The 72,089-nt window shown below is 45.4% G+C and overlaps 1 long non-coding RNA gene across 1 annotated transcript; it reads left to right on the top strand.

Annotated features, from left to right (window-relative positions):
• Positions 1-17,695: 17,695 nt before the first annotated feature.
• LOC105520176 lies at positions 17,696-53,763 on the top strand. Its single transcript, XR_001003079.1, has 5 exons — positions 17,696-18,686; positions 20,157-20,205; positions 25,482-25,664; positions 32,502-32,724; positions 53,188-53,763. It is a non-coding gene; the product is annotated as an uncharacterized LOC105520176 (long non-coding RNA).
• Positions 53,764-72,089: the final 18,326 nt, after the last annotated feature.

Here is a 72,089-nt window from a genome sequence, read left to right as displayed (position 1 = left end):
GATGGAATCATGTGTGCACACACATAGTGAGACAGCTCTGGAAGTTAAGGCCAGTGTGGGAGCTGGTGAGGACCCAGGCAAAGGTGCTGGGGTGGAGGGAGGCAGATATATGTTATAATTATGCCATGTACATCATCGCACTCAACCATAGTTAACAGGGCTACTTGAGGGGAAGTAAAATAAGGCACGTGAAAGCAGTGAGCCTCTGAGTGGGCCATGTCGGGGCAAGGAGCGGGGTGTGTCCTTGGACCACAACTTGACTCCTCTTCTTGGTGTTCACAACGGCTGCCAGCCCCTGAAGGTAGCCTCTGAAGATCCAGGAGTCACTCCTGGTGGGCACAGTCTTCACCCCTCAGCTACCCTGAGCGCCCCCACCTGTCTGCCAGGTGAGAACAGAGAGGTCTGGGGTGGGATTGCCAGCTATGGAAACACAGGAATGTGCTGAGAAAGGGCGCTGAGGGCAGAGGGCAGAGCAACCAGTGCCGGGCATGACCAGGGAAAGAATGTTGCCCCTCAAATTAGTTTCTACCAGGGCATTTAGTTTTAGAAGACAAAATGTTCAGAGAACACGGATGCTTCCAGTTGAGAAAGAAAAAAAAATTAGAGAGAATGGGCAGGTGCAGAGGGAGCCACCCAAATCAAGGACACCGTGCAGGAAGCCCAGGATGTGGGCCAGGGTGGCTATGCCTAGAGTCACAGTGGCAGAGAGGTCACATTTGGTCTTCACCCTTTTCTTCTTCATGGCTAGTTCAGGGGCTGGCACCTTCTGGGAGGTTGTTGAGGGAAAACCTATAGGAGAGCAGTCTAGCAGTTAGCCCTCTCTGAGTCTCAGCTCTTGGGGGTGGGAGTTGGTGTGGAGAGGAACTGGGAGTGTCAATGCCCAACTCCAATCCTCACGCTTCTCCATGGTCAGCATCTATTCCTCTGTCTTCCAAATCCAACTGGAAACATCCACATCTCCTTGACTTAGATTCCACTCAATTGGTGGAACCACTCCATTGGTTCTACTCAATCTCTTGGCCTCCTTGCTAAGAGCCTGAATGCCCAGGAGCTTCTCTCCTAGTCTGCCTGGCCCCTTTCCAAGGTTCTCAGCAGTGATTGAGTCAAGATTAAAACTCGCCTCTGCTAACCCAGACATCTCTGCTTTTTCCTTTGGGCCCCATCATCTTCCTGGAGCAGGAACAAGGGCACATTTGAGCTACGGTCATCCTGACTGCAGCAGAAAATGTGGCTGTACCACCCAGATTACTGATCCCCCTTCTCGTCTCCTTGAAGCCCAAGACCAAGACCACCTCTGAATATATCAGCTAAATCCCAGTGAGGTGGAGGCCGTGGGCTGCCCTGGAGAGTCCCTGGGTGTTTTGTCCTGCTATAGCCCTAGGGTGGGCTCAGCACTCCCACCGCTGATGACTTCATCTCACCACCTCTCCTAGTGAGATGGCTGGAATGCTGGCAGGTGGGAGCTGATTTATAACATGTTCTTACCCCTCCTTGGTGTTCTCTCCACCACCCCCTTGAAATAGTAGAGCTCTGTGTGTTTAGTGGTTTATAGTCTTTGTTTTAAGTTTGTGTTTTTTCTGCTGTTCACCTTCAAAGGAGAATTGACAAGCTGGACCTCACGGAGGATCAACAGCCCCCAGGAGATATTCTTTTTTTTTTTTTTTTTTAATTTTGGAAGCAGAGGCTCCAGCTGGGGCAGGTCAGTGTAAGTGGCCCTGGGCCCTTGGCAGGCCACAGTGGGCAGAGCCTGCCCCCTGCTCTGTGCATGTGGGTGCTCCAGGATGGAATAGAGCCTACCCTACACTTCACCAGTGCCTGGGTCACTCCTGACTCATCACTGAGTTACCTTGAAGTAACCTGCTGACCAGGCACTGGGGCCAGGGTTTAGTTTGCTTCCTCAGGGTCAGCCCACCCAGGGAAATGTTCCTTGCCCAACCTTGGGCTCCTGTGTTGGGAGGAGCTGGGTTGAGAGCCAGTGGGTTCACCGTGTGGGCCAGGTGCAGAGGAGGGTGAAGCTGTGTCGAGGGTGCTCTGTGCTCTGAGGCTGGCTGACTCAGCAGCAGGGGACGCTGGCTGGACTGAGCACAGGGAGGGTGGACTGCCCCTGCAGTGCCACACAGGAGACTGTTTCAGACTCTGGAATAGTTGATCAGCATCTGGGCGTGGGTTCTAGAACTCTTTACCTTGCTTACCACCCCATGTGACTCTTTCCCCACGTACCCGGAGGGCACCTTGGAGGGGGCTGGGAATAAGAGAGGTGGGTCAGTCGCCCTCAGCAGGCTGGGCATGCTCTGGAGGGAGGCTGGTGCTGTGGGGTGGAAGACACAGGCACATTCAGACTGCAGAAGCAGGGTTTCACTTCCAGGCCCTCTACACTTCATATTGTACCCATGTATTTTATGTTTGTCTTCTCTGACATTTTGAGAGAACAGGAAAGGACAAACTCAATGCCATTTATTGGAAACTTTCTAGAAGCCTCTTTTGGCTGATTCCCATTGGTGTCCTGTCTTCCCCATGCTTCCCGGTGGAGGAGGAGATAGTGCACGCTCTGGGCAGGTGGTCAGCATCCTTTTGAAGTGTCTCACCTAGTCACTTTCTCTGCTCTGTCTGGCTGGAGTCTGGCATTCCTGGGGCTGGGCAAGGGTTGCGGGGAGGGAGGGATAGGGGTAAACTGGGAAGGCCCCTTGGAGCTGGGTTGGACCTTTTTACTCAGCACCGATGCAGGTCCTGCACAGGGAATGGATAACAAAAAGTGCAGCTGCCCTGAAGTACTGTTACTTTCCCTGTCTGAATTACTGTTACTTGCCCCATCTGAAGTACTGTTACCTTCCCCATTTGAAGTAGTTACTTTCCCCATTTGAAGTACTGTTACTTTCCCTGTCTGAAGTACTGTTACTTCCCCCATCATCTGAAGTACTGTTACTTTCCCCATCAGAAGTACTATTGCCTTTTTCATCTGAAGTACTGTTACTTTCCTCATCTGAGGTACTGTTGATTTCCCCATCTGAAGTACTGTTATTTTCCCCATCTGAAGTACTGTTACTTTCCTCATCCGAAATAGTGTTACTTTCCCCATCTGAAGTACTGTTACTCTCTCTGTCTGACTTGTCCTTTGGGTGTGTTCCTCTCTCAGAGCAGCCTCACGGGATGGTGGCTGCGATTTGGGCAGGGTCTGTGTGTTCCTGGCTGCCATCCAATAGAACGCTAAATTGCACCTCCACTTCTAAAGCCGGGTCTGCCATCCCCTCCCCACCTGCTGGCGTGTGCAGCAGTTTCTCCTGGCTGCACAGAACTCAGCGCTCAGGCCCTGGAGCTGGGGCTCTGTCTCCTGGCCTGTGACCTGGGGCAGGCCACTTACACCTTGCCTGATTCAGTTTCCCTCATCTTAACTGTTAGCTATTATTATTATTTTGGTGATAGGGACAAGTAACAGGTGAAGAAACCAAATAACTAGAAAGGATTGTGGTGTAGAACCTACATCATAACCAAGGGAGGGGCATGCAGGTCATGTGGTAGTTGGCATGGTGGTTACTTAGTCTCTGAGGTCATTAAGTGGCCTGTGGTCAGAGGCAGGTGTGACATGAGAAATTCAGAGAATCATGAGGGGGTGGGGCAGACTTAGAAAAGGGAGAATCTGCTGCCAGAGAGGCCAGATGCCGTAAGTCCGAAGGAATCACCCCGCTCCCAGCAGACAAGCCTGGAGCCAGCCTGCTCCTCTGGTCAAAGTATTCCACCCCCTGGACCTCTTCTCCAGGCACTTTCTGCCCAGACAGGCAGTGGCCCCAGAGTCTGGGAAACCTGCCCCACAGGCAAGGGCAAGGGGTGTGTCTGAAGCGGGTGAGAGGCTGGTATGAGCCTTGGTTGCTGCTCTGGAAACAGGAAGAAGAGATGTGGATTCTGACCCTTGGCTCCCCAAAGTTCCACAGGTATGTGCAGTTTATCTGTCTCGTTGATTATTAAGTTCTGTGGGGGAACGGCTCTGTCAGCATAGTCCCAGAGACATCTGTTGATGCCTTAGTGTTCCCTGTGGTCAAGGTGCCTGCAGTCAAGCCGACGAGACTCATGCGGAAAATCAGAACTGCATTATCTTAGTGCCCAAAACAGAAGTGGGCATTTTGACATCGCAGTGGCAAAAGGACAACATGGTCAACTATAGGTGGCTAGCTTAGTTTATTAATAGCAAAATATTAAAAGCTATTTTAAAAATTATGTTTGCCTCCCAGTGGAGGGTCTTGGGTAGTTGGGCAACCCGGTGCTAAAGATAGAACTGGGCCTTTCATCATAAACCTTTTAAACACTTGTGTTTTTTTGACATTTAAAAATCAGAATATTTTCAACTTGAAAAAAACGTAATAAGCTCCCATAATACTTAAGAACTGGGACTGTCCACATCGGGAATACATGATTTGCAATGCCAAGAAAGATGTGCTGAATTTATTGGGCAAACTAAAGAGAAAATAAAATTTCTTTGAGTATTTTAAAAAACCCCAGGAATGAGTGCTGTGTATGCCACACACTAGTATGCCAGATAAAACAAATGTGGAGTCAGAAACTGGATGATGTGCCTCTTGACCTTTGATTTGACTTCTTGTGCTTTTGATTTTGTCATATGCATATATTACTCATTTAAGAATTATTTATGTAATTATAAAAGTGGATGAGGAAATGATGTAAAAACAGCTACTCCTGGTGGAAGACTGGTCTTTTTGCTAAGTGCTGTGTGCTCCACCTCATTCCTAGAGCAGGGAGCATTTGCAGAGGCTTGGGAGGGAGTGGACGTGTCCCTGATGCTAAGGGCAGAGGAGGAGCAGGGCCCTCGGGCAGCTGGAAGGGCATCCTGAAGAGACGCCTGCCTGCCGCCGTTCTCCTGGCAGCAGGGAACGCTGGGAAACACCTGGCAGGAAGTGAAGAATTTCCGATTGTCAGCGGAGGCATGGGGCGTCACCAAGTCTGAGGCAAGCACACCAAGAACCAGCTAAGTCCAAGGCTCACCTGCATGACAAATGGTGAAGGCAAAGTCCAGTTGCCAGCCCAAAGTAGAGTGCTTTTAAAGCAAGCTGCTCTCAAATCATTTCCAAATCCAAAGTTGGTGTAGCTACAGTCAGGGAAGTTCAACAGGAAGTGGGTCAGGGGTAAGACAGAAGCATATCTTTACCTGGTTCTCCATCTGGGAGATGAGCATCCCGAGGGAGAAGGACCAAGTGCCTCAGTAAGGACTGGTGCTCAGTGTGTCGGGGTGTGGGGGGTGTGGGGTCTGGCTGGGTGGTGGTGAGGAAGCAGGCAGGGCCAGATACAGAAATTCGAATTGTTCCTTTTGCTGCAGACAATAGGAGCATGATAAATTTTTCAGCAGGGGAACCATGTGATCATATTTCTGCTTTAGAAACAAAGGGAAGAGCTCCAAATCCTGGAATGATGATATCTGAGCTGGAAGCCCTCATTGAGTTCCGACCCTCTCCTTGTGTAGCAAGCAACTTGCCAACATCATCAAACCCTTCATTTAAACGCAGAAGAAAAACAAAACAAAGCAAAACAATGCAACCCCCAAACCCTTCCTGTCATTGACCCTGGGTCACCGTCCTATTTCTAACAGGCACATTTTAATTACTGGCAACTCATTTTCTTGATTGGATCTCTACAGCAGGCTGGAGTCTTTATTCTTGAAGATGCCCTCCGGATCTGTACTCTGGTGTCCTACTTTTTTCTTTGCTTCTTAAACTGGACCAACCCAAGGCAAAATTGTGATGTTGGTAGCACTTATTTTTTACTTCCTTACACATATTACAAGAACATCTGAATTAAATTGTATACGTTATTTACTTTAGTTATACAGTAAAGTTTGGTAAAAACAAATTGTAAAAATGCGTACACAGGATGAAAGACTTAGGGTTGCATATGACAAGTCTCATCTCTTAAATTAAAATACTCTCTCCCAAAAGACCTAGAGAGGTTACATGAGCCTAAACAACTAGCTGGTAGCAGAGTTAAGACTAGAACACCTAGTTCCCAGTGTTCTTTCTGTTCTACTGTGTATACTGGCCTATTTTTCATTACATCTTTATTTTGGTATTTATTAGAGAGTATTTCTTCAGCTATTGCTCCCTAGAAAACTATGCAGAAATTTAGCGGTTTAATAAGAATTTATCATCTCCCATTGTTCTATGGTTGACTGGGTGGTTACAGTCATATGTTGGCTGGTACTGTATTCATCTGAAAGGTCAGCGGGCCTAGGCACCTTGGATGGCTTGCTTGCCTGGCTGCAGGTTGATGCTGGAACTCATGCATAGACTTAGACATAGACTCTTCATGTGGCATGGATACCGCACGCCATGGCAACTGGATTCCAATAATGAGGCTGCCAAGAGATCCATGCAGACGCTGCAAGGCTCCTTATGACCTGGCCTCAGAAGTCCAGTAGTTCCCTTCCGCCACATTCTATTGGCCATGCAAATCCCCAGGACCAGCCCAGATTCAAGGGGAAGGACATCAGAGCCCACTTCTCAACGGGAGACATGACGAAGGAGGCCATCTTTAATTTGCTACAAGGAAAGTGGAGAGAGTAGAAAAAGCAGAGGCTGTACTGAACAGGTACATTTGAGAATCATTGCAGTAAGAGTTTAGGGCTACATAGAATGAATTAAATTAAGTCAGCAGAAAGCTGGGTGGCACACTTTTAGGCACTAGGTAGACACGAATCAGTAGGACACCCTCTCTGTCTTTCAGCACTCATGTTCTATTAGGACACAGACTTTAATTAGATAGCCATTCAGAATTTAAGTTTTAAAACAGAAGTTCTTATTAGTTCATGAATCCATTCATCCATCCATCCACCCATCTATCCATTCACCAACCCGTTCATCTATCCACCTGTCTATTTATCCACCCATCCATTCATTCATCTATCCATGCATTATTTATTTATTTATTTATTGAGATCCTGGGGCCAAGGTCTTAGATCTTTGAGCTTACATTCCAATGGGGGGACAGATAGACTCATTGCAGGCAGTGATATGAAGAAAATAAGATGAAGAGGGGCAGTAAAGGGTGGGGTGGGAAGGGAGCTGCATTCCAGTTAGGGTGATGGGGGAAGTTGTCTCAGAGGACAGGAGAGATAGGATGACACTTGTGGGATGAACAGGATCCAGCCAGGTAAAGATTTGGGGCAGAAACTATCAGGAAAATGCAAAGGTTCCTGGGGCACAAATGGGCTTGGGATGTTCAAGGACCAAAGGAGGGCAGTGTGACTAGAGCTCTGTGCCTGAGGAGCACAGAGCTGTGAGAGGTCAGGGAGGCCTGAGGCAGTGTTGGGAGTGCAGAGAATCCAGGGCTTGCCCTTCCTGGGACCACTGCTCTGTACAGAGCAGGTGATATGAGAGGCGGGTCTTCAGGGATAAAGGCTGCACTTGGCTTGAGTGAGTTTATAATGAGGGAGGGGTCATGGAAGGCTCAGGTTGGAGGCAGAGGAGGATACTAATAAAGATAACTAGTATTTAGTTATCCCTGGTCATGTTCTTCTCACAGTCCCATTTAAGCTTTATAATTCCTATGCAAAGTGGGTGCTCTTATTATCCTAAATGGAGGGTCAGTGATCAGCAGTCACTTTCCGGACTTGCTGACTTTGAGGTCCCCTTAGGAGGCATCTAGGTAGACATGTGCAAATAAACCATTGAGATTACACCTTGCTCATATTTGGCACTCAGTAAGTAAGTGCTGCATGTAATAGAGGTGAGATATAAAATTCAAAGTAGCTCCTCCATGGTGCTGAACTTGAGCGGCTACAGGAGTGTCTATGTTACAGCTTGCTTGGCACTGAAATGAGGTTGCTGAAATGTGAATTCAAATCCACTCTAATTTCCAATAAGGACTTTTTATGTTCATGTGGTGGTCATATGTTTCTCTTTTTGGGCGATGAGTCTCTGAACTCCATTCCTGTGTTTAGGCAGGACCTTTCCCACCTTTATTTTGCAGAGCCCAGCTCCCACTGAAGGCATAGGACCCAGACCCTAAGAACCAGATACACTGGCCTGAGCTTTCGTCAGAAGCAAGGACACACAGAACCTGTCTTAAAGGCATCATTAGAGGACTGGACATGATGGCCAGAGGCCTCATGGACAGAATTCCCAGGGCCATGTCCAGGAACTGGGCTCAGGGGACCTCCTGGTGCCACCTGCAAATCTCAGCCCATAGAATTCCTTTGGTTTATTCAATTCTCTCATTTTAACTTAATTTTGTTTTTGTTGGCTTTCTTAAAAAATTGCCCAGTTCATTAACGTGATCACATTTATTATGCAGAGTTGAGTGTGGGTCTCTCATAAGTATTTGGTCTCCACTGGGTCTGTGGTTATATATCCTTTCTTATTGCTAACGCTGTTTGTGCTTGATTTTCTTCTTTATTTCTTGGCCTGACTTACAGAGATTTGTCTGTTTTATCTTTATTTTAAAAATAACCAACTGCTTATTTTTACTTCTCCACTGTGATTTCCCCCTCTATTTCTTTAATGTTTAAGTTTATATTTTTTCCTATTTATTTTGGCTTAAATTTTATTATTATTTTGCTATATCCTTGTGTCAAGTGCTTAATTCAATTATTTTGTTATTTTGACTTCTAAAAAATCAGTTAATTCTATAAGTTTTCCTCCATGTACCACATTGAGCAAACTCCACAGGTTTCTGTAGGGGGTATACTAATTGTAATTCAATTTCAATTTTGTTTTCCATGTGTAGGTCCAGATTTATTTGAATGTCCAAATGCTTAGAGTTGTTGGCTCTTATTTTGTTATTGAAGTCTGGTTTTATTACACTGTGGTTAGAGAAAATAATATGAAGGATTTTAATTTTAGGTAAAGCATTAATATCTTTTTTAGCCTCAAACATGATCAATTTTTGACAGTGTTCCAAATATATGCAATTAAATATATATTATCTGTTGGAATAGAGTAATATATACACACACACTGCCATGTGCATATGTTTATATGTCATATTTAGTTAGTGGTAGTTGTGTTAGCCAAATCCTGGAGTCATCTCCATGCAAGTTTGTTGAGGCAGAATTGTCCATTTCATCCTCAGCTCAGCTTCAACTACTTAACAGAACCTGATTCATATAGGAATTAAGTAAATATGTGTTGAACAAAATTCAGTGTCTCCAACCTTTTTGGCACCAGGGACTGGTTTTGTGGAAGACAGTTTTTCCATGGATGATGGTAGGGGATGGTTTCAGGATGATTCAAGTGCATTACATTTATTGTGCACTCTATTTCTATTATCATTACACTGTAATATAATGAAATGATGGTAAAACTCACAATAATGTAGAATCAGTGGGATCTCTCAGCTTGTTTTCCTACAACTAGATGGTCCCGCCTGGGGGTGATGGGAGACAGTGACAGATCACCAGGCATTACATTCTCATCAGGAGTGTGCAACCTAATATAGATCCCTCACATGCACAGATCACAGTAGGGTTCTTGCTTCTAGGAGACTCTAATGCCACCACTGATCTGACAGGTAGTGGAGCTCAGGTGGTAATGTAAGCCAGGAGGAGTGGCTGTAAATACACGTGACACTTCGCTCACTCACCTGCTACTCACCTCCTTCTGTGCGGCCTGGTTCCTAACGGGCCACGTACTGGTACCGGTTCCTGTAGTTTGACTAATTTTTTCTGCATTTAAAATATATTTTATTGGGATATTCCTGGAACTTTTGGGTGTGTCGATTTGTGATGTTATGCAGTGGTGCTCATTTTAGGAATGCTTATTAAACGCTTTTGGTGTGCTGGGCACTGTGCTAAGCACTAGAAATACAATGGCAAGTGAGAGAATCTAGCGGCCTCCTGTACTTCATGATTCATACATTATAGCTGCAAAACAAGTAATAAACAAGCAGATAAGTAAGTATTAATTTGAAAGAATCCTGTTTGGTGCTATGAAGGTTAGTGAAATGAGCAGCCTTTTCAAGGTATGGAGGGGATGAACTGTTTGTGGAATGGTCAGGAAGGTCACTCTGGGGAGGGCACACTGAAGCTGAGGCCAGAGGACAGGTGGCCAGCCCCGTGAAAAGCTGGGACAGGCTTCCAGGCAAACAGACCATACCTTTTGTTAACGTGGCATCCCCTTCTCTCATTGAATGTGTCACCTTGAGTTCTACATGCTTCTGTCTTCTTTCTGTTAGTGCTTACATGATCCATATTTATCTACACAATTATACAATCCATACAATTAGGTATTATGATGGTTAATTTTATATGTCAATGTGGTGTGCCTAAGGGATACCCAGATGGCTGGCAGTGCGTTATATCTGGTGTGTCTGTGCAGGTGTTTTGGAAGAGGCTGGCATTAGAATCATGGACTGAAAAAGAAGACCCATCCTCACCAGCGCAGGCAGGCATGGTTCAATCCATTGAGGGCCTGAATAGAACAATAAGGTGGAGGAAAAGCAGATCTACCCATTCCTGCTTGAGTGGAGACATCCGTCCTCTCCTGCCCTTGAACACTGGTGCTCCTGGTTCTCAGGTTTCCCTACCCAATCCGGGACTTAGGCCATCAGCCACTGCCTTCCCCACCTCTCAGGCCTTAGGACTCAGGTTGCATGTCACCACCGGCTTCCCTGCTTCCCAGCTTACAGATGGCAGATCACAGGACTTCTCAGCCTCCACAACCACGTGAACCACTTCCCTGAATAAGTCTCCTCTTCATACAGTCCTCCCTTGGTGTGGGTGGGGATTGGTTCCAGGATCCCCATGTATATCAAACTCCATGCATACTCAAGTCCTGCTGTAAGCCCTGCAGAACCCGTGTATAAGGAAAGGCAGGCCTTTGCATAAGCAGCCTTCGCTTGCTGGGAATACTGTGTTTTCCATTAGAGTTTGGTTGGAAAATCTGAGTATAAGTGGATCCATGCATTCAAATCTGTGTTGTTCAAGAGACAAGTGTGGAGGATAGGCGCGGGCTACTGGAGACAAATATGGGAATGTGGCTATGGGCAAGACAGTGCTGGCGGGGCAGGCACCACTCCAACAAGTGGACAACAGCAGGGATCAGTGAGTTGCCAGGGGTCTGAGCATGAGTGCTGAACAGGTTGGAGGTCTTCCTTGGAGCTGGCCTCAGGCTGGGAGAGGACTGTGGGGCCTGAGTGGCTCCAGGCTGGATGGGTCCAGTCAGGAACCCTGCAAGAGGAGCTCATCTGTGCACATGGGGATGCACACTGGGAGAGGAGAAGCCGGGGTCAGGGGCTCTGGCCCTCTTGCACTGCATGCAGGGAGCTGCGACTCAGGCAGGCTGCTGGGCAGTGGTCAGTGCCAACAGAGTGGGTGTATCACAGCCACGAAGCTGTGGTCATGCAGAGCACAGCATGACAGCCTCTGGCTGAGTTGTCTGTCTGGGGTTGGGGATGGAATTAATGGGCACAGGGAAGAGAGGAGGACGGGCTTGCTTAGCGGAAAAGACATCGAGTTGAGTTGGGGGCATGTGGAATTTGAGGTGCCTGTGGGAGCCCCATTTGAGATGTCCAGTGGACAAATGGGGGCACCCAGTTAAGCACTGGAAATGGGGTTCTGGACCCATGAAGAGAAGCCAGCAGTTGAGTCATTTCATGAGAGGTGGCTATGGTGATGATGGGAACTGGTAAGATTGCTCAGGTTAAAACAAAGAAAACAAGCCGAGGAAAAACCATAGTCAAGGCAAGTACAGTAAGGATCAACGGCATCCTTGAAGTACTTCTTTGTCTACAAAGAGCATTCATTCTATTTCATGTGCAATGAGAATACCAGCATTTTAGCACTGTTTAAAATTAATGACTCAGAGGGAATTCTGGCCCCACTCAAGCTCCTGCTAGATTGGCAAGCCTCGCTGCCTGCCCTTCTGAATTGCTTGTCACACAATTGGGCCATTCACCGTGTTCCGGGCCCTTTGTGTGTTTCCTCTTTTCCACCTTAGACCTATTTGTTAGGAAAAACAATCTACTTCTCAGGGTTTCAGTTTTATATACTCTTGATCTATTACTTTATTTCTCTAATCTCTTTCCCACAGTCAATAGTTTTTACTACCTGGAACTGAAAACAACCTACAGGATACCAAAGCACGAGTTTATTGAGAACAAAGAAGACCCTCTGATTCCAGTGAGGTCAGGGAGGAGGCCAGTCAACCCGCTTGCTTAGGACATGCGGCCCAAACATCAATTTGACTTTGCATTCATGTTTCAACTAGTTGCGTTGGCCTTATGGTTTTTATTAAACTGTAAATCTCTTTACCACATTGAAAATTGTGGAACACATTTCTTCTTCTTGAGTCCATGCATCTGAAGGCCATAGGTGGACAAGTGCACAGCGCCAGTGGGAAATGGCTTTTCTGGAATATCAGGTTCTGTCCTCAGAGACTAAGAGCACTCCATGTGGTGGGCAATAAATCTGAATTCTGCTGCATTTAATTAAGGTAATTTTCCTACTTAGCTCCACATGTGGAGATGAGATTCAATTTTATTGTGCCTAAAAGAACACGTCCTTTCAAATGTGTCACCAGAATGGAATGCGACCACAGATGGGCATGTGATGAGCCTCTGTCATCTAGAGGGAGAAGAACTGTGGCAGGACTGCAATCTGTCCCCTTATCCTGCTCCTGTGGGTTTTTCCATTGCATGGATATGGGTTGTGAGGGAATGGAGTCCCTCTACAGAGATATCAGATGCAGGCGGAGGGCAGAGCAGGGTGAAAAGCTGAGCCAGAGGAGGGGACAGATTGTTAGATAATGTTTTCTTGCTAGGTACAGTGTCAGTGAATAAAGATTTTGATCATCAGAAAGACCAAGGATCCATATTCCTGACTCTTTTGCAGAATAATTAATAAATGTTATGGGAATCACCTAGTATCATCCGTACTGTGAGGGCTGATTTTATGTGTCAACTTGACTAGTTTAAGGATGCAGACAACTGGTCAGACATTATTTCTGGGTGTACCCATGACGGTGTTTCCAGAAGAGATGAGTGTTTGAATCAGCCGACTGGGTAAGAAGGCCCGCCCTCACCCATGTGTTTGGGCACCATGCAATCTGTTGAGGGCCCAAATAGAACTGAAAGGCAGAAGGGAAAATTCTCTCTTTCTCTCCTTGGGCTGGGTTGCCCCTTTTTTCCTGCCTGCAGATGCCAGCACTCCTGGTTCTCAGACCTGCAGACACAGACTTGAACCTACACTGTTGGCTTTCTTGATTCTCAGGCCTTCAGGTTTGGGCTGCATCACACCACTGGCTTTCCTGGGCTCCAGGGTGCCAAGGGCAGATCGTGGGATCTCTCAGCATCCACAATCCTATGAGCCAATTCCCATAATCAATCTTGTTTTATCTGTATCTGTATATAGATATCTCTTTCTCTATCTTATTATTCTGTTTCTCTGGAGAATGCTAATACAGAGTTCTTGAAAAGACTCTAAAAACAGCCACATCACCACCAAGGGAACACGGAGCCTCCTGGGTCACAAGAGGCCTGAGAAGCATGGTGGATGTGCCTGAGTTTCCTCCACAGGGTTCTTGTTAGGAGGTGGCCCAACCCGTGCTTGGCCACATTCAGAAAAAGGAAATGCATCCTCCCAAAGGAAGGCCCACTCCACTGCTGGAGAATTCAGGCTGTTGAAAGCTTCTTGCTTATATGATTTTGCCCAATTCCTTTTCTGAGTCTTTCCCTTTTGTTCTAGTCCGTCCTCTTAGAGGAACATGGAGCAATAACAATGATCTTACTGAGGCCAATTCTCTAGTAGGCTCCAGGCAGCCAAAGTGACAAAGGATGTGTATCCTCGTCCTTCACAAGGTGATAGCTGAGAGGAGCGTGGGAGAAAATCACAAGCCCCCCAAGGTTAGGGTCACATCTATTCATCTGTATTTTAGTGATTAGTAGAGCACCTGACAAAAAGTAGACTCTTCAGATAGTTTTGAGAGGCCTGGGAAATACAAGAACTATGTTACCCTTCTCTGGTTACTCTTCTCTCCTGTTGTCAAACTCGGACTCACCAATTAAAATTCGCCTCACCTTGGTGGCAATTCCAGTTAAGCTCCTGCTTCCTACCCTCGCAGCTGGCTTACAGCATCAAGCCCCATGGGGATGAGTGCTCCATCCTGACTGCCACGTCTCCACTGCGTCTGCACAGCGTCTGTGAGGCTCCATCCGCCATGACCCAATGCTGGCCATTCTGGCCTGGGCAGAGCTCCGAGGAGCGTGTGAGTGCTTGAACACGTGTACAATGCAACCCCCACCACAGAGTCTGTGCTTCTTGGATGCTCACTCAATGAGGTGAAAGGCACGGGGAAGTGGTTACTGCTCTGTGTGAACTCAGTCTGGCCTGGCAGATAACAAAGACATGCAAGGAACTGCAAGGCAACTGTGGTAAGTGACATAGAACCTGCCAGTTGGCCCTGGAGTTGAGGGGGAGAGTGATGTGCAGTGTCAGCGTGCTGTCCAAGGAGTTCTTGGCATGGCTTGAGGCACTTCACACCTGGGCAGACCACTGGAACATCCCTCGTTAGGCACCATGTGTCAGAAGCCTCGTTAGTGTATCAAGGAATGCTCCGGTTTCCTGGAGGATTCATCCATTCACAGCTGCTGACAGGAAGCCGATCATGTGCTAGATGGGGCTGCCACAGTGCCCTGGGCAATCCAGGTCCCTGATGTCTAATTGGGTGGGATGAAATATATAAATATAAAATAAATGAACATATAGGGTGTGCAAGACGGGGCAGGCAGGAAGAGCTCGTGTAGCGGGGACATCCGAGCGAGACTGGCCGGCGGCAAGGGATGGCAATAGTCTTAGGTCAGGTGAGCAGGAGTGACGAGCAGACTCCTTGTGGGATGCCAGCCAGGGAAGGGGCACTAGGAGAAGTCGCGGAGCAGCAGGGACCAGGCCCTCCACCTTTGTGACCTTGTCCTGCTATTTAAGGAGTCCAGTGCATTCTGCATTGGCAATCACCTAGTTAGGGCGACCAGAGTGAGCAAATAAAACACAAGATGCCCAGATAAATTTGAAGTTTAGATAAACAGTAAATTTTTCAGTTTTGCTACACAAAGGAAAATATTACAATTCTCTGCTGTGGAAGCAAATATAAAACTAGCTAGAAGAGGGAAGGTGTGGTGACTCATGCTTGTAATCCCAACATTTGGGAGATTGAGGTGGGAGGATTATTTGAGTCCAGGAGTTTGAGAGCAGCCTGGGCAACATAGTGAGACCCCATATCTACAAAAAAAAAATTAGCTGGTGAGGTGGCATGCCCCTGTAGTCCCAGCTACTCAGGAGGCTAAGCCAGGAGGATTGTTTGAGCCCAGGAGGTAGAGGCTGCAGTGAGCTGTGATCATGCCACTGCACTCTAGCTTATGTGGCAAAGTGAGACCCTGTCTCAAAACAAACAAACAAAACAAAACAAAACAAAAATACAAAAAACAAGAGAAAGAAAAAGAAAACAAGATGTAAGAAAGAAGAGAGAGAGAAGTCACAGTTACCATTGTTCGCGGGAGCTGACTAGGTAGAAAACTCCAGGTTGGCTATCCTCCCCTCAGCTTTGCCAAGAGACCAGTCTATGCCATGGCCAGCGATGTATCCAGCCCCAAGGTGCAGACAGGTGATTGGGCTGGGGAGAGTGTGGATGACCAAGTCTGGTTCTTCCTCCCTTCAGGACCCACTACAGAAATGAACAGTGGGGGACTCCAGTCCTCACCCTGGAGCCAAGATGGCAAGGTGACAGCATGTCATAACAGCTGTTCAGAGCTGGGACCCAGGGATCAAGATGAGCTGCACACCAACTGGGGTGCTGTGGGCAAGCAATCCCTTAGTATACCTAAGGCAGATAAGAGAAGGAGTTAACCACTAAAGATGTTGTAAGGATTAAATTAGTTAATGTAGGGAAAGGTATTAGTTAAATTCCTGGCCCACAGTATCTATTTTATTTGAATTCCTAAGAAAATATAGTATCTGTGTGTCTACTTCGTCGACCAGACTGTATTGCAGATGGCTTAAGACCAGGCAGCAAATTTGAGGTGGAGCCATGGTTATCAGAATGGCTGCCCAGACCACAAAGCTGATTTATCTCAATCATAACAGCAGCAGATTCCTGTTATTGTAATGAATCACAGCATGTATGCACACAGATGCAGGCACCGGGGTTCAGAGGGCCGGGCTGTATGGGGAGGGTAACGAAAAACAGACGCTTGCAGGGCCCTAACAATGTGTGTAGCAACTAAACCTGCAGCCTACTTACACAAAACAGGCCATAATGAAATCCAGTTTCAAAATGGAATATTTTTCCTAAATGATAAGGTATTGCATATGGTTCTTTTCCCATTGTGTAGTAATTCCTTCTAAAGCAAACGTTTTAAAGATTTTAACTGAGGTTGGAAAACTAAAACTTGCCTCAGTATAAAAATGTCGAAGCCATCTGCTAGAAAATCACAGCTCTGCGATATAAAACACCCAGAACTATGTTGCTCAAACTAATTTAATCACAAAATACCATTTCCTTGATCCAAAGGGAAACATTTCTACTTGGCCACTAGAGCTTTCTGGAGAAAGGCACTTATATTTGCAGTATGGTATATTAGTAATTTTGAATTTCAAAGAGAAAACAGAGCAGGGATTTTGGCAAACAAATGTTGAAAGAGTAACTTCAATTCTTTGCAGATGATTTTGATAGAAAAGTTTTTGTTAAAACAACTGACAGACACTGAGAAACATGCCATCAGTTTGAAGGAAAGTAATTGAGTTGTGCTGTTTGCATTTTATTTTGCACACATTTAACAATTGAAAGTTTTTCTGTACTATGAGAACAAAACCCCCCAAACACCAATGCGATGGCAGAAAGCTGAGAGTCAAATCAGGCAGCACACATATGAACACTGCGTTCACATGATGAGGACCACATTTCTGAGACGTTTTCTGAAAAGAACCTGTATATGTGTGTGTGTATGTATATATTCTTCTTTTTTCCTGCCAGAATTTTTTGTTGAATAATCAAGTTAGTTCTGGAAAATAGGTTCCAGTATTGCTCCACTCATTGGCATAGGTTGACTTTATTAATTGGCAGCTGTTTTCTCAGATAGTTTTGCATAAAATGGTGCTCAGCGAACAAGTAGGGTTTTAAACATGACACAATCCTGGATTTGAGAATATTTATGTTATATATGTGCCTGTTAATTTAGTAGTTATGAGTTTAATAATAACTTTGAGTTCTTTAGACATGGATCCTCATATATATTAATAAAATCAGCTGTGTGCCTTAACCAACAATCAGCATATTTTTAAAAATGGGCCTCTGAATTGAAAATTTAAAAAAAACCCTTCAGCATCCTATTAGGATTGATTAACCCACAGGAGGGTAATCCTGGTAAGCAAATGTAACCAAGATTCTCCTTCCCCAGTGATTCCCAGTGCAGCCTGGCTCTCCTGGTCAGGTGCTTCCTTTACTCAAAATTTCCCCGATCTGTTCCTAGATCCTAATACCACCCTCTGTGTCAAACTGTGAATGCATCTTCAGTATCAGGGCTCAGGACTTGGAGCTGGGATTTTGCTGACATGGTCTTTTCTCTGGTTATCACCTTCCATTTCTTTTTTGGTTTTCCTTTCATTTTAATGCCAGATTTTCTAAGTGTAAGAAAGGAGGGTGGAGAGTGGGCAGAAGTCATTGTTTCCATCATGAAAGTCAACATCAGTATTTCCTGTCCTGGGGACAAACCAGTGCCTCATGTTTCTGGAAACGCTGCAGCATTTGACTTCAATTTTAACCTGGATAACGCCAAAGCTTTTCCTCAAATTCGCCACTGGAGTAAGCTCACAGATGCTCTGATTTTGTTTATTGTTGCTCCTCCTTAATATCTCTCGCACAGGTGCCGTTGACCTTTAGATGGGCTGTACGGTGTGGGGTTTGGTGCCATGGATCTGCTTCTCCAGGGACCAGGATCTTGAGATCTTCAGGCTGGGTTTCCATGGAGGCATGGAGCTGCTTTTCCTCCTTCATAACTGCACTCAAAAGAGCCCTGTTGCTCTAGAATGGAGACTTGGGCAACTCCTACTGGCACAGATTTGTTCACCTCAGGGGAAATTCAGATAGAAGCAAGCTGCAGGCAGTTTCACCTCTAAGTCCATGGGTTCTCAACTGGTAATGTTCTCTTATGGATGTTAGCCCACGAGGTCAATCCTGTAGCAATCTAAGGCTTGAGAAGAATTAATCTTCTGGAAAGTTCCAAGAATACATCTTAGGGAAACTGGCTCTACCTTTATGACTTGGATAACACAAAGATACGCTTTTCATGTTGGACTAGAACTCAGAGTATTGGCCAATGGCTGTGTTTTCTAAAACTATCCCAGTGGGTTCACCATACAGATGAAGATTCTGATATTCAAGACTCAAGACTGAAGCAGATCATTATTTTTATTATTTTAGTCTGATGCACAAAATGGTATCTACTGAATAGGCAGGTTTTTAATAGGTAGCTTATATATATTAGCAAAAATGAACACTTTGTCTTTTAAATCTATTCCAGTTTTTCAGTAGCTGTAGACTTAAGTGCTAACCTTGAGCCCATAGGATAAGAAGAAACCAAGTCCTAAAAGTAGGCCAGCACCAGATTCAGGCCTCTGACTTCAAGCCAAGGGTTCATCATCTTCAATCATGCACGAATTTTTACATAGCGCCAGAGGAAACTGCCTGTACTTACTGTTGTAGGTAAGACAAACCTTTGCTTATTTTTACTTCTCATGAATAAATAGTTGTAAGAAGAACTGCTGAAATAAAGGGCATTAATGAGCTTTTGCTACATATAAATAGCGAGTGTGAACCAGCAGTGTGGCGGAAGAACAGTTTCCCCTCAGCCACAGCGGGACTATGAGATGTTCTCCAATGAGCTCATCTTGTCAATAATGTATAGACCTTGATGTTCTTTTTAAATATGTGCTGATTTTATTACAAGTGAACCTGTGCTTGTTTTTTCCCTTATGCATATTCACTGTCTTTATACCTTTCCTTTCCCCCCACGAACTTTCTGCTCATATCTTTTGCCCGTTTGGAGGGAATAGTCTATTTTTTCTCATAGGATTATGAAATTTTTAATGTAATGATAATGTTAAGATTTTTTGACATGTACTTTATATTTTCCCAGTTCATTATGCATATTTAAATGTTTCACTAATATTTAAAAACATACATCTTTTCTTAAATTTTCCATAGTTTCATCTCTTAGCCATTATGCTTTTGCTTTCTGTGGTATATTCCTTGGGAGTCTCTCACTGAGACCCTTCTGTTTCTCTAAGTTGGTAACTTTATCTCCCGTGATGAGAAAGCTTTTCAAAGGGAGAGCGTGACCATTTCCATATAAAGTACAATGTTGCTTTGGTGTTTAAGATTCTATTCCTGGGTGTCATTACTTCTTTTTAAATTTAATTTTGTTATGGAAAATATTAAGCATATGTAGAAGTAGAACAAATAATCTAATGAAACCTCACTTGTTCATATCCTAGTTTCAATAATGATCAGCACTTAGCTGTTCTTACTTCATCTACCCCTTTACTCTGTGTTTTATTTTTCCTGGAGTATTTTGAAGCAAATTCTAGAAGTATACACACACACACACACACACACACACACACACACACACACCATATTGGTATTGGTGTATATATATAATATGTATGTTTTATATATATAATGTGTATAACACACACACACACACACACACACACACACACACCCTGGAATACTACCCAGCCATAAAAAAGAATGAAATCATGTCTTTTGCAGTAACATGTACAGAACTGGAGGCCATTATCTCAAGTGAAACAACCCAGAAGCAGAAAGTCAAATACTGTGTGTTCTCATTTATAAGTGGGAGCTAAATAATGTGTTCACATGGACATAGAGTGTGGAATAACAGACATTGGAGACTCAGAAAGGGGGGAGGTTGGGAGGGCAAGGGGGAGGTGAGAAATTACTTAACAGGTACAATGTATACTAATCAAGTGATGATTGCACCAAAAGCCCAGGCCTCACGACTATGAAATCTATCCACGTAACAAAACTGTACTTGTACCCCCTAAATCTACAAAACTAAAAAAAGGAAAAAGATGTAGAATGGAATAGTATACTGCAGTCATCATAAATGAAATTCAGCTAAATATAAAAATCATTGTCCTTTTGCAGGTGCTTTGCTGGATTCAGGATGCAGACAAGGTCCACGCACTGTGGTTGGGTGAGGTGTCTCTTAGGTCTTTTTTGATCTGTAATACATCTCCCTGTTTTTAAAAAATGCATTTATTTGTTGAAAAAACTTAGTCATGGGTCATTTTTCTGTAGAGTGGATTATGTTCTGGGTTTAGCTAAATGCCCTCTTCTTGAAGATTTATCTTCCATGCCTCTTGCAGGTGGTTAATATCCAATGCTTGATTAAACTCACATTTTTTTTATTTTTTATTTTTTTGCAGAGCCACTTTGTATGAATGCTGTTCACTTCCTGTTGTACCTTCATCACATCAGGAAGCAACAATGTCTCGCTTTTAATGTTGTTAAGATTGGTGAGTTCAGGTGTCAAGGACCTAGGAGTCACCAATACTCCACATCTCCATTGACAATTTTCTCCAGAATTCAGAGTCAGTGGTGAGCATAATGGTTGGGAGTGCTGGGTTGGAGTCAGACACTCTTCAGTTTGAGTAACAGTTCTGCAAGTCACTTGTCATGCCTGAGCTAGGTCGCTCAAGCCCTCAGACCTTTCAGGGCTGACTCAGCTTTAGGAGGGGACACTCCATTTTGTGTGTGGGACTGTTGTTTGAGTGGGATGAGTAGTGTGAGCTGGGCTTTGGCCCAGTCTTGGAAGAGTGGTAGCTGTGATTTAGTGGCATTTGTTTCAAGCAGATGGAATTTGTTTAGATGACCCTAAAGGTCTTTCCAAATCTGATGTACTAGGATGAATTATCAGACAGCTCCTATAGCTGGGTTACCACATATTGTGGGTAAATCTGGGGGTAGAAGAGCTCATCATTCAGTTGTAATAGTTCAATAGAGATGACAATTCTGCCAGATTTGGGTCCTGTGGTCAGAGCTGAGAGGTCTGTAAATTCACATTCACTCTTCAAGCCCTGGTTTATAGCAGCCGGCCAAGTGTGTCACTAAGATGAAGATAGATTATAATGACTACATTTTGGTAATTCATTTACTTTAGTGAAATCAGTGCTCAGTCATGTTACAGGCGAGACTCCATCTGGTTCCCATCAATGACAGAGGGAGCACCATGTTTGGACAGAGGGGCTGCATCTATGTTGATGCAGGAAAAGCTGCGTGGCTTATCCAGCAAATCATGGTGTAGACCACCAGCTGGGCCAGTCCAGGTCCACGTCAGCTGGGTGACTCTATCCTACCATTCATTCACTTCTGCATTCGACAAGTACAGTGGACACCTGCTGTGTGCCAGGCACTGCTTGAGGTGCTAGGGAGAGATCAGGGAGCAACAAAAAATTCCCTGCCCTCCTGCAGCTGATGCATATTCCAACTGGGGGGTGGGAGTGTAGCCAACAAACAATGGACATAATCCCCAAATCATAGAGCAAGACATAGGTGATGCAAATCATGGCAAAGAAAGCATTGTGCAGACTGAGGGGTTTCTTGTTTCCTGAGAAGGATGTGGATTGCAATTTAAGGTGGAATGGGGGTTGGTCTGAGATGTGAGCCTGGCTGACAAAATCAGGCAGGAAATGTCTCCTTCATACCCCGCCTGCCCAGTAGACCACCTGCTTGGCACTGATCTGGGCCTTCGTGTAACCGCCGAGCATAGGAGGGCCATTGCTGCTTGGCATTGCCACCATGGATGCCTGGATCACGGTGCTGCCGGTCCCTCTGCTGCCTCCTCTCTGTGTCCCCTCATTGGTCCTGAGCTCCATTCCCTCCTGGGTGGTCTTCAGGCCATGATTTGCATGTTGGCTCTCTTTGGGGCCCACGGTGCTTCATTTATTCCCAAAGGTACCTTCTCCTTCCTGTTCTGATTGAGACTAAAAGGCCTCCTGATACCATTGCTTTGCCAGGACAATATTACTTCCCAGGGAAGACTCTACTGGCACATTTTAGGCATTTCTGGAAGAACACCATATCATCATCATCACCATCATCATCAGATCTTCCCCAAGCCCCATTTGGGAGGGTCTCATGGGAGCCACATATGAACTTGGTTAGGGACCTCTCCTGAGCCTGGACTGATGGCTGGCCCAGCCTAGGCTTTTGTTTGCCGCAGGAAGAGAGCTTTGTGCAAACCCTTGTTTAACCTGGCCTTCCCTCTTTAGAAAGAGAATGTTCACCAGATGAATCATGCCTAACGTGCTCGCTGGAGCCAGAGGACTTTGGCTCCCAAGCTGTTTACTGCAGCTCAGACTTTGTCCTGTAAGCGTTCTTAGGAAATGACAATGGACAGAAAATTGTCATTGTTTTTGCTGGAAAAAAAAAAAAGGTTGAATAGTTTCCCTGGCTGAGGCTAGCGGGTGGCAACACTAGCCCCAGCATGCTCCTCAGTTGCCCACTCTCCCTAGCAGGGCCAGTGTGCCCTCGCCTGTCCACACTGCTCTGCGACCAGGTGCTCTGCTACGCCCTTGCTCGGGGGCTGACTGTGCACAAGGTGACGCGTGGTATGTGTCGATGTCCGACAGGCTCACATGGGCAGGGCTGTGCTGTGGCTGTGCTGGGAGCCCTCACCTGGTCTCTCCGCTGACTTCCTCCCACCCCTGCCTGCCTTGGGTGGGAGGACACCTGGCCTTCCTAGTCCTAGGCAGGGTGGACTTAGAGAGGCAGAGCGTGCTGCAGGCAGGGTCTGTGTTTGGGTTTTGGCAGCCTGGATGAAATCCCGGCTCTGCCACCTCTCAGCTATATATGAGTGGCCCGGTCCCTTGACCCATCCTGAGTTACAGTGCCCACTTTGCTCTGTTTCTGGACCTCAAATATGGCACTTTTAGTCTCTCTCCCCTTTGTGACATTAGAGGAAATCTCTAAGACATCATGGAGTTGCCATTGAGCTTGCCTTCCCGCCTGCACAAGCAGGTCCTGAGGCAGCTTCCTGCAGCTCCGCAGATCCTGCAGCATCTTCAGGGCTCAGAAGCCTCTGTGTCTGACTCTGGCTCAAATGTAATTGCAGCTCTAGAGGAAGCAACCCACACAACAGGGAAGCGAGGAGGCTGGGGGTTGTGTCCAGGCATGCCCACAGCAGGGGCTGGGAGAGCCACCATGGCAGCAGCGACAGAGCCAGGGAAAAATGCCATCCTATGATACGCAGTCCTGTCTTTAACCCAAATGATGTGTCTGCAGACACTGGTTACATTTGCTACTTTGACAGATGGACAATGTTTCAGTGTCTTAATTTGCATGTCGGGTAATCACTGCCATTAATCTTGTTCTTTTTTCCACATTCATTGGCCATTTTGACTTCTCCATACCCATCTTTCTTATTGAAAAACATGATAGGAAACTTTTACTTATTAGATAAATTATGAAGCCCTAATGCATGGCATGGTGACTATAGTTAATAATGCTGCACTATATCCTTGAAATTTGCTAATACAGTAGATTTCAAGTATTCTTACAAAAAATGTGATGGATATGGTGATTAGCTTGTTCTGGGTAATCTCACAATGCATGTTTATATCAAAACAAGACCTTGTACACCTTAAATACTCAATTTTTATTTTTTAGTTATACTTCAATGAAGCTCAGAAAACACACACACACACATATTCACACACACAAATAGTAGTGGCTAAAGCAGACAACTGAAGAATTCCCTTGGCGGCCTGTGCTGAGCCCTAGGGTTGTTCGTGTTCCCAGCCCTGCCTCCATCCTCAGATGGCATGGTCCTGAGCTGCTGCCCCTCTGCCCTCCTCCTCTGTCTCCATCCCTTTCCATTTGGCTCCTACTCCTACACACGAGTGGAAACTGTGCCCTCCAAACCCAGGGGACTGCAGAAGCCTTGCTCTGCATCTCCCCGCAAACCCACGGTGTAAGCAGTCTCTTTGCCCTTCTCTACAGGGGCTCCATTCCTCATCCATCCTTTTCTCCGTGTCTCCTGGTCACTCCTGCTGTCCACTATCCTTTCCTCTTGGGCTCTGTGTTCCCACAGCCCATCTGTGCATTCCACACGTGTCCCCTGAGTGAAGTTTGCAGTCCCTGCCGGCCGCACACCCACTTGCCCTGTGTCCTGAGCACAGGTCTTCAGGTAACAGTGACTGGTGGGTGTCTCCACATTGTGACATTCTATTGGAACCTGAGAGAGCTGCCCCTGACAATGGCTCAGCAGAGAATCCCTGGCCATCCAGCTCTGACAGGGGCATGGATTCTGCTTCTCCTTCCTGCCAGTCTCTTAGTTGTCTGTGCCTTCACCCTGTAGTGGCCCATTCAACCACTAAGTCCAGCTGCTCTCCTTTCCTGTGGAGTCACCCCCTAATCCCCTAATTCAGTTCCCGCGAGCTTAGTGGCTGTGATTTGATCATTCCCATCCATTCTTGGACTGCTCCAACCTTGTCCTACACCGCCTTATTTCTTACAAGATGGTAGTATTAACGCGGAGAATGAAATTCCTAGCTTTTTCTCCTTTCAAGCCACCACGATCTTCCCAAGCACAGCTCCAACCCTACTTCTCACATATTCAAAAGCGTTAGCATTTCCTCACTCACCCCAATTGTTTTCACATGCAACCCAATGTCCCTACAGTCTGTCGCCTACTGACTTTTCAGCATTTTCGGGATGATCTCTCCTTACAACCGTTGGAGTTCTCTTGTTGTCTCTCATTTCCGGGGTCTCAGCAACTTTTGTCATTGCTAAAGATTCCCTCCTTCTGACACATCGTCTTGGCCTCCAGGCCCCATTCTCTCCTGGTTCTGTGCACTGCACATGGCTATTGTCCATGGGGTGCAACTGTGACTCAGTTCTGGCTGTCACTCTTTCTCACGCGGAGCTCTCCTCTGGCCGCCTCATTCAGGAGCTTGGCTTCGTGAACTCCCGTGTGCAGCTGACAGAGACACTGAAATCTCCTTCTAGAGCTTTCTCCTCAGCTCCAGAAACACACAGCCAACTGCCTTCCTGAAGCTCCCATGTAGATGGCACCTGGATCTTGACATAATAAAAACAGAACCTGAATCTGGAGCTCCAGGTCACACCTTGTTCCCGTGGTCCTCCTGTTAGGATATTGCCGTGGAGACAGCAAACCCTCATCTACCCCAAATGCAGTCTGTCCCTGCTGATTCTGTCTGTCAGGTGGTCTCAGACACATCCACCTTTATCCACAGCCAGCATCTCAGTTGGAGCTGCAGCAGCCCTCTTGAGACTGCCTGGTGGAAATGGCCAGGATGCCTCTCTGTGCTGGTCCTGCAACTTGCAGGCCTCTCCCTGCACTGCTTCTGGCCAGCGTGGCCTTTTTCAAAGCTTCACTGTGCCGCTGTCCTGCCTAAAATCCTTCAATGGCTCTACATGCTTTACGTGCCTTTTTTTCTTTTTTTCCAGATCAATGACTAGATCTTTACCTGGTCCACAGTCCTCCCCATTCTGGCTGCAACCTCTCATGAGGCTGAGCTCACCATGAACCCCTGCTCTAGGCATCTGCATGGTGCTCTGTTTGCCCCTATGACTGTCTGCCCCCTCTTTGACCTGTTGGCATGTGCTTATCCTCCAGACCTCAGTCCAAAGGTGAGCTCCTCACAGAATCTTTGCCAGCGTCCCCAGGGCCAGGGGCAGGGGCAGGGGCAGGGGGCAGGGGCAGGTGCATGTTCTCTCCTTTGAGGCACCTCCCACAGTGTTCATTTGCATGACTTGTGTGATTATTTGGTGGACAAAAGTTTTTCCAGTGCTTGTGGGAGTCATGCCTCTTTCTCCTGAACCACTAGTTGGGAGAATACACTTCCCTTCTTCCAGCACAGCTTTGACATCACATAGGTACCATTTGGTGGTCTTCACAAGTCACTGGGTTTTGATAAACACCCTTCACCATAAGGAAAATGAGAGCTGGATGACTTAAGGATCACCCCAAATCAGGGGGAAAAACTGGATGCTTCTGGTCACAGGCCAGCAGGTCTTGGTGCCTTCAGACCTTAGAGTGTCCTAATTTGGCTACAGTTTTCTGTCTGCCGAAAGGCCCGAAAGGGAAGACGCCAGGCTGGAGCGAGAGTGACTCATCCCGGGCCCTCATTGTGCCTGATTCACCCAGAGGAAGCCTTGTGTGGACACGGCTACCCTCTGGAGAGATTTCAGGCCTTTGGGAACAGAGTAGGGTTCCTGCCTTTGTAACAAGCAAGTTCTCGGCTCCCTTCTGCCCTGTTTACCACCTTCCCTCTGTTTCTGTGGCTTCCTTATTTGCTAATTCCTGGGCCTGGTGGACCCTACCATGACTTATTTTTCTCAGTGCATTCTGTCCTGCATCCTTACCACAGCTATACCTGGCCCCAGACCCCCTCCTCCTAGCTGGTGGGTGGGTGGGTAGGGTTCCTCCCCTAACCCATCAGGGCCTCACCTCTGGAGGCAATTACTGCCTGGCCAGTGAAAATATACAAGGAGACTTGAAGAGGTGTCGTGTTACAACCTTCATATTTTGCAGCAATAAATCCAGCTCTTTCCTCTTGGGTGGACTCTCAACTCTATAAATTAAGAGTCTATTTCTAAGGAGGAAGATTTCATAGGCCCCGAGGTTCTGTATGATCTGCTCACATTTCAAGGGTTGACCTGAAAGCTGGAGGCTTTCAGAATCACAGGAAGTCATGCCCAGAGATCTGTGACTTTAGGATCCATGTTCCACTCACAGCCCTCCTACCTCTCGTGTACTTCACATCAGCTGGGACCTCAGGACCTCTCTGGTTTCCACCCTGTGCTCTGGCCTTGGCTGTCCGACCTCACCCATCCCTGGATTCTGCTTTTCTCTTCATCGAGTCTCCCATAATCTTTCCTGGAAACACACCACAGGCTTAGCAGGGCTTGCTGTGGGAGCAGCTTCCTTGGCTGCCTTGAAATCTGCATTTTTATCTCTTTCTGGTGAGTCTTATGTCCAGTAAGATTCAAAAACATTCTACATGCTAAGTTTTGGGGATCTGAGCTCCATTTCCCAAAGTCCTGGCTTTAGCTTGCTTTTTATTTCAAACTCTATCCTTGTGGGTGCTTCCCCATCACCTATCTGCAAAATAGTCCTAAATGCATCCAGGGAGTGGTCCACCCCTGCCCCTTTGCCATAAGCCCCCTCCCAGGCACCCCTGCTGGCCTGACTCGGAGAGTGCTGTCCTTCCGGCTACCCCTTGGTGGTTTGGTGTTGCTGGAGAGGAATTTTTTAGGTAGTTCATAAAAAGAGATGTTGTCTGGAGTGTGTCTAAAGTCCTAATGAGAAGACAGAGACAGCATATAGTTGACATGGAGTTGTGGGGGAGGCATCAGAGGTGGGCGTCCGGCAGAGGGAAGAGGCAGTGGTTTGAGGAGGTGGCTCAGAGCAGACAGGGCAGGCTGGCAAGTGTGCTTGGTGTGGAGCGTGGTCCTTGTCCCAGAATCAGGGCTGGGCACCCAGGCAAGGTGGCACCTTAGGGCCCTGTCTGGCCAGAGTCCACCTATCCACACCTGCCCCCGCCCAGCCTCCTCCATGGCCTCAGGCTTTCTAGAAGGAAGCAGAGTTAACATTTCAGGTGCTGGAGGGGCTGTGGCCAGACTGAGACAGATAGGCTTCGGGGGTGGATGCTCAGAGGCATCCCCTCCCTGTTCTGTTCATTGAGTAAGGGGACCTGCAGCTGAGGATACCCTTAGGTAGGCCAGGCAGAGACTCCAGTCCCTGACCAGTCATTCTTGTGCCTCTCCTTGGACATTACCCAGCTCAGAGCCCTGGGTCTGAGGGCAAGTTAACTGGGAGCTTGGTCTCCTGGGAGGAGGCCCCGTCGTGAACCTGTCTCCTCATGGACCACAGAGCCTGGGTGGTGGCCCTGGTGGGGAGCACCAATTCAAGGGGCCAGGAGGCAGCGTGTGTTGGGGCCTTCCCATTTGAGAACACAGACTCACACTATTTTGTTTGTTTCATGGATGGAGTGTCTGGAGACCCAGCATTTCAGAGCACAGGAAACAGACCTTTCCCTGAGTCAGGTGGAGCCCCGGACAGCGCTCCTGGGATGACAGGTGGAGAGCACAGAATCCCACCCCAGCCCGCAGTGGCTGAGGAGACTGGGTTTTGCACAGGCACAGCTCCAGAATGGATCTCTGGTGTGTGTGGGAGGAGGAGGTGAAGGAGTAGGGGGCTCACTTTGGCTCACCTCTGCAGGAGGCTCAGCTGGCTCCTGGCTGGTATTACTGTGAAACAGGCAAGGAGCACTGCCATCAATTGCTGTGCTTGCTCAACCACCTTCTACTCTCTGTAAGGACAAGGCCCTTGGTGATCACACTCGGATGGGCATCAGACTCACATGGGAGCTCTGAGAAATCCCCAGGCCCGAGTCCCATCCACTCCAAGGAACCTGGGGCTCTGTGGTCCTTATGATCCTCCCAGGTGACTTGGACACACATCAAAGTCTGAGAACCACTGGCTGGATGACACGGAGTGTGTGGGGACAGGATGGTTCCCTGTGTGGATAGAATTGCTATCAGGCTAGCTGGAGGAGCCATAGACTCCAGTCTCTGTGAGGCCTGACCCAGAATTTTCCACCCTGGCTGCCTGTTAAAATCAGCTGAGGAGTTCAAATAATAAAGATGCCTGACCCCTCCCCAGATATTCTGCTTTCACTGGTCTGTGGTGGGGCCAGGCCTCAGTACTGCTGCAGCTCTCTAGGTCTTTTTAATGCACCGTCCTGGATCTTGAAAACTCTCAACCCACATGCATACTCATTTTTATGTTGGTTTTAGACTGTCTTTGCTTACAGGGGATACTTGGAAAGGCTACTCCATACATTGCTAAGCCCACATTTTGAGACTGAGAACCAGAAATCTTGGGGATGGTGACCATGCTTCACCTATGTGCATTGGGGGAAGGGTCTGTCATGGTTGGAATAGGATATTTCTTACCTGTTGGATTTTACTTTCAGGTCAGTGCCATTGTGTACACACACACACACACACACACACACACACACACACGCACGCCAGAGGGGGAGGTCGATTTGCATAAAGGGATTAACTTCTAGGGAGCCTTGTCAAAAGGCTGAGAACATGCACCTGTCTCAGGGGGAGGGTGGTGGGTGGGGTGGCTTGACTCATTTTGTTTTTGTCTCCCTCTTACTTGAGGGGTGACCGCCTCCCCAGGTCTGGGCCTAAAGGACCTGGGGAAAATGCAGTTGGGAGCCACGGTCACAGAGAGCTGCTGTTGTTAGAAACAATCCTCAGGCCTCTGCAACCTGTTATTGTGCATGTTCATTCCCAAGGGCTCAGCCCCTGAGGAGTTGTAGGAGAACAAAGGCAGCAGTGCTTGCCATGTGAGGCAAACGTGCTTCTAAACCACAGAGGATGGGCGCTCCGCGGGGGCCGCCTAGAGCTGCCAACTGCCCGGCCCCACTGGAGACTCGGGGCTCTGCACACGCAGCTGGCCTGCTCTGATCTTCCCCTGGGGCCACGCCCTCGGCATTTCCACTCAAGTGGACTCCCTTCCTTTACTGGCCTCAGAGTTGAGAGGAGAGTGTAAGGCTGACCGGAGAGCAGGAGGACAACATCCCAAGGTCACCTAGTGCCAGGGAGGGCTGTGCCACAGGGCAGGGTGAACACGGAGTCCTACACTGGCTGAGCCCGCAGAGGGGTGCCCATGCGCAAAGTTCTTCTCACATGGCCTTATCTTTTCACACACAGGTCCTGTGGGGACATTGCGATTTCCATAAATGACAGCTCAGGAGGATGGGAGAGTAGAGTTCGACTTTGAGCTTAAAATAATTAAATAAACCAAATACACCAAATACACACAAAAAACGTGCACTTGCCCCAGACAGTCCCCATTTCTGAGATGCTGTTGGATGCTGCAGGCTGCCTGGCAGAATATGACATGGTGACAAGGGATGCTCTGGGGAAATCCAAGCGATTCCAGCTTTCCACCTGGACCCTGTCTCAGCATTCACTGCCCCCAGGACAGTGGCTGGAGTACAGGGGGCAGCGGCCAGGGCACCTGACTTCCCTGGGCTCTGCTGCCTCCACATTTGCAGCCTCAGAGCAGAGAACTGCCTGCCTTCCACCCCACCCTGCCAGGAGGGCTGCAGCTGAGATAGCTGCTGAGAGTCACCATGTGCTCCCTTCCCGGGCCACCAATGGGGAGAGCTTTTTTTTTCTTTTTTTTTTTTTAATGATACCATTTATTTTTTGTTAAAGCAAGAAACCATGTCATTATAACAATCTGCTACTGAGAATGGTTCTCACAAAGGTATCATCCAGTAAATATTTTCTCCTGAAACAAGAATATGTATTGAATAAATATAGAATGAAGTTTAATTTATGTTAGATTTTTGTAAAGTTTATATCTCTTCAAATCCACATGTGGCCATGATATTACTATAGAATCTCAAATCATTAAGAAAAATTACAAACTCCATTTATGTAAGCAGATTTGAATGTAGTTCAACTTGTTTTGTTAAAGTCATATTTGATATAGAAGGAAGGTTATTTTCAGGGTTCATCACCCACCTACTCTTTAAAGACAAATATTACTCAAATGTTCTCTACCAGGCAGACTTAAGAAGAACACAAATGCAGTCTTTAATTTCAATATTCAATATCAAATATCTTAGTTCGTGAATTTAAATCAATAATGGTTTAATTTAAGCATTCTCTTTTTGCCATCGTAGTATAAACGTGACCATTGTTGCTTCTGAACATTTCTTGGCCACAGAATGAATCGCTTTGTTTTTCGACTTCCAGCTCTCCCAAGCTGCTATATTCCAAATTAAAAGGGAAGGATTTTAAAAGAGGATTCTAAAGAAACTCTATGCTTTTTTTTTTTTTTTTTTTTTAATTTGAGTAATTGCTAATAAGGTTAGAAGGTCAATGGTTAGACCTGAGACCAAACTGGACTGAGGCTGATTTGAGCTCAATCTGGATATTTTAGGCTCACACACAGCATCCCCAGCCTGGTGAAGGGTGAACTGCCCTTTCCCACAAATGCATCCTAAGAGGTAGAGGCTATAATCAGTTCACTCAGCAAATGTCCAGCACCTCCTTGGTGCCAGGCACACTGTATTGGGTCCTGGGGCTCTGGCCTTGAAGGAGACTACTGGCTCCCTGGCATCTCGGTGCCTGGAGAACCACGCAGGAGGTGGAGAGTGCAAACATGGAGTGGGTGAGTCATGGTAGGGCAGGTGAGGGTGTAAAGGAAGCAAGCAGTGCGCAGAGGAGCAGATAAGGACATGTTTAGGCAGGGCCATCAAAAACACCTCATTGAGGAGGTAGGCCTGGAACCAGTTACAACTATAAATCCTGAGTATGAAATCCCAGAGCTGAAAGTAGCCTCAGAAGTCACAGGGTATAACTATGCAGTGGTCACAGATGCAGAGATGTGCAGGATCAGAGCAGAACCTCTTGTGGGTAGAGGCAGAGCCGTGGCCAGGACCCAGGAGACTGGGCTCCCAGTGCCATCCTGCCTTTTTCAGGGGGACTCGCCTATGGGTTCTACAGTATAAGGTAGACTCTGAGACCTAAGGACCTTTCCAGTTCCTAGATAGGAGAATTCAGAAACCAAGAGTGAGGAAGCATTTGCCATACGTGGCTGTTGAGGCAGAAAAGTTAAATTTACCAGATCACGAATCCTGTCGTAGACTGAGTTTTCTGAATTGACAAATTACATTGACTCAGAGTCAGATGGATATCAAACTATCTTGACTTTCTACTGCATTGACTCAACCAAGAAATTAGCTCACCTCCTGAGAAGTGAGAAGAGGACTGCCAGAGATTTATAGAAACCTTCCAAGGGTAAGCTTGGCACTCCTTGCCTCACTAGAAGGTTCTCCCTCTGAGGAGTGCATTCCTGGAGAGAAGCCCTTGCTTTTGGTTCTCAGCCTTAAGAGTAGGTGCTTTCCTCTGAGCCTGGAGTCTTATCTTCGCCAATAAGGCCACTCATGGAGGTTTGGAGGTTGTGTGGATGAGGCCGGGAGAGGAGGATCTGGCTGGAGCAGCTGGGGCAGAGAGAGCTCCCACCATCCAGGAGCCCTGGCCCCAGCAATGGTAGAGTGAAGGGTGAGGGGCAGTAAAAGGACTACAACCATGTTAGTTGAACTGCACCAAGGCTTCCTGCAGAACCAGGCTCCTCTTGCTAACCTTGGGCTCCTTTCCATGTATTCAAGGCTCTCCCTGGAGTCACATTGTCCAATTATGTGGCATTTGCAGGGCTGAGCTCAGATCTGGAGTCTGCAGAGTTCAGGGGGCCCTCACATGGGGTAGAGTCTAGACGTGGCATGGGGGACAGCTCACACACAAGGCACATTTGACCTGGAGAAGAGATCACCCAGAGGGGAGGAGGCTGGTCCAGTGCTGGGAGGACAGTCCTATGGAGCATCAGGAAATTCAGCAGATGAGTTTTACATCTGTTTTTTCCAACTACAGTTCAGTCCTGGAGCAGACACAGCCTTGTTTGCAGAGAGCCAACATTCTAATTGATGGTGCATGGTGGGAAACAGTGGACGGAGGGAAAGAGTGCCAATGTCAGAGAGCCACAGTGCAGTGAAGAAGAGAAGGCAAGAGGATGTTATGCAAAATCACAGGACTTGGCTTCCAGACCATTCTGCTTCCATGAGAACATTTTAGTTGAGAACCGGATGGCATGAAAGTAAGCCAAAAGACACCATGCAGGGACAGACTGGTCCCCAGGTGTGAATGAGGTTGGAGCATTTGGGACTGCAAAGAATGTGGAGTGTGGTGAATGAGATGGCCCTTTGTATCAGATTCATGCATGAGTGGCTGGGGTCATGTGTGTGCTTCAGTAGAGGGTACAAAGGGCACACTAAGAAATCTGGGTTTCTTTCTGAGGGCCTGAGAAGCCGCCAGAAAACACTGAGCAGAGAGTGGTGGATTTATTTATGTGTTTATGAAATCATGTTGGGTGCTGGGTGGTGAATGCTTATAGGGGCAGAGGGCAAGGGCGGAATTGTGGAGACCACAGCTAAGAGCCAATTGCAGAGCCAGGCTCATTGTGATTCAACCTGGGAGGCATTGGGGATGAAGGAGATGAGGCCGGTGAAGGATGTATTTCTACATATAATACAGATTAGGTAGATGGGTTTATATGTAATGTAGATTAGACTCAGAAATCAAACTGGAGCCAATGGAGGACACCTGACGGAAGGTGTACCTCAATTTCTTCCATTGCATGGAAAAGCAATACAGTGGAAAGAGGATGGGATCTGGTGCCTCTCAGACAGGATTCCACTTGCAAGCCGTGTGACATGGGGCAGCCCACCTGATCCTGGACCTCCACAAATCCCTCTGCGACGTGGAGAGAATCAGATTTCCCCACAGAGACTCCATGAAGGGTCCCAGAGCGCACTCTCCGGTTAGCCACTGATGCATTCACGAGGAAGAAGAAGAGTTAAATGCTCCTTTCGAGGAAGCGGTGGTGGCCAAGTGCTGTGGGCACTGTGAGATCAGAGCTGACAGCCCAGACCGTGAATCGCAGTCCTCACCAGGGCCATTGCGTGTTGCAGGGAGCTCTTCCCAAGTGTCCACTTTTACTAAATTACAAAAAATACATAACAGGAGAGTTCCTTTGTGTTTTAAAAATCAATGACCAATTTTTGTTTTGTTTTGTTTTTAAAATACAGTGTTTTCAGAGATAAGAGTATTGTATTGGAAAGCTGTTATGACACAGAAAATTATATGAGCTCGTAGTTGATTAAAATAGTCAAGTTGACCTACATGTCATCTCAGTGCACAGCAAGGAAGCATCTTCAACTTAGAAAATTGCTGGCATGAACACAAACAAATCTAGTTCTTTGAAACGAGAATTTTCAGATTTTGGATTTATGGTCAGAAATAGCTAAGTCCCAGGGCCGGGCATGGTGGCTCGTGCCTGTAATCCCAGCACTTTGGGATGCCAAGGCGGGTGGATCACCTGAGATCAGGAGTTCAAGACCAGCCTGGCCAACATGGTGAAACCCTGTCTGTACTAAAAATACAAACATTAGCTGGGCGTGGTGGTGAGCACCTGTAATCCCAGCTACTCGGGAGGCTGAGGCAGAAGAATTGACTGAACCTGGGAGGTGGAAGTTGCAGTGAGCCGAGATCACACCATTGTACTCCAGCCTGGGCAAGAAGAGCGAAACTCCTTCTCAACAAAAGAAAAAAAAAAGAAAAAAAGAAAGAAAAGAAAAAAGAAAGAAACTGCTGAGTCCTGAAATACTGATAAAATGACCAGCTCTGTTCACGTTCAAAACTTGACACTTTCAGTGTCAGGGTGACCAGGAATCATGGCTGTAAAGGAAGCCTGAGACTTCTCTGGTTCTGGCATGAAAGAATTTTCCAAAACTATGTAGACGCTGGGGCCTTACAAGTTTGATATTAGTGTAAATGAATGTATTCTCAACAAGAATATAGATGAGTTTGCACTGAATTCAGAATACTTAACTCCAGACTTATAAGAGATTAAATAATTCTTTAAAATGAATTCTCAGGCACTTTATTTATGCTACTCATGAGAGCTACACTGGCAAGGGAGGTCACAGTTTCTGACTTGCCTTTTTTCTAAACTTCTGACTTTGTACACATGCAGAACATATATTTAACTATTGGGATCCCAATTTTCTATATTGGGAGATTTTTCTTTATATTTTTTTACCTTTCAATAAAGTAGATCTTTAGAATTCAGAATTCTTGAGATTCTAGTACTGTCAAATTTGCGTTCTTGGGAATGCTGAGGTTTAACATTGACTCCTTCAAATGAATGCTGGGTGAACTTGTCTAAACTCCTGTTCCTCTCATTCAGTTTCTCCCTCTGTGAAGCAGAGGCAATGGTTCTCCCTCCTTTTAAAATTCTTAAGGGCTGGGAAAGGTTTTCAGAGTAGTCAAATAATTTAACACCTTTAGGTAAAATGTGCTCTCAAATTGTATTTCTAGCCATGGAAATGAAGATTAGTCTCTTCATTTTTTTTCTTAGTCGGAATGGCCACTGGGAGATTCTGCTAAAATAAAAGATTTTTTAAAAAAATAGTGCTGTTCAGGAGTGTTCTGATTCGATTACCTTTCTTCTAACTCAAGGGTGAGTTTCAGAGACTCTGGTTCACACAAGACGGGGCAACTTCCATCGTGTCCTGCTCAGAGGAGGCACCTCACACTCGTCTCGTCTTGTGAATAACTGCACAACTGGTCATGAGGAATGCTAGGGGGTGGCCTGTCATGGGAGCCCACCTTGCACATATTCAATGCCAATATCCATCTGGAGCTTTGACAGGGCTGTGTTTACGTCTGCCTTTCACAGAAATTGGTATTCCTCTCATCTTTTATTTCAACAGTTACAGTTAAACTACACCTTGATGAACTACCCGTGTGTATTCTCCCCAGTTTCCGGCCCACCTCCCTCCGCAACCCTCCCACAAACTGAAATGGAAGCCGGGCTGTGAAACATGAAACAGGCTGTTATAAAACTGTATTTTATAGTTGCAGCATGTAACAGTTGAAGACATGTTTACGTAGCTGAGGAGACAGAAACACCAGTCTTCCCACTCCAGAGTTTACCTAACTTCCTTCGGGACTAAGGGTAGAGCTGTAGATCATAATGTATCCCTTGGGGGGATAAAGAGGAAGAGAAAGAGTTAAATGCTGCTTTTGATGAAGTCTGCATGCTAAGAAATGAATGGTAAAAATGCTTCCGGGTTTTTTTTTTTTTTTTTTTTGAGATGGAGTCTTGCTCTGTTGCCAGGCTGAAGTGCAGTGGCATGATCTCGTCTCACTGCAACCTGCGCCTGCCAGGTTCAAGCGATTCTCCTGCCTCAGCCTCCCAAGTAGCTGGGATTACAGGCACAGGCCACCACGCCTGGCTCCTGGCTAATTTTTGTATTTTTTACAAAAATACAAAAGACAGTGTTTTACCATGTTTGTCAGGATGTTCTTGATTTCCTAACCTTGTGAATCTGCCCGCCTTGGCCTCCCAAAGTGCTGGGATTACAGGCGTGAGCCACTGCACCTGGCCTTGCTTCTGGTTGTTAAATGCCGTGAGCAAACATTTCCAAGTCATTGCCACGCTGTGGTTCTTCCATTTTAGGGACTCAGCAGCAAGAAGGCCTCTGTGACTGAGGCCTCGATGGAGGGAGTGTGAGACGTCCTCGGTGACTTCACCCTCCTCTCTTCTTGACTCCTTTGCTTCAGGCTGCCTCCTGCTATCACCCCTTTGGTTCCAGCCCGGCTGGCTGCTGAAGTGCTCTGGCTTGGAGATTTGTGGCTGGGTGGGTGAAAGTCTTCTGCTTCGTGTCTGCCTGTTTTCTGGTTTCCCCTTCCTGCCTCTCCCTTTCTCCCCTTCCTCCATTCCCTTCCTCTCCTTCACCATTTCTCTTTCTCCTTCACCAGTCGGTGAGCGCCAGTCATGTGCTAGGCCCCACTTAGATCCAGAGGGTCTTAAGAGAACCCCCCTCCTTCCAGGAGAACCTCGCATCACCACATTCCTTAGAGTGAGGCTGACTCAGCTTGGACTATGCAGAAGTTAGGACACACGGAGAAATCTGGCTGTGGTGGTTTCACCCATCTGCATTTTGGTAGGCCCCACCTTTCAGGTATAGGGCTGGATGGTGAAGGGGCCCAGTGAAGCCCAGGGCCACGTGTTCCTTAAAGTTGTAAATGCACACCTGCAACATTTAGTGACATTTCTGATAACTCACTGTGTAAGGCTGTTTTGTGCTTGAGGCAGAATTTCTCCTCTGGTTTCCTGCATAAGAATATCATCCATTGCCCGGTGCAGGAGCAGGAATGGAGAGACAAGAGGCCAGGGTGGGTCTGAGGCTGTTCTCCAGTCACTTCAGGCTTGGCTCACAGCCCGACTTCCTGCCCCGCAGCCTCCTGCCCCTGTCGCCAGAACGGCTGAGCCTGCTGATGACAAAGCCACAGCTCACAGGCTGACAATTTTGTCTGGATTTCTATCAAGGCCGGGGGTGCAGTCAATAGCACATGCAGGAAATTTTAAAAGATCAAGAGCAGCTAACAACAAAATCCACTCTGGGATGTTTTTAACCAAACAATCAAGGATGCAGTGCTTTCCGGGGGTGAGGACCAAAACGGAGCAGGACTGGCAGCCAGCATCACCTCTTCCATCTTCCGTCTGTCCTGAACCACCCTAAAAATAGCGCCTGGACCTCACACCATCCGTGCTTTTGTTATTTACCCTCTTTGGTCTTTTGAAAAACATCTTTCTTGGGGCTGAGAGTCTCCCATCATTTGTGCTTATAGAGTCCTTTCTTCTGAGGTGGTGAACGTGCCTATCCTCATTTCTGGGAAGTCAGTGACAGGACTTCTGTGAAGGGAAAGTGGCTTCAGCTGGGTTACAGAGGCAGGTGGTGGAAGAGTGAGGTGAGAGTGCCAGTGCTTCTGGGGACAGAGCATGTGCTGGCTCAGTGGCTCTCTGACTCTTCCTAAGAAAGAACAGTGCCCTCTTTGCCCTTCTCTACGCAAAGCCCTCACCAGGCTTCCCTCTGAACCACACCTTTCTTATGAGGCCCTCTGGGAAGCTGAACCAGACCCACAGTGCCTCTAGCCCCTCCTTCAAGTACACTCCCAGGTGCCTGCCTCTGGCACATCTCAGGAGGGCAGGGGCCAAGCCTCTGCTCCATTTTGAATGCCTGCAGTCCTAGGACAGCTGACCTGCAGCCCCGGCAGACATCAGTCTGCGGCTTTCGAGGCCGGCTTTCCCTTTCTCGGCTTCCCCGTGGGCTCTGGCCAGTCTTGTCATTTTGCCATGCTTCAGTTAATTCATCTGAATTGCGGTGAGATAGTGCACAGAGAATTGTGAGTGGTGACAAAGGGACCCACAGAAGTCGTCTCCCAAAACTGGAAGTTCCATGGATGTGGGATAACCATGCTGTGTCCATCTTCCTCATAGGAGCAACCGAGTGAAAAGCCATGGCTGAGTGAGATCACCACTAAGTGGGATTTGTCCACCACTGGTACTGGCTTCAGAACACTGATCACAACCAGGGGAGGGTGGCCAGTCTGGGAGGCCACACACTGCAGCTTTCCTTCAGGAAAAGCCCATGGCTCCATGGGTATAAATCAAATGTGAGTTGGCTGGATCACCTGAAGCAGAGGATCCAGTCTCACTCCTGCCCCACAGCCAGCTGGACACCTGCAGAGCCCCAGGCACCCCTAGCAGATGGCGAGCGTGTCCAGCTGCGCAGGCTGCAGCCTGGTGACTCGGGTGTCTGTGATCTGGTCTCATGTTCTGAGCTGATCCCCACGCTCAAACCTCCGCCCCATGGCTGTGCATTCTGCTCACTGAGGTCTCTTCCCCAATGGTTGCAAGGAAAACACGAAAGGCAAGGATGGTGAGCATGATGAACATTTCCTGTGGGAGACAGAGTTGCAGGCATTCTCAGAAAAGGAGGGCGCTTTGGAAAGGGCTGGAGATGAAAGTGCAGCACAGTGGGAAGGAAAGCCAGTCTCCACGGAGACACGGGAGGGAAGTCAGCATGGAGAGGAGAAGCGAACAGGCCAGCTCCCAACACCACAGGCTGCCAAGAGCCCAGACACAGAGCAGAATAAGGAAACACTTGTGTGGGTGTCGGTGTTTGTCCTCATTTGCTTCATGCTGCTGCTCCCCAGCTTAATGGCTTCATAAATCTTGAACAATTTATGAACCTCCCCGAGCCCCAGTTTTGTCATCCGTAAGATGGCTGTTAAATTACATACCTCTCCAGCAATAAGCAGATTTAATGAGAAAAAACATATAAAGAATAACAACAAATATCATAAAACACCTTGGAGTATTTTTAAGGAAAAATCAGTGTGATTGCAATCAAGAAAATTACAAAACTTTATTGGCATATAAAATGTACACAAAAAATAACATACACATTTGAACAATATCATATTCCTGAATAAGAAAATGACTGTTGTGAAAATATCAATTGTTCCTAGATTAATGCACACACTTAGTGTAGGTCATTTCAATATCCTCCTGGCTATTTTAGAAAAAGAACAAATTCTGAAGTAACTGTGAAAATAATAACATGAGTATTCAACATACATCTTTGAATAAAAAGATTGGTTTTTATAATTATTAATGTTATCAGGATACGATGCTCAAAACAATTTGGTCATTGTTCATGAATAGACAAATCAACGAAACAGAATAAATAATTCAAAGACCTTGGCTCATGAATGAATAAGCTATATAGTTCATAAAGCAACACAAATACTCATAAATAAAAGTATTTTCCACAAATCACACGATAATAACATGCTTGCAGTTGGGGAGAAAGAGTGATTTAGTCCTAAACAAAAAGCAAATTTCAGATTAATTTAAAAGTTAAAATACAGAGCAACCAAAGGCAGACAAAAGAAAAAAATTTCATCAAGTGTTTTGAGGATGGGTCTGCCCTTCATTCTGTGGCTCAGAAACTCAGTTTTTTTTAACCATCTCAGGGTTGAGTGAACCCCTGTACACTGATTTGAGCTGTCCAGATTCATAATACCAAAGCATAAAATATAGTGCCTAATTAACTGACAGGGAGACATGGATCTGCCTGGGGGTCTTCTTCCCACGCCCACAGGGTACTATGGTGAGTGTGGCATCAGAGCGGGGAAAGGCTGCACCTGGGGCCATGTGGGACCTGCAGGCTGCTGCACCCATCTGTCAAGCCTGAATTGCTGCACACACTCAGATCCAGCCAATGGCACTGCATTCCTTTATTTTCCCAGATGTCACAAAACCTGCTTGAGCACACTGCCCCAGTGTTGGTGGGCAGGCAGACGTCTTCACTGCAAGGTCAGCTCGCCTTTAGGATCATGTGTGAAGTCCAGAGAGTGGTGAGCCTCCCTCTCTCCAGAAGGAGGGCTCTGGTCCTTCAGTTCACAGGTGTTATAGCCGCAGGGCAGTGCTGGGCCCCAGCAGGCAAGGGGAGGCTTTGGGGTGACCCTTCCCCTGATGTGGTGGTCAGAGTCCCCCCACTGGCTTCTGGGGTGCAGAGCCATGCTTATCTCTGCAGCTCCCTTCTCAGCCGTACCTCCGGAGGCCCTGTCCCACTGGAGCACATGTGTCCAGGCAGGCTTGGCACCCAGCCTCCTGGGGCAGTAACCATCACCCCTCTCTCAGACGCAACTTGTCCTCTTCCAACTGTTTTGTGCAAAATAGGGTGCATCCATCTGGTCCCTCTGGAAGAGAGAGGCCTGCCCATTGCCAAGTCATCCATAGGAGAGGACTGTGTAATTTGTTTTCTGAAATAAGACAGTTTTGAGAGTGAGATGGGGAAGGAGTTGTTACTGATGACACTGAGAAAACAGGAGTAAACCAGGGCTACCCAGCATCCCCCCAACACTCTAACTGGTGTGACCACTTTTTCTGGGCTCCTCGGGCCAGCCCACCCTCTTCTGATGGTCACATTCTTCAGCTACTTTGGTGCCTTCAACACTTTTCACTTTTGGCTGCCTCTACCCCTTCAGGGTAATGTCTCAAATTGCTCTACTCCCTGATTATGGGTCGGCTTTTACAGCAGAACTCTCAAAGGAAATCTTATTTCCAAGTTCCTGAGGGCATCTTGGGATGGTTGTCCACTCACTTCCTCTCCCCTGCCCCTTACTCCCCTACCCTTTCGGGAAATTTATCTTAACAAAACAATCTGAAATTGTACTATTATTTAAAATAATGCAGAAATAAAGCCCCAAGAGCAATGCAAATGTTCAACAGTAAGGAACTGTCCAAGTCAAGCTGACACTGTGGCGATGGTTGGTTCATGTTTAGGAAGGTGATGATTTTGGAGAATTTGGCAACATGGAAATTGTATATGCTGTAATGGTTAATGAAAAATTAGAAAGGAGGCTATAGAGTTGAGTTGTAACACTTTGACCATAATTATATAAAAATAATAATAAACACATTAAGATGTTGGTGTGAAAACAATTGCCAGCATGGTAACAATAACTTTGCTTCAATTATGGGATTAGGGCTGATTTTTTTTCTCTCTCTTTTACTATTCTCCAATTTTTCTGGAATGTGGTTCACATAATGGAAACAATGCTCTCTCCCTCCCCTTCTGCAGGAATTAAATGAGGTAATGATTATAAAGTGCTTTTTCCTTTGTTTCTCCCCTCTCCATAACCCCATTGTGTCCTGACGACCTTGTCCTGAAAAAGAGGGAGAATGAGGCTTGGTTGGATTCTCTTGTTCCCAGGGCAAGGCTTTCTCTAGTTTTCTTCCTCGTCCTCAAACTGTGTCAACCTTGGGCCACAAATGAAATGCCTTCGACAACCCCAGTGGACTTATCTCGGGGATCTCTTGCACCTGCAAAATGAAGGCCTCTGTATCCTTTCCACAAAAACTTCAACCCTGTCAAAAACAGCTTTGTTACGTGAAGTTTTATTGGGAAAGGAAGTGTCCCAAGAATTTCCTATAGCTGAGCCTGTTACAAAAGTTCACTCTGCCTCTCTGACACTCGCTCAGGTTTCTAGCCGCCTTGGTGGTCCCCGCTCTCTCTCTCTCTGCATGTTGAGCTGATTCTCTGCTCAGGTCTGAAGTGATTCTGGATTTTGCCTCATCTTGACCTCTGTTTTCCACTTTTTCAATTTTATGTTCTTTTTTCTAGACCACTTGTGAAGAGGAAAGTTATTCTTCTTAAAGGTGAAACATCTTTCCACCCTGACTAATGAAGGCATCCCAGTATGACCTCTCCCAGGAGAGTCCTGGAGAAATGAATGGCCCCCAACAGTGCGGGGCATGGATCTGAGCTGAGGAGGGGCCAGCATTCTGTTCCCGAGGGAATCCCGAACACGGCTCTCATATTTTCTTCCACGAGCCAACTCAACCCAGAACATTGCCCTTAAAAACATTTCCTGTGTCTTAGGTAAACCCTGCATTCAGTATTCCAGAGACTTGGAAATACATCACCGATATTTATTTCAGCATCATTTGTAATATTGGACTGTTGGACATGTTCTGATGTCCATTAAGAGGGATCTGGTTTAATAAAGTATGGTCCATCTAACAAGGCCCAGAGCAGTGTGTGCAGTAAGGTCTCATTTGTATTAAAATATCTTTATATAACTAGATGTGCATAGAATATTTCTGCAAAGATAGAGAAGAAAACAGTAACGTTCTCCTCTGGGGAAGACAACCAGAGGGACTGAGAGGCAGAGGGGAGAAGACCAATTATTTTATTTTATTTTGTATTTCTTTGGTTCCTTTGAATTTTGTATCAATTTATATATATATATGTATATTTACTAGAAAAAAATGGAAACATATAACTAGTGGGCATGCTAAGAGACCTTTCCATTTGGGTGAATTACCTCTTAGGATGACAATTTTCTCATTTTCATCTATCTGCATTAAAAAGGGAAATAATTTCCATGCCTGTATCTTTGGCAAGCCCTCTCACCCTACTTTATAAAATTGCTTCAGGCTGCTGCAAACATATTCAAGGTTTGCTTTCTTTATTTTTCAGCTCCTCACTCTCTTGGGAGCCACTTCAGAAATTTTCTGGCCAAGAATTCACCCCACCCCTCCTGGTCCCACCTGCAAGGGGTGGCAAGAAATCTAAAACATAAATACTGGAAAACTGATTTTTGATAAGAATGTAAGACATCATATTTATATAAACTTTAGCTCTTGCAAGAGGTGTGTCGAGTATGCTGGGTGTTGAGCGATAAGGAGGGTGCAGCTTTCAGCAGCTGAGTTAAGGTGATCTAAAATCGCTCACACGCAGATGGAGGAATTAATAAGCAGAGGGTGTAAGTTATGAGTTGCTCCTCCACAATCAGATGCAAGAAGCATCACATTTCTTTATTTTTCCAAATCAAATTACACCTGGCTCAGAGCATCTGCTCCCTAGGGTTAAGAAGAAACACGATGCTGGCTGTTCTCATCTAATTGAAGTCCTTCCTCTTCAATTAGATCATGCAGGGATCCTGGAGCCCGAGAGCCCTGGAAACGGGCAGGAGCTGCTCCTCAGCCTGTGATCAGCATCACAGCTACTGCTGTGTCTTCTTGGCTTCATGATTCCATCATCTTTAGGGCTCTGTGGCTCAGGGGCCACAGAAATGCCACTCATACCACATTGTTCTTGGCCAGAAGGAGGGATTCCCCCTTGGCTCAGAAGCAGCAGAGGGTAATTTCCAGCTTCCATGCAGCTGTGAAGGACTGGCTCCCCACTCTTCAAAGCCCTAACTACCCCCGACCTTGGTTTGGATGGGGACAGGTTCCCAGGGCTCACCTGCTCTTTCCCGCCTGCCCCGGGCATCTTCCCAGTCTTGAAAACACCATTCTCCCTCTTCTGCTTGTTCACAAACACAGAGACTTCTCTGGATGGCTTAGCTTTCTAGAGCAAAAGTTTGCATGTTCAGGGCCGTGGTCCAACTCCTGAGATTTGGGAATTGGGTGTTCAGGGTCTCAGGAAAACAGTGCTCGCTTCTCTGAGCAGCACGTTGAAGCTTTCCCTGGTGAGCCGAGGGCAGCAGCACTGACTGCATAAATGGCCATGCTGTGTTCTCCCTGACCCGCCTCCGTACACGCACCTCTCTAAACATAAAAACAGTGACTTCAGTTCTCTTCTCTCACCAGAAGCTCTCACCAGGAGAGGGAAAAATGGGCAGTCTCCAGCCTACATCGTTTCCTTCATCTCCCTCTGCTGGGTCTCCAAGCTCAGCCATCCTGAACCTTGTAGGGACTGGAGCTCCTGAGCTTCCACAATTGCAGGCCAGCCTGCAAACAGCAGGTTTGATGCCTCGCCCTTGGGGCAGCAGCTGCCCTTAACTGGGCTGATTCTTTCTGCCCCAGAGAACGTAGATGCAGGAGGACACTTTGGAAGCTTTCATTTAGCACTTTGCAATATATGACTCCATCCGAGGTTCGCAGAGTCTGTAGAAAAGTGATTCTCAAACGTTGATTGTGTTAAAAGATCCTCTACCTGGGCTCCTTCAAAAACATATTGCCTGAGAGACTGAGACCATTGGCTGCCTGAAAGAAATTGACTGGACTCACAGTGAATTCTAACATAGCTGGTCCCTTGAGTTGTCATTGAGAAATAATCCTTCCAAAATGACAAGTCCACCTGAGATTTACCGTGTCACCTGAAATCCACACTCACTTTTCCAGTGGTGTATTGATTACCAAACAGGAGAAAGCAGGGACTTGCTGTGCACTAATTAGCTCCAATACCCTAGGCTGTCACCAGGTGGTGGGGTGCCTGTTTGCTGCTGTCTACCTTGCTACCTGTGGCATCACCAGCAACTCCTTGGGAGGTTCTGAGTCCCCAGTTCCTTGCAGAGAGGATGGGCGGAGACATTAAATGCTTGGTTGATGGCTGGGAGTATGGCCTGAGGGCAGGTGGATGCATAGATAAAGGAATAACTGTAAGTTTAACTGAATATTGGAAAAACAAAAGGACAATAGAATTCTGAAGTATTCTGAAGAAAACTTTAAAGATCGTTGGCCTACGTAGTTGTGATTTGCTTACAAATTTTAAATTTTTTTAGATGACAAAGAGTGATACATATTCGAAGTATCAATTTATGTGATAGAGATATATACATAAAAAATCATGTCCACCTGTCCATACTACTCAAAGCAATACACAGATTCAATGCAATCCTATAAAAATTGTAGCGACATTTTTCATAGAAATAAAAAAATTCTTAAATTTTTATGCAATGACAAAAGACCTTGAATAACCAAAACTATCTTGAGAAAGAAAAACAAAGTTGGAGGCATTACACTTCTGGGTTGCAAATTATATTACAAAGCAGTAATAATCAAACAGTTTGGTATAAAAACACTCATACTGTATATACCAATGGAACAGAACAAAGAGTCCAGAAATAAGCCCAAGTATACAGGGTCAACTAATCTTTGACAAGGCCACCCAGAAGACAAGATGGGGAAAAGATAACATCTTCAATAAATGGTGTTGGGAAAATTGGATGTCCACATGTGAAAGAATGAAACTGGATCTTTATCTTACACCCTTCACAAAAATCAACTTAAAATTGATTAAAGACCTAAATGTAAGGTGTCAAACCATAAAATTCCTGGAAGAAAACACAGAGGAAAACTCCTTGATATTGTCTTTGGCAATGACCTTTTTTTTTTTTTTTTAAATGTGACTCCAAAAAGCACAGGCGACAAAAGCATAAACAAACAAGTAAAGACTACATCAAACTAAAAGTCTTCTGCACAGCAAAGGAAACAATTAACAAACTGAAAAGGCAACCAATGGAGTGGGAGAAAATATTTGTGAGCCACATATCAGATAAGGACTAAAATCGCCATGGAGCTCATACAACTGAATAGCAAAAAAATGAAAACAAAAACAAAACAAAACAAAGAAAAACAAAAACCAAAAAACAAATAACCTAATTAAAAAATGGGCAAATAGCCTGAAAAGATCCTCCTCCAAAGAAGACAAAAAAAAAAAAAAAAAAAAAAAAAAAAGGCCAAAGGGTATATGAAAAGGTCCTCAACATCACCAATGATTGGGGAAATGCAAATTAAAACCACAATGAAGTATCATCCTACACCTGTTAGGATGGCTATTGTAAAAATGACAAGAGAATAACCAGTGTTGATGTGAATAACCAGTAAGAATAACCAGTGTTGATGAAGGCACAGAGAAACGGGAATCCTTGTATCCTGTTGGTGGGAATGTAGATTTGTGCAGCCATTATAGAAAACAGTATGGAGGTTCCTAAAAAAAGTAAAAATGGAACTTCCATACGAACCAGCAATCCCTCTTTTGGGTATATACTCAAATAAAATCACCACGTTGTAAAGATATCTGTACTACCATATTCATTGCACCATTACTCACAATAGTCAAGATATGGAAACAAGCCGTGTCCATCAATGGATAACTGGATAAAGAAAATGTGGTAGGTATACACAATAGAACGTTATTCAGCCTTTAAAAAGAGGAAAATCTTGCCATGTATGATAACATGGGTGAAACTAGGGGACATTATGCTAAATGAAACAAGCCAGACAGAGAAATAAAAATATGGCATGATCTCACTTAGATATAGAGTCAAAAAAAGAAAAACCATGAATATGTAGAAACAGAGTAGAAGGGTGGTTACCAGAGGTGGAAGCAGGCGTGGGGGAAGTGGGGAGATATAGGTCAAAGGGTATAAACTTGCTGTTATGTGGAATGATAAGTCTAGAGACCTAATGTACAGCAAGTGGACTAGAGTTGAATCTGTTGTGTTGTATATTGAAAATTTGCTGGAGCAGATTTTAGGTGCTCTTGTCACATACATACACACAAAAGAAAATGTAACTATGTGAGATGATTGGTGGATATGTTAACCTACTTGGCTGTAGTAACCATTTCACTATAAATACGTAATATCAAAGCATCATGCTGTATTCCTTAAATATATACAATTTAAAAAATAAGGAAAAAACATAATGCCCACATCCCCAAACTCACAGAACAGAGCTAACTGTTGGTATGTATCCCTCCACATTTTTCTTAGCAGTCATAAAACTTATATGAGCAAATGCAAAGGATGTTTTCTTTCCTTAAAAAAAACCCCACCAAAACAAAATTAAGGACTTACTATTTCATTTGTTTTGCAGATTTGCCTCTGTACCCCCAAATAAATCCTGGACATCTCTGTAGGTCAATTCAAATAGATCTGGTATATTCTTTTAAAATTATTTCATAATACTCCATGATATGAGTATTCTGTAACTTAGTCTTCCTGAGCCTCTTCCCTTCCTTCTTTCTCTTTTCTTTCTTCCTCTTCCTCTACTTCTTTTTTTCCCCTTTTCTCTCCTTTTCCTTCCTTTCTCTTCTCCTCCTCTTTCTTCTGGTCTATACAAATAACTGTGTAAAAAAATGCCTGCATCATTTGAGCACCACTGCTAGTCCAAATGGTGACAGTTAGAAAAAGGCACCCCCCAAGACATTTTACCGCCAGAAAACTCTTATAAAATATATACAGATTCATGATGACTAACGGGAAAATGATGCACCTTAGAGTTCATGGTTGCAAAATTTTATGCAGCAATCCTCGCATACTAAAACCATTATTTATGTAAGATCAGATTCCCGGTCACTGTAGATACATACTTTAAGTTTTAGTGATTTCTGCCAAATCATATTCCAAAAAAGTTGTAATACTACAGTGTATGCAATACACTGCCCACACCCTCAATAATATGAATTTCTATCTGAAGATAAAAACTTTCAAAAATAGCTTTATTGTTTATTGTGTAATGAAATAAGCTCATTGCTAAAAATCCCCAGAGTCCTAATAGCCTAAGATGGCCATTGTTAACTCTCAGATTAGCATTTTTTCAGCTATTTCTTTATGCCTCTTGAAATAGATGTCAATACTTTTTCCTGACTGGCACTGGACTAAAACAACTGTTCTTCGATCTACTCTTTAAGCTTAACGCTATTGGGAGCCCCTTTGTGGGCCAACAAATGGAGACGTGCACCATCATTTTCTGGGGAACATGCATTGTGTTCCACTCTCACATTCTGGGTGTAGATGCACCATTACTTAGCCTCACTTTGGGGGGTTTATGCATTTGGACACATTTCCACTTTCTTAGATTCTTGAAATATGTTGTGATATGTGATCTGATTCCAGATATCACTAATTTGTGTCTTCTCTTTTTTTTTTCCTGATCAGTCTGAATAGGGGTTTATAAATTTAATTGGTCTTCCGTAAGATCCCACTTTTGACTTTATTAATTTCCTATATTGTTTTTCTTTTTTCTGTTTTATTGACATCCACTCTGATCTTTATTATTATTCCTTGTCTTCTGCTTATTTGGAGTTTCTTTAAAAATAACACCAAAAATATTGTCTTTAATATTTTTTCTAATTTATTTATTTTTTAAACTGACAAAAATTGTATATGGTTACTGTATACAACATGTATTTTGAAATATTTTTACTAGTTTCTTAAAGTGGAAGCTGAGGTTATTGATTTGAGAGCTTTCTTTTCTAATACAGGCATTTAGTGCTATAAAATCATACTTTAGCTGCATATCGCAAATTTTAATAGGTTGCATTTTCATTTATAACTACTTCAGAATACTTTCTAATTTCTGTTTTAATTCCTTCTTTGATCCCTGAGTTATTTAAAAGTGTGTTACTTATTTTTTTCTACATAATTGGGGATTTTTAAAGATACCTTTATTTTACTGATTTCTAAAGTAGCTCCATGTGGTCAGAGAACATGCTTTGTATGACTTGCATGGTTTTACATTCACTGAGACTTTATGGCTAAGAGTATGCCTTGGCAAATGTTCTGGGTACACCTGAAAAGGATGTGCATGCTTGTCAGGTAGAGTGTTCTATCAGTGTCAACCAGGTTAAAGCTGATAGATAATTTCGTTCAAATCTGTATTCTTACTGATTTTCTTTCTACTTGTTCTATTAGTTATTGAGATAGGGACTTGCAAATCTTAGATTCTAATTGTGACATTTTCTATTTCTCTTTACAGTTCTATTAGCAGTTTTTGCTTCATGTATCTTGAAGTTGTGTTATTAGTTGGTGGTTCATCCACATTTGGATGACTTACCTATCTTAGAATGTATTTCTCTTGCCATAGACACATGACAGCTGTGAGTAATAGAGCTCTTGAGTCCTACTTTCCTCAAATCTCGATTGTTTCATTGCATTCCAGTAAGAAGAAAATGCTGAGGAGAGTATGATAGTCAGCTAATAGTTTTCCTTTTAGGATACTGGCTTTCACTTTCTCAAAGTATCTGTGGTCCTTTGTTGGACAAATCTTAGTGTATTTCATCCTATATTCTTTTTATCAGGGTATAATAAACCTTTGAATTATATTTATTTTTTCTTTCACTGTAGAAAAAATCCTAGTTCAATTTTATGTCTTACAATTTTTTCTAGTCTCTTCTTTAGGTATATAATTATTTTTATGTTAAATTTCCAGTTTTCTGTTTGTCTCTGTTATTTTCACCTTTGTCACTTTTATTTCTTTATTTATGTTCCTTTGTCTTTCTTGTCATTAGTTTCTTCTTTGTTTTCCTGGAGTGATTCTCCTACAGTGTTCACTTCAGCTATCTTTTGCATCCTGCATGCTTTTCTGCCCTCCTTTCTATTTCTGCTTCTCCTCCTCTCCTACTCATCCTCTATTTCCTTCTCTTCTCTCTACTTTTCTTCCTTCTTTAGTTCAAATTTCACTTCATATTGAATGATGTGATTTTAAATACACTTTTGACCCTTGAACAAAATAGATTTGAACTACAGGGGTCCACTTATATGTGGATTTATTTTTCAACCAAAGGCAGATCTTAAAATATAATATTCGCAGAATGTGAAACTTGATTTCATGGAAGGTCGACTTTTCCTAGAAGCAAGTTCTGCAGGGCTGACGGTGGAGACCTGAGTATGTGCTGATTTTTGTATACATGGCGGGTCCTGGAACTAATTCTCCCCCACTGTGTACACCGAGGAATGACTATATTCACTTTTAAATAGGGTCAGTTCTGTTTGAATTTGATAACCAAAATAATGTGAGTAGAATTTTCTTGATTCCCCACCTTTTTTACCTGACCATCACTTTGAGCGTCTCCTTAGGATATAAGTTAAATGAATGTGTTGGACCTTGTGTTTGGGCATACAGCATGCTGAGCAAGGGAGGGAACCTAGAGCTTTGATTCTACTTCAGGTGAGAACCAGGGAGTCAACCACAAAGATGCTAGCTAAGTGTTTGCTGAATGAGTGGGCGAACCACTGAATGCCTTCCTAACCTGTCTCACAGAGAAGTGCGAGGTTAGGTGAGAAGACTAAAGCCACTTCAAGACATGGAATCAACCCTGGTGCCCATCAAGGGTGGACTGGATGAAAAAAATGTGGTACACATACACCATGGAATACTGCAGCCATAAAATAGAAAGAAATCATGTTTTCTGCAGCAACTTGGGTACAGCCAGATGCTATTATCCTAAGTGAATTAATGTAGAAGCAGAAAACCAAATACCAACCAAGAACCAAATGCATTTCTCACTCATAAGTGGGAGCTAAACATTGGCTACACATGGACATAAAGATGGGAACAACAAACACTGGGAATTCCAAAAGCAGGGAGGGTTGAAAAACTACCTGTCGGGTACTATGTTCACTTGGGCGGCAGGTTCATTAGAAGCCCAAATCTCAGCATCATGCAATATACCCATGTAACGAAACTACACAAGTACTTCCCAATCTAACATAAAATAAAATTAAAAATCCAAATTAACAACAATAAAAAAGCCACTTTGAACATTACCAACTACTACACACACACTGAGCTGAGGTTCTTAGAGTCAGTGAAGGTGGTCACTGCAGGGCAGTGCTTTCTGGTAAAAATCCCACTTTCTCTGAGACACCACACTTTTTATCCAAAAGAAATTGTGCCATGTGCACTTGGGCTCTGTTGCATGGCTGCAGAACAATGACAGTTATTACAAATTAGAAGTCTGTAGTCATGACCAAATTCCTGGGATGGGTGACTCCATGGCCCAGACAGACAATGTCTGCCCTTCAGAGTGCAGACTGGGGAGGGAAGTCCCCAGGCAGTGCTGCCACTGATGCAATACATCTGTGCTGGGCACTCAGTAAAAAGCTCTCCTTTCCCAAACATTTTCTACGCTGCTGTGTGGGAGTAGATCCCATGAGGCACATTAAACTGTGCTCTGCTGAGAGGCCCATGCCTCCCAGCAGCTTCCAGAGATGGGCAGTGTGTGATTTGGGGAGGTCACTGGGTCTGCTATCACTCTTGTTCCCTCTGCACTGTGACATTTTATGGAGAATTCACACTCAGGCATGTCAGAGCTAAATGGTGACAGGCTGATCTGGTGTCACTGAGAATGCTCTGGATTCTTTACTGCTGGAGACTTGCACATGTGAGAGACAGCTCAGACTCCCAGGCTCCCAGCTTGGCCCTTTTCTGCGCTGGACTGCAGACAGCAACCCCTCCCTTTCAGCTGCTCCTTTTGGAGCAAAGTCTTTGCCTTCATTCTGTTTTCTTGTAACTGTTCTCAGAGCTTGGTTGAACCTCTAGTGTTAACACTCATTTGCTACTTGATCTGGCCCACGATCCTGTGTTTCTGAAGACTAAATACATCAACAGAAAAGGGACCCACACATTATTTGCATGTAACAGATGTGAAATTTGCATCACTGAAATTGGGCTTGAATTGGCTAAGCAAGCTTCAATAAAAACTTAAGACTACTGGGATGTGCAGAATACAGAAAGTGGATCGTTATCTAGCTCACAACTCCTGCAGGGTGTGAGTGGTGCTCAGCCACTCCACTCCAGGCCATGGCTGATTGATTCTAGGGAGAGGAGCCTGAGCCAAGCTCAGCCAATCACATTCTCACTCTCAGGACTATGAAAACCTGAGATTGAAGCGCAGTCATCTTAGGGCGGAGCCCCAGACCTAGGGCCCCCTGGCCTCTCTACAGTTGACATTCTCAGCCTCTCCTCCAAGGTCCTCTCATTTCTGCTATAGCCCTTCATTCTTGCCCCTTAACATCTAGGCCTCTAGACTCAAGACCCTAAAGACTGTTGTAACCATGCCCTTGCTGCTGGCCACCCTTGTTGGACATGTCCTCATATCTTGTCTATGACACAGCTCAGCCAACATGCCCAGAACCCAGGCCTCTAAACTCATTGTCTCAGGATACTCAGACTCTACTTTCACCCTTTTTGTAGGCCACAAAACTGGTTATGGAAACAAAATGAAGATGAAGATATATGGGATATCTGCATTTTTGAAGTCTAACAAATTTGACCATAGAAACCTCCGATCTGGTGGGCTCAAAAATATGTCTAAAGAGTTTAGGATTATTATCCAGACCCAAGATGCATTCACTCAGTTGATCAATTTAATAATGATTATAATTTCAAGTTAATGCTTGGTTTTATGATGGGAAGTAAACAAAATATAGAAATTGATTCACTCTCAAGGAATTTAAAGTAGACAACACTGATTGACTTATTCATTGAATGAGTAATTCTTTAATTTATTTAATGGCCATCTATTCATTCAACAAAAGTTTATTGAAAATAAGCTCATGGCAGGGCATGTTTTGGGGGAGTTCAGGGATGAGGAGTCAATCTTAATGACACATGTCAACATATGTTGCTAAACATGAGAAAAGGCTTCGCATGAGCCTGAAGAAGTACTTAAATTTAATACAGGCATTGCATTAGTTAGGGTTCTCTACAGGGACAGAACTATTAAGATAGATGTATATATGAAGGGTAGTTTATTAGGAGAATTGACTCACAGGATCACAAGGTGAAGTCCCACAATGGCCATCTGCAAGCTGAGGAGCAAGGAAGCCAGTCCTCAAAAGTCGGGAAGCCGACAGTGCAGCCTTCAGTCTGTGGCCGAAGGCCTGAGAGCTCCTGGCAAATCACTGATATAAGTCAAAGAATACAGAGGCTGAAGAACTTGGAGTCTGGTGTTCCAGGGCAGAAAGCATCCAGCACGGGAGAAAGATGGAGGCTGGAAGACTCAGCAAGTCAGTTTCTTCCAACTTCTTCTCCTTGCTTTATTCTAGCCACGTTGGTGGCTGATTAGATGATGTCCACACAGACTGAGGGTGGGTCTGTCTCTCCCAGTCCACTGACTCAAATGTTAATCTCCTTTGGCACCACCCTCATAGACACCATCTCCCCACCCAGCTGCCGCAGGGAACAATGCTTTGTATCCTTCAATCCAATCAAATTGACACCCAATATTAACCATCACAGCTATGTGTGAAGGCAAGAAGACTAACTAGAAGTTTCTTGCAGTCAGGCAGGTAGATGATAATGATCTAGACTACAGAAATGGTAGTGAGCATGAACAGAAGATTAGTTTCCAAAGATATTTAAGAAGTAAGTGACTGGAAGGTATGGGGATAGAGGGGGAGGTGAGGGAGAGTCAAAGGTGAGGTCATGTTGCTGCTTGTAGGGCTTGTTAGATGCTGATAGAGATAGAGAAATAGTTTATGTGGGAAGATCGTTCTGTTTTCTGATATGGGTTTGTTAGATGTGAATGAAAATGTTGCGTGAGTCTGAGTTTTGGAGAGACATCTAGGTTAAGCATCCAACTGGAGAATCATTTTCTTCCTTTTTGTTTTTGTTCTCCAGCTTTATTGAAGCATCAGAAAATCATTTTCTTAAGAGATGGTAATGGAATCCATGTAATTGAAAGAAATCAACAGAAAAAAAAATGATTCAGAAGAGAGGGGACTAGCCTAAGGACCACTGTGATACTGTGAAATATATATAGGTCTTCATCCTGCATCCTGGCATACAACTCGTAAAACCCTTGGAATATCCAAAAGCATGCTTTTCATGTGCAAATGATTGACTGATGTCTTCAGGATGAAGCCAATCACCAGAAAGATCAAAGCATAATTAGAGTATTGGGACTTTTCAGCCACATCCCACACTCCTGACCTTTGGGGAGGAGGGACTGGCAGAAGGTTGAGTCCATCACCAATAGCCAGTGATATAATCAGTCATGCCTATGTCATGAAGCTTCCATAAAAACTCCAAAAGACTGGGTTTGGAGAGCTTCTGGATATCTGAGCACATGGAGGTTCCTGGAAGGTGGTCCCTGGGGTGGGCATGGAAGCATCTCATCCCTTCCCACATGCCTTGCCCTATGCATCTCTTCATCTGTATCCTTTAAAATATCTTTTGTAATAAGCTGCTAAGCATAAGTGTGTCCCTGAGTTCTGCCAGCCATCCTAGAAAATTAACTAAACTGAGGAGGGGATCATGGGAAATCCAATTTATAGCCAGTTTGTCAGAAACACAAGGAAAATAACCTGGGGCTTATAATCACCATCGGAAGTCGGGGGCAATCTTGTGGGACTGAGCCTTCACCATGTGGGATCTGATGCTACCACTGGGGATAGAGTGTCAGAATCGAATTGGTGGACACACAGCTGGTGTCCACTGCTGCAGGATTGGTTACTCGCCTGGTGTGCTGAAAAAATCCCCTACAGAACCTGGTGTCAGAAGTACTCTGCTTTGTGAGAGTACAGGAGAAACTAAGTTTGTTTTTTCCCTCAATATTATTACATTCAAAATATAAAAGAAAGCATGAGCAGAGGGATAAGAGAGATAACTGAAAGGGTGTCAAAGGGGCAGGATAAAAGTTAGCGGAGGATGGGGTTAAGGGAGCCAAAGAGACTCTTTGGATTAGAAGAAAGGAATCACCATTGAATGACACTGAAATGTGAAGGAAAACATCTACCAAGTTCTCAGCTGATGACTTCTGTTTTCTCTGAGCAGCAGGAGAGAAAGTTTTCTGAGAATGCATTTCAGAGATTGCAGGGCTTCTGGGCAGCTTTCCAGCAGGATGCAGGGCACAGAACAAGATAATTGTATGTAATGCACTTTGAAGAATATCTGGCGAGGATTACGCTCTCAGTAGACGCGGGGAACTATTATAATGGCTCCAAATTGTTCAGTTTTGTGGTTTTTCTCTAACAGTGATTAGCACCTGGGATGTAAGCACAAAACAGTTGGCAGGTGATATGGTTTGGCTGTGTCCCCACCCAAATCTCAACTTGAATTATATCTCCCAGAATTCCCACGTGTTGTGAGAGGGACCCAGGGGCAGGTAATTGAATCATGGGGGCTGGTCTTTCCTGTGCTATTCTCATGATAGTGAACAAGTCTCATGAGATCTGATGGGTTTACCAGGGGTTTCCACTTTTGCTTCTTCCCCACTTTTTCTTGCCACTGCCGTGTAAGAAGTGCCTTTTGCCTCCATTCTGAGGCCTCCCCAGCCATGTGGAACTGTAGGTTCAATTAAACCTGTTTTTCTTCCCAGTCTCAAGTATGTCTTTATCAGTAATGTGAAAATGGACTAATATAGCAGTTTTATTAATTCTGAGGGGATTTTTTCAAGAAATGAGATAGGAGAATAAGGGGATTATGGAAATTGGCAAGTGTGAAAGAAATATTGTTCTCTGGAATCTTAACTGGGTTAAAAAAATCAACAAATAAAAGACAAGAGGAGGCTGCTAGATAACAAGAAAGGAGATGGTTCCCAAGCCAGAAAGTGTTGATGATGCTAAGCCTTTGGTGCAGAAGGACTGATTGAAAGGACTGAGGGAAGGTTGAGGAAGAGAGAGGGATGTCTACATTTGGACTCATGAATACAGCAGTCATGGGTGATGACAGTGTTCTAGGAAGCACCAGAGGCAAGCTGATAAAGTGGAATGGAGGCGAAGGCACTGGAAATGAGCTGATAGAGGGACTGAGAGCTCAAGGTGTAGGACTTGAACGTCAAATTCAGTGGTAGTTAGGAATGGGTAACATGACTTGGCCTGGTGTAATAGTCAGGTTCTCCAGAGAAACACAAGCACCTAGGAGATATATGCACACATATAGGTAAAATTATTATGAGAACTAGCTCACGTGACTGTGGAGGCTGAGAAGTCCCTTGATGTGCCATCTGCATGCTGAAGAGCCAGGAAAGCCTATGGTGCAATTCAGTCTGGGCCCAGAGGGCCAGGAGCCAGCAGCACTGATGTCTGAGGGCGGGAGAGGGTGGGCGTCCTGGCTTGAGCAGTAGACAATGCCTTTCCTCCTCATTTCTGTCCCATTTGGGCACTCAACAGAGTGGCTGGCTGGTGCCTGCTCATGCTGGTGAAGAGGCTCTGCTTACTCAGCCCACCAATTCAAACACTAATCTTCTCCAAACACAGCCTCACAGGTACCCCCAGAAATAACATGTTACCAGCTACCTGGACATCCCTTAGTCCAGTCAAGTTGACACCTAAAATTAAACGACTATACCTGGCTTCCCCAGAAGGCATGGCCGGAAAGGGAGGCAGGAGTGAAAGTGCTGTCCAGGGCACAGGAGCAAGGCGGGGGTGTGAAGCAGGGAAAGAAGAAGAGCTGTGCAAAGTCTGTCATTGTGTCAGTCACTGCAGCAGGCAACTGTGTGCTTGATCCCAGGGACAGCGAAGGAGCCATATGACAGGGGTCTCGGGGACTTTTCTACAGAAGAGAAAGGGGGAAATGTTTACCCACCAGCTCCCATTCCCCATTGGTCAAAGAGCCCCACATAGGGTGTGATCCTCTGGGTTGTGTACCTGTGGGCACTAAGCAGGTTCACAGGGAAAGCCTGGGGCAGAAGACCAGAGGCACATGGCATGGAGTTGAGGGTGGCTGTCCCACAGAGCATAGCTGGAATGAGTGGCAGGTACAGCTGAGGGCATTTGACAGGGTGCCCCAGAGACGCTCCATGCAGTCCACCCAGGGACAGTCACACTCACTCACGTTATCTGTTAAATCCAATCTGCCACAGCATCAGTTTCAAGGTGGTGGCTGGCTATAACCTCTGCAAACATTTAACTTAAAAGTATCAGTGAAACAAGCTCCTGTCTCCACTAGTGCAGATGGCTGTGTGGCAATAACCAGTGTTCACAGACTTCTCCTCCACCTCCGTACCTGGATGTCCCCCACCCCAGCCAGTGCTTGGGCTGATCTGGGTAGCTTCCGGGTTTGGGACCTTTGATCTTCTTACCCAGAATATCTAAGGCCTTGGTTGTCTTGCCCTTGTCAGGGGGCAGGGGCTGCAGTTGCCTGTTCACCATCCTCACTGGATGTGGAGGCCCCAAGGGAAACCCCAGGAAATCACCACACTCCATATAAGACTCCTCTTTGAATCCATTAGGAAGTGGAAACTCTAGCTCTTCACAGCCATCGGAATCCAGGCCCTTCACCAGTTCCCTCTTGCCTGCTGGTTCACTGGCATCTGTGGCCTGAAGGTGACTGGGTGAGAATCACAAATTTAAGCTGAGCAGATGCCCTGTTATGCTCACTTAGTGGAAGCTTTTCCCTTGACCACCACCTCCACCCTCTCTGCCACCCCTAACCCAGGGCCTCTGATCAGCCCAAACCTAAGGTTGCTGTGGCAGGAAGCACACATTCTCCAGGGATCATGGGGGTGACCAGAGGGTTGGGCTTACTTCCACACCTTACTTACCTTGCCCGACCTTCCAGTCAGCTTCTCTCAGGCTCCTGCCCAGCCAGCCCTGCCCCTTGGCTCCTCCGGGAGTCTGTGCGGGCACACACCTCAGGTGCCTTCTCCATACAGATTGGTCGACCTCCAGTGCGGCCGCAGCTCTGCCAACAAGGAGGAATTTCCTTCACTTTCATCCTCCAGGGACTTCTGAGTGGCAGGCGTGGGCAGTCTACTTTTGATGGTTGGTGCTGATGCACAGGGCTGCCCTATGTGGCCCAGGCCCAGTTCCGTCCCCCTGGCAGCTGATTGCAGGGAAGCCCTGGAGTCTGCCGATGCCAGCTGAGAGCAAGGTATCAGTGCAACAGGCAGGGGCGCGGGAGCCTGGGCCATCTGTGCACATCATTTTCTCTTCCCCTGGGTCTGCATGGGCTGAATCTTGAGCATCCTAGTTCCTGTGTACAAAGGATTGTTGTCGTACCTACCCAAACTTATGGCACAGGGGGCATCTGACTGCATGCAGCCCTGCCCAGGAGCTCCTGTGGACCAGGGCCCAGTGTTGTGCCTGGAGCTGCTCTTCAAATGTGAGTAGTTCCTGCCACAGAAGGGGCAGCCCTACCCAGATCCCCAGGGACCCATGCTGCAGCTCTGCTACTGGGGCTTTCCAGAGACTGGAGCAGAGGGGTGCTCCATCAGATGCTGTGTGGCCTAGGGGCAAACTGCACACAGCCAGGGCCTGCAGTAGAGCCTTTTCTGGCTCTGAGCCCCACTCAGAGTTGGCAGTTGATGAGATCACATGATAAACAGATCAGATCAGTACTTCCAGGTGTGATTTATATGGCATCAGAAATCCACGAGGCCTGGCAAAAGCCAGATGCCGTCTTAGTGGTAGGGAGTACAAGGTGCAAAAGCATGTCTTTCACCCCAGAAGAAATGTCCCAGCATCACCCAGACCACCGGATGTATGAACTTTGCAGTGGGCAAAACCGCTTTGGGATCTGCTTCCACCTTCTGGACCACATGTGCTGTGAATACCAGTAGAGCATGTCATGCTTCCAGGTCAGAGGACTTGGGTTGCACTGGGTGCCTCTGAAAGGTCAATCAAGTTGTGATTTCCAGCATTAGGTTTCTCAAGGGACAATGCATTTATTTCTATCTGAAGAATGGGACTATTAATGTCTTCCCTACAATCCTCCTAGTGTTATTATGTGGGTCAAAAGAGGAAATACACAGGAAGCACTTTGTCGACTGTGAAGCATTGCTCAAATATTAAATGATTGATATTATTATCCTGTTCTAGATGTTTAATTGCTTTTGTGTGTGTGTGTGTGTGTGTGTGATTGGAAGCTTAAAGGAGGGGAAAGGCATGAGTTATAGTTGCCACAAACAGAGCTCAGGGCAGAAAAATCCTGAAAATGAAGAGAAATGGTAGAGGAGCAGCTGTTGGCACTTTAGGAGTGTGAAAAGCACAGCATACACATACAATGCATGCACCCTCAGCCCACAAACATCCACACCCCCTCCTACCTGAATGCCAGAGCAGAGCACTTGGCTCATCCACATTCCCTGTGCTCCCCTCATTTTCCAGCCTCCCTCACAGTCAGGTCAGATGTTCAACCCAGTAGCCTGTGAGAAGAGGTCACCTCCAGGTTGAGCAGGTGGGAGCCCGTAAACTTCCTTTGTCTTTGCTGGTTGGACCTGGGAGGCCATGGACCTGGGTCACATAGAGCAAGGTGAAGGAGGTTGCCTGACCCAAATAGACTATTGTGTGAGAAATAAACTTTTGTGTATTGCGGCTGTGATACGGGGGTTGGTTTTAAGAGCTAGTTGAGTGTCAGTCATTCTGCGATGGTCATCTATTACCTAAAAGGTCTCAGCTCTTGAATGACCACTGAGTGAGAGAACAAGATCCAACAGCTGCAAAAGCAGACAGCTCAGATAGGGTTTCAATAAACGATGCACCCATTAAGAGGCACCACTGGAAAGACCACCCTTACAATGAGCTCTTACTGCATCTGCCCAGCCTGTATTTGGAGAAACCATCTTTTGCTTCCCACAGTGGCTTATGCCATGTTGGAGACCCTCTGAAACTGGATTTTTCCCTCATCGCCTTCTGGCCCTCCTGATGTTTGAGCCTCATGCCCCCCAAATCCAGGCGTCCAGAACATTGGATGTGGCTTCTTGGCAGGGAATAGTGAGGGATGTGAGAAAGAATCAGATGAGTTCCAACCGCAGGCAGAGGCTGTGACAAGGCAGCTGGGGATGGGCAGGACTGTTGCCAGATCGTCTACACAAGCCCATTGGAAAATAGCAACTTGTGGGATTTAGGCTGTGAACAGGATCAAAGGGGGTCAAAGGTTCCTAATGGCAATTGGGAACATGGAAGAGCTAAGAGGCTGGCAATTACAACGTGGGCAAAGTGCAGGTCCACTCAAAACAGTAGCCAGCAGGTAGCTGTGTCTGCTATGTGCTAAGTGTCTTACCTACATGATCTGTTTTGATCATCCTGATAACCTTACGAAGTAGGATTGACTACATGTTAATAATGAAGAAACATTGAGGTTCAAAAATGGTAAGCAATTTGCCCAAGAATTACAGAATGATTAAATCTTGGAGCCAAGATTCAAGATGAAATTCCTCAGACTGAAAAGCACTTATTCTCTTCACTTTAGCTCATTGCCTCCCAAGAAGGAAAAGACATGAAACAAAATGGATGGCTTCAGAAGCCAGCATGGCCATTACCTGTATGACTTGGCAGGACATCGTTTTGGGACTTCAGAAGGAGGCCAGGAGGAAGAGGAGACTGCAAATAGGTGTGGCAGAAGCAGCAGGATCCAGGCCAGGGTCACTTTCAAAGGTGAAATCTATTCCAGTAGCCTGGGCAATGGTAGCAGTTTCCAGTACCTGCAGGCAATGACAATTCTCGTTCCACCTGAGGCAATGACATTCCCGTTCTGCCTGATCTGTTTAGTCCCTTGCTGGATGTGTAGGACAGAGTCTTACCTCCTGAGAAGGGGTCTGGGCAGGACTGCCCAGAGCATCAGTCCTTCCACCTGGACCTCTGGGCAGGGCTCCAGGCCCTGCGGGTGGACTGGTTGCAATTCGGAATATGGAGACAGACATGCTGCATTCTGACTAGGGAGATCTGGCAGAGCTTAGGGGACTCTGACAGTGCAGAGACTGTGAAGGGGTCCAGGCTCGCCTGGGGCTGCATGGTCCTCCTGAGCAGCACCAGGGACTGCTCTCCAGATGGCAGGGCTAAGCCTGCAGATTCTGGGGCTGCCGAGCGCCTACAGCCTAGGGTTGTGGAGAAAGTAGCACCTGACACCGGTTCAGAGAAGACAACCTGCCACTCTCTGAGTTACAGGCTGCATTTCACTCCACTTGAGGGTCTGATACCGGATGGAATTTAGGGCCATTAGAGGCAAGGACTGAGGGTCGGTAAGGCTGGAAGGTTGGTTGGAAGGTCAGTGATATGGCTGTTGACGTGCATGAAGATGAAGATGATGAACCAGGTACCTGACATCTGGCAGTTTATAGACAGCAGATCCCTAAAAGGGTGGGGCAGGAGGCAAGGCAGCTGTCCCTCGATACCTACCAGCTGTGATCAGAGTCCCCAGGACGCATCCCTCTAGTGGGAACCATAAGCTGATGACTCTTGGACTCCCACTGGTTTTGCTTGGCTTGCACAGGGTTAAAAGCTAAATTTAAATGTCCTGGGTGGGGCCTGTGTTTTCCAGGCCCACCAGTCTCATCTGATACCTAGACAGCTTTACTCAGGTGCGCCATCTGCCTGGGCGTGGGTGTCTGGGAACTGTCACGGGAGTGCCGCCAGCCTGGTTTTGTTGTCCCATGCAGAGGCGGTGGTCCAGCTTCAGACTCTTAGCTATAGGAGTGACAGTGCAGTGAGAGTGGGCCTTGCCCTTCCCTGCCTCCCCTCTGCAAACTGTTTCCCCAGGACAGGACCCAGAAATGCCCCCCAGCAGCCCCACCACCATCCTGCTCAATCTGGAAGGGGAGAGCAGAGAGGAAAACAGAAAAGAGTTTGTGGAGAAACAGGGTGAGACAACGACTGGAAGCAGGCAGGGAAGACCAAGGGAAAGATATGGCCTTCTCCTGGGAGTCCAGATGTGATTCTGTTACGTCTGGGAACTCCCATACATGTATTTTCCAGGTCCTGGAATTTTAGTTACAAAGTTCTGCATGACCTGTGAGTGAGGTGGGTTGGTAGCACAGGGCTAGGAGTGATGGTTCACACACGATTCTTCAAGGGCCTGGTAGAGGGGTGCCTCCAAGAGGGGGAGCTTCAGGGCCAGGGAAATACGCAGACCCGAGCAGAGCTGAATGGTTAAAACAGGGGGAGGTTGTTCTTCTTCACTACCCATACTGCCCCTGTCCCAGCTGCCGGCACAATCCACAGGAGGTGGGCTGTAAGTGTGAAATGCACGGCAGACACACATGAGCTCAAATACCTGGCCTGAAGAGAAGAAAGCAACCAATCCCATTAATAAGTTATGTGAAGGTTACATGCTGAACTGATAATATTTTGGATATATTAAGTTAAATAAATGATATTAAATGATTTTACTGGTTTCTTTTTTAGTGTGGCTCCTAGAACATTTGAAAGTACGTATGTGCTTTGTATCACACTCTATTGGACAATACTAATCTCGGCTCTTCTTAAAGCTCCAGGAGCAAAATATATGAACACAGAAGAAAACATACACGTGCACATGGACACACACACACACTCTAGAGGGTTTCAGGCAGCTCCAGCAGCTGGAAGATAAGACTGCTCTAGATAAGTCTCTTGAAACTGTGATAAATTAAAAAATAACGCAGACCAACCCGGTCCTTGGGGAGCTCCTGCTAGTGCTCAGTCCCCATTGCACTAGCACCTGACTCCTGTGTTCCTGCCCTCGCCTCCAGCCCAGTTCAGGCTGCTTCCCACTTTTCTGAATGCCACCACAGACTCAGGGTGTCAGATGTGCTGGGGGAAAGCAAGCACTTACATTTTGGAAATAAGAAATCTTTTTCTCAGGCTTCAGGATTAATGGTATAAGGGTTTCTGCATTCCAGCTGCTACACTGGGTCTCTGGCAGGCCAGCTGTTCTCTGCTCTAATGGAAAACATAACTAAGTAGTCATTTCAATGTGTAAGAAGTTCAGCAGAATTGTTGCAGCTATCACCATAAATCAGAAATGACTTTCTTTAGGGACTTGATTGCCACTTGATTTAGCATTTCCTGGCACCTTGCCTATTATAGAATGAAGCCACGATTGCTTCCTATACAGAATGTTATCTGTAAAACATCTCACCAGAAGCCCATAGACGCTGACCAGCCTATAAGTTTTGATAATCTCTGACTGGCCTTGGTATTGAGAATAAATTTGACAATGGGGCCCGTTGTTAAATTGGACAATATATTTCATGGAACAGCTTCCAAATGAAAATGGGTTCATACAGTTTTTTACACATCGTTTGTTCCAGAAAAAGGAAAAATGGACTCTTTTCAAGTGAGAAAATACAGCAAAATATTCAAACTATGAAATCTGAGAAATTATCCTAAGCAAACTCCACACCGACATGGTCTGTTACTGTATGAACAGGGAAATGTAAATCGGCTGAGGGAAGGGTAGGGTGACAGCCACATTATGGAAATGTCAAGAGTTCCCTTAGCTTAGTTCCTTACATGTAAAGGAGGAACGCTGTAGTTTGGAAGGTCTAGAAGGCTCTCTCCAATGCCCCCTAGCTTTTCCTGGCATGTGCGCTGTCCGGAAGAGAGGCCCAGAGGGGAAGAGGGAGGCTGTAGGATTTGTAGGTAGAAATTCTGTCTTTCACAAAGCCAGGGAGTCACTAACCCCAGCTGACACTTGTCATCGGCTGTGAGCCAAGAACAGGCCAAGAACAGGAGTGACCCTCGCTGGTGCTCAGCAGAGAACAAGGACACTTCTGGGAAACTCCCAATGCCTTCCAAATTGAGAAAATAACCAAGGGCAGAGACGCTCGGCACAGGCGGTCTTAGAACGGCTCACTTCCTGGCTCCCGGGGCTGCTGAATCATCACAGGGAACTGAGAACTCCATCTTCTTCCCTGTCTCTTCCCTTGACTCGGAATAACTCAGACCGGGATCTCAACTACTGGTTCTGGACAAACATTGGACACCCTCTGTAATGTCGAACACACAGAGGAAAATCACCAGGAGAATGAGAAGGTAGCACAGTTCAAAAAGAAGAAGCACTCTGAAGAATCAGGGATAATATTTTCCTATAAAATATAGTTTCTGCAAGAGATGGGAAAATTTTGAGAACACTTCTGATTTGTGTTTCCAATAAACTTCAAATGAGCATTTCTTCTATGAAATTCGAGTAGAGAACCATAAAGAAAAAAAACCAAACAGGGTAGGGAAGGCTGTGAGAGGATTTAAAAAATGTTCGTTTCAGAAATGGAAACGGGGAAGGGGAGAGCAAAATGCACCTTTCAGTAGAAAAGGTTTTATAAGAGAGAAGTCAAATTTGACATCACAGACTTCAGAGGAAGAGGATAAGAGAATGTTAATGAGAGAAAATATAGCAAAGGCATGGGCTGAGATACATTTAATTTATAAATATTAGGCATTTCAGAGAAAGAACCTCCAAAAGTGGAGCTATTATTAAAGAACTATTTGGTGGAAATTTCCCAAACTAAAGAAACACTTTTCGGAAATCTAGACAAAATAATGAAGGGCTTTTTTGCCTAGACTTACCCTGATAATTTATTTTAATTTCAAGAATAATAAAAAAATTCAGTGACAATCAAGGCAATAAAACTTGGTTCCTGTTTCTTTGTAACACGAAGACAATGACCAACAGTTGCAGAAATATGACCAAGAAAAGGAAGGTGACCCACATGGGGGTTCCAAATCAAATGCAGGATGCCCAGGCAACATTAGGGGCATTCTTATACCAGAAGTGTTATTTCATGTTTATCTGAAATTTAAATTGAAGTGTCTGTCCTGGATTCTCCCATTTTGGCTCCCCTAGCTGCCATGCGGACATTGAGATCCCAGGGCAGAAAAGCTGCATCCTCTTGTGAACTTGAGAAGTTCAGACCCCACATGAGGGTCTGGACAGACAACAAGCCACAAAAAATGCAAACAAGAAACGTCTTAGTGAGTTATTTTTAAGCCAATTGAGTGAGAAATCAAAATATCAAATCCAAAAATGGAGAATTCATGATATAAAATACCAATAAAAATAAACAAATAACCTCTTCCCCCAAAACAAACAAACTATAGAACAAAATTAATGTAATTCTCAATAGGACATGAAAACACAACGAAAATGCCAAAAATAATTTCCAAAAGAGGACACATGGTTAAAAATGTTAAGTAATAGCTATCTAGTTCAAATTCTGTACTGCATCACTAAAAATTGGGAATTGAATGGCCAGAAGACAAGATGTACAAGTGGAGTATATTCCTCATATCACACAGAAAAGGATCAATTTATATTGTCTTTTTTTTTTTTTTCTGAAGTGGGGTCTTGCTCTGTTGCCCAAACTGAAGTGCAGTGGTGCAATCACAGCTTACTGTAACCTTGAACTCCCGGGCTCAAGTGATCCTCCTGCCTCAGCCTCCCGAAGCACTGGGATTGCGGGTGTGAGCCACCTATGCCGGGCCTGTTTTTGATCATGAAAATTAGAGAAAGTAGATTCCAATGCATACTTATTAAATGTCATTACTAATAGAATGAAAATAGTAGATATGAGTTCCAAATCACAAGGGAAAAGTCAGATTAAAAAAGTAACCTCAATATAAAGGTGTATTAAAAAGGACCATAAAACAAAATGGCAGAAATAAAACAAAGCATATAAATTATGTTAATAAAATGATCAGGATGAACTCATATTTTGAATCACAGACTCACATTTGGTTAACAGTAAAATTTAAATATTGCTTTAGTGTACCCAGTTAATCCAAAAATATTAAAAGGAAGGCAACGGGCAATGATATAGTGAATGAATCCAAACAAAAAGAGACAGGAGTGTGAATATGAACAGGAGACAAGGTGGAACTCAAGGTCAAAACAGCTAAAAGAAAAAATTCACAATGAAAGTATGACAATTTTGCACCCTTCTATGATGATTAAAAAAAGCACCAAATGTAATTAACAAAAGTTTTAGCAATGAAAAAGAAAATAAGGGAAGCACCGTTGTTGCAGTAATGTCAACAAACATGTGTTGCAACAAATCACGTGGACAACAATCAATAAGTTAGTAGAGGATGCAAACCATGTCACATATTTGTACTGCACAAATGGATAATGTACTTTTCCAAATATACTTAGAACATTGATCTACAAATTGATTATAAAAACATCTTAACACATTTCCCAACTACCAATTAAAATTTGTACTAGTGCCTAGTTTTTGGTTGTGTTGTAAAACACCCAGTGCTGTTGGGGGATCCTCACAATGATGGCTATTGTTATCATAAGATATTGACTGAGAGCCTGCAACCCACATGTGCCCCCTGCAGGGTGGCATAGACAGGGAGCCCAGGGGAGGCCACTGACATGCATTTAAGAGAAAAGAAAAGAAACCAGGCTTTGGTCAGTTGGGAATATACTATCTCCTGACTCCCAAACATTGGTTCATCGTCCAGCTGGCAATTGTTGAGCCTCAGCCAATGGTGAAACCAAAGTCTAGTGTCTCTGGAGTAATTTCCATTTCCAACAGAAGGAGAGTGACTTTCACTGACTTCTTACTCTCCATTTGGATTTCAGGCATAAGTGCTTCATGGTGGAATGAGAACGGCTCACCCTGGAAGAGTCATGTTTTAGAAGGAGTGATCTTCATTATGAAGTCTAAACTGTTCTGGCAATATAAGCTTTGAAACCCAGGTAGGCAGGTTTCATTTTAAGCAACATTGCAGGACCACAGGGTAATTATTGGTTTATAAGGTGATTCTTCACTGTACAAATTAACTCAAGGGATCTTAAATATTAAACATGTTGGTGTGTTGCAAATTTGATTAGGTTTTCACATGACTTCTCTAGAATGCATTTATGTGTACCTATGAGGAAAAATTATTGGCTCTCTTACCAGGGCTCCCAACGGGGTCTAAAATGAGACTACGCAGCTCTCCTTGACAGGAGTGGTGTGCTTAAAGACAAAGTCACCTGCAAGGTTAGTAAATTGTTTTTAATAAGTAGATAATGGAGAAAAAGCATGAAAATGTTTCCTTCAATATGTGGCATGGGCTCCCTTCTAATCTGATTCGGTGGTGACTTTGCATTTTTAAGGAGTTGAACTCTTTGGCTGTCCTCATCCAGGTTTGCAGAATCTGACGAAGAATGGTGTTGAACAGCTCCTCAGCCATAAGGCCCCTGAAGTTGTCAGAGCCCCACTTGTCCTGTCCTGGGTCACCCTGCCTGTCAGAGAACGGAGTCCAGTTCACATACTCCCTGTCTGAGACTTTTATACCTAGTTCCATACATACACAATCTTATCGTGAGCTCCTTTTAATTTAAACACTTACATCAGTTATTTACAGCTGTATGATTTCATTCTACATGGTGGTGATATTTTTTTTCTCCAAATATGGACTCATTGGATGATCATAAATAAAGCAATCTGGGCGTAGGAAATGGAGTATCCTTCCCCCGGGGTCATTCCAGGGGAGGCAGGGAAGGAAGCAGAGCCTCCCTATTTCAGGAAAGCTGATGGACGCTTCGGCTCCGAGGCTGGCCGGGAGGGCCCATAGCTAGGCGGCAGCTACCCTCAATCTTACAGCTTTAATGAAGGAGGGCTGCCGGATTTGCATTGTTTAAACACTTAACGAAATTAGCTGTGAAAAGAAGGATGGGAGGAGCCCTGGGTAGTGGGGGAATTTAGGCCTTCTGTCTTCACAACTTTATACACACGCACAGACACACACACACAAAATGCTTTTCCCAAGAGGCTTCCAGGAGGAACTGGCAAGAAATTATGTACCTCTTTACAGAAAGATTAAAAGCAACAACAGTGACAAAAACGCCTGCTTTGGAAAGCTGTGCCTGGTGGGGGCTGGTCAGGACTTTGGCACTCTGGGCCCATGGGCTGGGCTGATTTAGAGCTGGCTCTGGATCAGCAGGGCGAGTGCTGGCCTAGAGTGGTGGATCTGAAACCTAAGGATGAGATCCCAGGGGCTTCAGTGCTGGGAATGGAAACACTGGGACGGCGGTGGGAGCTTGCAGGCCCAGCCTTCTGAGTCTCTTTCAAAGTATTCCTGGTCTACTAGATTTTCAGTTCAGCTCTAGTTGATTAGAACAGAATTATTTCTAAGAATGTTAAACATTGGGGTGATCTCTAGTGGATGGCCACAGAACTCTGTCATTGAACCTGTTCTCTTCAACATTTTAATCAATGGGTTGAATGACATCATGGAAGACATACTTACCTAACATTCCAGTAACAAATATGAAAGCACATATGAAATAGAAAATAAAATCATGAGTGAAAATAAATGTGAAAAAATGGTAAATTGAGCTGAGATAAACAAGGTGAAACTTGCAGGAATAAATGGAAGATTCTAAAATTAGATTCCAGATATCCGTTTCATAAGCACAATGTAGGAGAACTTAACTGGGTGGATAGGACACATCAGAAAACCCTCTGTAACTCTGGTTGAGGAAAAATCATTGACGCTCTCACCAGGGCTGCCAACAGGGTATAAAATGAGGAGACCATGTCTCTCCTTGACAGGAGTGGTGTGCTTAAAGACAAGTCACCCGCAAGGTTAGTAGATTGTTTTTAATAAGTAGATAATGGAGAAAAAGCATGAAAATATTTCCCTCAATATGTGACATGGGCTCCATTCTCATCTGACTCTGCGGTGACTTTGCAATTTTAAGGAACTAAGCCCATGGCAAGCCCCACAGAGCCAGGACTTGCTCCCTTAAAAAGCCCAGCAGATCTGGATTGCTTCTGAGGGGAGAGATGCTCCAGGCCATTGCTATAGCACTGCAAGTGCCATGGCTTTCTGAAGTAACAGGTGGACACTGTTTAGTCCTCTTTAAGAAACAAGATTGACTTTTTCCCCTAAATGACATCATGAAGCATCTTTAATGAAAGGAATTTATTTCTTACAGTTCTGGGGGCTGAGAAGTCCCAGACCAAGGCACTAGCCGTTTGGTGGTTTGGTGTCTGGTGGGGGCCTGCTTCCAGATTCATAGAGGCACCTTCTCACTGTGGTCTCATATGGCAGGAAAAGCATGAGAGAGTTCTCTAGGATCTCTCAGGGCACCCATCCCATCACGGGGTGCCACTGTCATGATCTCATCTAAACCTAATTACTTCCCAAAGATCCCATTTGCAAATACCATCACAATGGGGGTTAGGCTTCAACATATGGATTCTGGGGGGACAAACAACCCATGGCACTGTCCTGTAGCCCCTAAGTCAGCACTCTCTGCCCTGGGTGTTTCTCCCCCAAGGTCCACATCACCATGAGCCTGCCCTGTGTTTCCTGAGGATCTGCCACCTCCTTGGGTCATCACTGCCCCTTCCTGTCATTCTCCTCTGTTGGCTGTTTCAGAACTCAAAGGCTCATTATTACCGTGGGGTTATTGTTACATCTTCCTGGCTGGTCTCTCCTCTCTCCCAACTCCTCCTGCTTCTCCCTCTGCTGGAATAATGACTTTGGTTGGTATGAATTTAATCACGCCAGCCCCACTTAGCATCTTTGGCTGACTCCCTGCTGCCTAAGGTTGCCCCCCACGTTCTGACCCCGGCCTTTGCCCACGTTTCCTGCTCTGATCCCATCTCTCTCTCTCTGTGGTCACCCTCCCAGCCCTCATTTCTTCCCCAGTACTGGTTCCTGCAAGCTGCTTTCTTGATGCTCTAGTTCTTCCTTTTTCTTCCTCTCTGCCTGGTGAAACTCTCGCATCTTTCAAGGTCAGGATGAGAGGCTCTGCCTCAAAATGTTGCAGTAATTTTGCCTCCTTGAAAATTAATTGCTTTTTTCTTGGGATTCTAAAGGTTTCTTGGCCATTTCTCTATAGAAACAAATCCTGGATTTGAGTTCCAATTCTGTCCCATACTTGCTGGTGACTCTGGGCAAGTCCTGACAGGCCCTGGGCAACTTGGCCTGTCAGAATCCCAGTGTCTTCGTGTAGAAAGTCAGAATAGCATGGTTACCTCTGTGCTGTGGACAGAATTGTGTTCTCCCAATTCATATGTGAAGTTCTCACCTCTGTTGTGATAGTATTTGGAGATGGGGCCTTTGGGGAGGTGATTAGATTTAGGTGAAGGACTTGAGGGTGGGTCCTCATGATGGGGTCAGTGTCCTCATATGAAGAGACACCAGAGAGCTTGCTCACTCGGCCATGTGAAGACATAGCACATAGGCAGCTGTCTACAAGCTGAGGAGAGAAGTCTTACCAGGAACCAGTCCTGTTGGAACCTTGATTTTAGATTTTCAGTCTCCAGAATCATGAGATAACAAATCACCCTTGTTGAAGCCACCCAGTCTGTGGTATTTTGTTATGACAGCCTGAGCTGCTAAGACACTTGGCAATTGTCATGAAGTTTAAATATGATTCCATCAGCTGTCCTCTGTGGGGTGACCCTGGCAATCCATAGCCCACACACCAATGGAACTGGCACATACTGGGGGTCTCAAGTTATTACTGTTGTTATTCTCTTTATTATTTTAGGTAATTGCATGAATCTACTTTCTCTCCTGTCTTTCCAGCTCTTTGAAGATGGGACCTAGACTGATCCATTTTTCTATAACCCAGAACTAGTCTAGAGTTTGACACGTAATAATCCCATAATGAATATCTGCTACATGAATAAATAAGCTTATATTTTAATATAATATGCTGTTCATTACAGAAAGGCCATCAACGTAATGAAGTAGCTTAGAAGTAATAAAAATAATGAGCAATAATTAATTATGTACTTTGGGCCACTTTTCATGCAGTACTGAATTCTAACAGGAAGTCTCAGACGAAGACACTGCCAACTCCACTTTCAGAGAGAAATGCTGATGCTCAGAGCTAAACTAACTTGCCTCAGAGCCCACATCCTGGACTTGAGCTTCAGGGTATCACACACCAAAGACCGTCCTCTTCACCCCAACTTCCTGGGCATTGGAGCGGATCCACAGTGTCAGATGTGCAGTGAGAACGGCCCCCATTCCAAGCCACTTCCTGACCTGATGGCAGCACCCCGCTAGTCCTCACGTGGAGCCCTGGAGAAGTGGGGTTTCTTAACCCAGATTCGAATCAATAACCTCACATCTGGTATGCACATCCAGGCCAAGCATGGCTGAATGGGGAGCATCTGTTTTGGAGAGGGCCACCCTCATGGGCTCCTCTGCTTCCTGTCCCTTCGGGCACTGATTTATTGCAGACAGCAGGGAATGGCCTGAGCTTGAGCCTTGACAGTCGTCATCATCACCATCCTCGTTTAAGGGCCGTGAAGAACATTCTGAAAGTAGAGACGAAGGTCTTCTTTCTGAGTGAAGCTCTTGCATGATTCAGGGGCCTTACTCTTGCAGGCACCAATCATTTTGACTTTAATGCATGCACTCTGACTTATTTGTGGTGATCTCTTCTGGGAACACATGGAAAAATGAAAAATAGGCTAACTGGGAAGATTTCTTAAATACCAGTTTGTATGGCTGTGTTAACCTGAATGATTAAATATAGAATTGTTTTTTAAGTTACACATTGTGGGTTTGTGTTTTCCTCATTAATATCAATTGGTTCATTTATTTCTGCTTGCTCAGAAGCCACAGAGTTCAACAGAACTGCCTGTGTGTTTGCTGCATTTACTAAACTACCATGATCTGAGTATATTTCTTAATATCCTTTACATATATGTCATTTTTGTTAAGTTCTATAAACCAGAACTGAAAAAAAGATTAAAACTTCATCTATTTACAAAACATTTTCTTGATGTTTTGGTAACAAACAATTCTGCACTTAGAGCTCCCACTTCCGATGTTATTCTTTCTTTTTTTTTTTTTTAGACAGAGTCTCGCTCTGTCACCAGGCTGGAGTGCAGTGGCGTGATCTCGGCTCACTACAGCCTCTGCCTTCTGGGTTCAAGCCATTCTCCTGTCTCAACCTGGTGAGTAGCTGGGATTACAGGCGCATGCTACTGTGCCTGGTTAATTTTTAGTAGAGATGGGGTTTCACCATGTTGGTCAGGCTCGAGCTCCTGACTTCATGATCCACCCGCCTTGGCCTCCCAAAGTGCTGGGATTACAGGCAAGATCTTCCTATTTTACAAAAAACTTTTAATCCCCCTTCAGGGGAACACATAGCCCTAGGTACATTTGGTAAGGTGGTAGGTGTGTAACTACTCAATGCTGCTGGTGCAGTGTGCAAACTGGCACAGGCAACGCAAAACAAATAAACATATACCAGCAAAACTTAATTTACAAAACAGGGAGTAAGCACGAGGTCTTCAAGTCAGAGTTTGTCAACCCCTGTTGCACAGAGTCAAACATCTCAGTTCAAGCCCTATCTCCATCATTAACCAGTTCTGTGGTTGGGTGTCAATGGGAGCCTCAGTTTCCGCATCTGTAAAATGGGCATTATAGTCTCCTAGTCACTTTGGAAGGAGCTCACTTCCATATTGGCAGCTCTTGCATTCTAGAGGGGACATATTCAAACTGTAGCCATTTCTGCAGCTGGGGTTGATCTGGGGAGGGGGTTGGAGAACTAAGCCTGAGTCCCACAGGTGTGTACACCAGGGAAGGGCCTAGAATGTGGAACAGGATATTACCCAGGGAGCTGTCTGCCTCTCATATCCCAGAGAGATGGCAGACTCCCCTCACAGAAGCAGTGAGTTAAAAGGCGAACAGAGATCATGTAGATTCAGAAAACACTGGCGAGCGGTCTCAACTCCCCTCCCTCATCACGTTCGCGTCTTCCTCAAATAAGGGATGGACCTTCCAGTAGATTAATTGATGGTCTTGACTCTGTATCTTTTGCGGTCTGTGGTTCTGAAGCCAGGTCCACACCTGGCTGCCTCAGCAATGGCCTGGAGTTCTGGATGTTGTCAGGACAAAGGGCTTGAGTGTGTC

This window comes from Colobus angolensis, unplaced genomic scaffold (genome assembly GCF_000951035.1).
Source record: "Colobus angolensis palliatus isolate OR3802 unplaced genomic scaffold, Cang.pa_1.0 Scaffold370, whole genome shotgun sequence".
Taxonomy (NCBI): Eukaryota; Metazoa; Chordata; class Mammalia; order Primates; family Cercopithecidae; genus Colobus; species Colobus angolensis.
The sequence above is the reverse complement of the archived record's forward strand: the minus strand, read 5'-3'. Positions and strand labels throughout refer to the sequence as shown.